This window comes from Giraffa tippelskirchi, chromosome X, assembly GCF_054371585.1.
Source record: "Giraffa tippelskirchi isolate mGirTip1 chromosome X, T2T-mGirTip1v1.2.pri, whole genome shotgun sequence".
Taxonomy (NCBI): domain Eukaryota; kingdom Metazoa; phylum Chordata; class Mammalia; order Artiodactyla; family Giraffidae; genus Giraffa; species Giraffa tippelskirchi.
Window position 1 is genome coordinate 153938446 of NC_137289.1, and position 70077 is coordinate 154008522.

Below are 70077 nucleotides of genomic sequence, written 5' to 3' on the forward strand. Positions count from 1 at the left end.
CTACAAGGGAAATAAGTGTCACAACTTTGGTTGGACTTGGTCTGGTAAGTCTTGGCCTCTATAACAAAGTCTGATGCCTGTCTTGCCTGAGTTCTTGAATGGTATTGTCGTGGTTGTTTTGAAAAGTAACTCGCTTTCCACTAATTTAAAATGTACAGAAAGGTTTTAATAATGGCAAAAAGTACTCATATTTGCAAATTCACACAAAATGTTCAGTGTGTTTTACCCAAAACAGTGACACTCTCCTGAGGCACCAACACCTAGCCCGCCCCCCCCCCCCAGGAGGCAAGCATGAGTTCTGTGTTATGGTTTAATACACAGGCCCACTTACCCTGTCACCTGCTGCTCCAACTGTGTGAAGATACCTTTTTCCACCCTGGTCCCGTTTTCTTTTCCCGGAGCCATTACTGCGTTTCCCCCTCATTTGGACAGCCTTGATGGATTTAAAGCAGGTAAGATGAATATGGGATCTGGGTGGCCTTTTATGGTATGGCTTTTCTCACTAAGGATGTTTTTAATATTCATTTATGTTGTAACAATTATGACCACTACACTTTTTTCTCATTGTCATTAAAAATACAAAATGTGGCATTAACCATTTAATTCATTTTAAGTATGTAGTTTTGTGATGTTAATTACTTTCACATGGTTGCACAAATAAGTTAAATAATGTGTGTACCTCATGTGTGCATGGGAGATACTTATATATATATGTGAAGTTGCTTAGTCGCGTCTGACTCTTTGCGACCCCATGGACTGTATATATACACACACAGACACACACCACAGCCACACACACACATCTTTATCTATTCATCAGTTGTTGGACAGGTAGGTTGCTTTCACATCTTTGCTGTTGTGAATAGCGCTGCTATGAACATAGTGGTGAATGTGTCTTTTCGAATTATAGCTTTGTCTGAATATATGCCCAGGAGTGGGATTGCTAACTCATATGGCAACTTTTTAGTTTTTTGAGGATCCTCCATACTGTTTTGCACAGTGGCTGCATCAATTCCCACCAAAAGTGTAAGAGATTTCATTTTCTCCACCCCCTCACCAGCATTTGTTATTTGTAGACATTTTATTGATGCCATTCGGATGACTATGAGGTGATACCTCATTGTGGTTTTGATTAGTATTGCTTTAATAATCAGCGTGTGAAGTGTCTTTTTATGTGCCCGTTGATCATCTGTATGTCTTCTTTGGAGAAATGTCTATTTAGACCTGCCAATTTTTAAATTTTTTTTTTTTGAGATGCATGTGCTGTTTGTGTATTTTGGAAATTAGACCTTTCTGGTGGCATCATTTGCAAATATTTTTCCCCAACTATTAGTACATGTGCTGGGACAACCAGATCCCACATGCAAAATAAGAAAGTTGGACCCCTACTTCCCTCACTATACAAAATCAACTCAAAATGGATCAAAGGCCTAGATGTAAGAACCAAAATTGTACACCCCATAGAAGAAAACATGAGAAAAAAACTTCATGACTTTGGATTTGGCCATGATTTCTTAGATCTGCTACCAAAACCACAAACAACAAAAGACAAAAGAGATGAATTAGACTTTTTCAAAACAAAAGTTGTTGTGCACAAAAGGAGTAAGGAAAAAATCCACCATCCAAAATGGCACAAGATGTTTTCAGATCATGCACCTGATAAAGGTCTGTAGCCTACAAGCCGAGACCCCGCTGGCTCAGGGGGTGCCCGTGGGGCCCCTCCCATCCCAGGTGAAAAGGGGGTTTCAGGCCCACAACACCCTTGGGCTGGACACTGGTCATCCTCAGCACCCTCAAGGAGTGAGTGCTGGATGGTTTTGAGCACAGTTCCTTCTCATCGCTGCCCTCAAAGACTGGAGGCTTCACCATGTCTCCAGAAGAACACAGAATCTTTGCAAGTCTTTGAGAACCAAGGGATCATCCTTCAATTTCTTGAAAAGTGCATCTTACTTCATAGCAGTGACCTTGTCCAGTGTGGCTCCCATGGTGTTCTCCCACCTTCTTCATTTCTCTGAAAGTGGCCAGGGCAGTTTGTGTGTCTCCAGTCCCCACACCAGGTGACAAGGCCAGGTTCTGGTGGTCCTTACTTTCACTGGATCCTAACTCAGACTCACAGGCCGAGATTGAACATGGATGCCCCTGCTTCTTCATCAAGAATTCTCATCTCCTCACCTTCTCTTTTCCTCTTGCTTTTCAGTTTCAGATCTACCTGACATCACCACTCACAGTTCCTGAAGAGGCCAGAGGTTTCTCCTGAAGGAAAGGTTCTGAAAGATTCAGAGGGATAAATAATGCAGATGATTCCTACCTCGTGCTGATGCCTAGAGGGTGAGGAGAGTGAGTGTTTTCTCATGAGAATTGTAAAATCCTCCAAGTAATAGACCATTGGAGGCGTCCTTTGTCTTCCTGCTCATTCTAATAATGTTGTTCCTGAACTTTAATTCAGTAAAAATTTAACTTATAAATATACCAAGGGGGAGATCCATTTAAAAATGTTACTGAAGTAACTCCAAGGGTTTTACAACAAATAGGGACACAGAACCTGAGGTCAGACACTGGCTGAGAGATTCCCACCCTGAGCCACTGTCCCTTGGAGGGTGGAATGGCCATGACCATCCTCCGGTAGGTAAGCCTCCTCAGGCACATCCTATGTGGGACCACCACACCACAGAATCTTAGATTGGCCAATGGCAGGCAGCTGGCGAGAGATGAGGAAAACAGAGTGCTTCCCAGCAGCCTTGAACAACTCCTGGGCAAAGACTTAGTAAGGGTCAGCATCAGACCATTCGTTAGAGCCAACATCAGGGCCTTAGAGGCAGTGTCAGCACCTCAGAGATAACTTGATGGCCTTAGCAAGAGTCAGTTAAGGCTGTTCATTAGGGACACTTCAGAGACTTTATTAGGGACATATTCAGGGCCTTGGTTATGGGCAGATTCAGAGGGATATTTAGTGACAGCATAGACGATAAGGGACAGCATCAAGGCCTAAGCTAGGGACAGTGTCAAGGGTTCAGGTAAGGTTGTTCCTTAGGGATATCTCAGGACTTTCAATAGGACCAGCGTCAGGGCTGTAGTTAGAACCAGTGTCAGGGCATTAGTTAGTGACAAAATCAGGGTGTTACTTAGGGAAAAAAATCAGGTCATTATTATTGACAGTGTCAGGGCCTTTGTGAGGAGGAGGTTCTTAACCTTATGAAGGAACAGGATCAGAGAAATAGGACCATTGTCAAGTCATGAGTTAGGGCCACAATTAAGGTGTTATATAGGGAAAGAATTAGGTTATTAATGACAATGTCTGGGCCTTAGGTAGAGTCCTCATCAAGACCTTAGTTAGGAAGAGCTTCAGTTCAGTTCAGTCGCTCAGTCGTGTCCAACACTTTGTGACCCCATGGACTGCAGCAGGCCAGGCTTCCCTGTCCATCACCAACTCCCAGAGCTGGCTCAAACTCATGTCCATCGAGTCAGTGACGCCATTCAACCATCTCATCCTATGTCATCCCCTTCTCCTCCTGCCTTCAATCTTTCCCAGCATCAGGGTCTTTTCAAATGAGTCAGTTCTTTGCAACAGGTGGCCAAAGTATTGGAGCTTCAGCTTCAGCATCTGTCCTTCCAATGATTATTCAGGACTGATTTCTTTTAGGATGGACTGATTGGATCTCCTTGCAGTCCAAGGGACTCTCAAGAGTCTTCTCCAACACCGCAGTTCAAAAGCATCAATTTTTCAGCGCTCAGTTTTCTTTATAGTCCAACTCTCACATCCGTACATGACTACTGGAAAAACCATAGCTTTGACTAGATGGACCTTGGTCAGCAAAATAATGTCTCTGCTTTTTAATATGCTATCTAGGTTAGTCATAACTTTTTTTCTAAGGAGCAAGCGTCTTTGAATTTCATGGCTGCAGTCACCATCTGCAGTGATTTTGGAGCCCAAGAAAATAAAGTCTCTCACTGTTTCCATTGTTTCCCCATCTATTTGCCATGAAGTGATGGGACCAGATGCCATGATCTTATTTTTCTGAATGTTGAGTTTTAGGCCAACGTTTTCACTGTCCTCTTTCACATTCATCAAGAGGCTCTTTAGTTCTTCTTCGCTCTCTGCCATATGGCTGGTGTTGTGTATCTGAGGTTATTGTTACTTCTCCTGGCAATCTTGATTCCAGCTTGTGCTTCATCCAGCCTGGCATTTCGCATGATGTACTCTGCATAGAAGTTAAATAAGCCAGGTGATGATATACAGCCTTGATATACTCCTTTCCCAATTTGGAACCATTCTGTTGTTCCATGTCCAGTTCTAACTGTTGATTCTTGACCTGCATACAGCTTTCTCAGGAGGCAGGTCAGGTGGTCTGGTATGCCCATCTCTTGAAGAATTTTCCACAGTTTGTTGTGATCCGCACAGTCAAAGGCTTTGGTGTGGTCAATAAAACAAAAGTAGATATTTTTCTGGAACTCTCTCACTTTTTTGATGATCCAACAGATGTTGGCAATTTGATCTCTGCTTCCTCTACCTTTTCCAAATTCCGCTTGAACATCTGGACATTCATGATTCATGTACTGTTGAAGCCTGGCTTAGAGATTTTTGAGCATTACTTTGCTAGCATGTGAGATGAGTGCAATTGTGCTAGAATTCCAGTTGAGCTATTTCAAATCCTAAAAGATGATGCTGTGAAAGTGCTGCACTCAATATGTCAGCAAATTTGGAAAACTCAGCAGTGGCCACAGGACTGGAAAAGGTCAGTTTTCATTCCAATCCCAAAGAAAGGCAATGCCAAAGAATGCTCAAACTACCGCAAAGAGTCAGACACGACTGAGCAACTGAACTGAACTTGAACATTGTTTGGCATTTCCTAGTCCTGTGGTCACTGCTGACCTGAATGTCTGGTGGTTTTCCCTACTTTCTTAAATTTAAATCTGAATTTGGCAATAAGGAGTTTATGATCTGAGCCACAGTCTTACAACTCAGTTTATGATCTGAGCTCCCATTCTTGTTTTTGCTGACTGTATAGAACTTCTCCATCTTTGGCTGCTAAGGATATAATCAATCTGATTTCAGTATTGACCATAGAGTCTTCTCTTGTGTTGTTGGAAGAGGGTGTTTGCTATGACCAGTGTGTTCTCTTGGCAAAACTCTGTTGGCAGGGCAAAGGATAACAGGAAGAGCATCAGGGGCTCAGATTCAGCAGCAGGACATTAGTTAGGGCCAGCAACAGGGCCTTAATTAGGGACCTTGTTAGGACCTCAGAGATAACTTCATGGCCTGAGTAAGAGATAGTTCAGGCTGTTAGTTGGATGCACTTCAGTGACTTTCTTAGGGACATAGTCAGGGCCTTAGTAATAGGATCAGGGTGTTATTTTGTGACAGCTTAGGCTATAAGGGGCAGTATCATGGCCTCAATTAGGGGCAGTGTCAGAGTTAGGGACAGGCTTAGGGCCTTCATAAAGCATAGTTCAGGCCTTAGCTAGGCGCAGTGTCTGGGGCTTAGTTAAAGACAGTTTCAAGGCTTCAGTTAGAGATAACTTGAGGGCCTTAAGGAAGTTCAGGCTGTTAAATTTAGCAGCATCTCAGGACCTTAATAGGGCTAGCGTCAGGTTCATAGTTGTGACCAGTGTCAGGGTGTTAGTTAGGGACAGCATCAGAGACCTACTTCAGTACATATTCAGGGCCTTAGTTACGGACAGGATCATGGCAAAAGTAGGGATATTGAGGGCTATTAGGGACACCATCAGGGCATTAGGATGAGTCTCAGGGTGTTATTTAGAGGCAAAATGAGGATGTTAGTTAGGGAAAGAGTCAGAAAATTGGTTACAGACAGTACCAGCCCCTCAGATAGAGACTCCTTCAATCCTTAGTGCCTTGAAGTGAGGGAGAGCATCAGGGGTGCAACTTCAGTGCCTGAGAGAGAGAGAGCATCAGGCCGTCACTTAAATACAGAGTTAAGGGCTTAATTAGGGAGCGTGTCAGGGCCTCAGAGAAAACTGAAGACCTTAGTAAAAGACACTTTAGACCATTTGTCCCAGGGATATTGTCAGGGTGTTCGTTACAACCAGCATCAGGGCCTTAGTTAGGGAGAGAGTTCAGAGGACAGTTTGGGAAAGCTCAGGCCACCATGGACAGCTCAGGGCCATAGTTAGTGTAGGGCCAGGGCCTGGGAGTGAAATCGAGCAGGACCCTGTGGGGCTCCTGGGCCCAGAAGCCTTTCCCATGTCCCCTGTTTCTTTGTTGGGAATAGACTCCCGGCTCCATGACCTACCCTGAGCTCCAAAGGGCAGATTGGAAGAGGTGCTAATCAGGGAAGGGAGGGGATGCAGAGAGAACGAAAGAGCACTCAAGAAAGAGTATTCTGTCTTGGGTCAGGGTCCTGTTTCTGTCAAAAGGGATACACGCAAAAATATCTCTAAACTTTTTACCCAACTAAACATCCTCTCAGGACAGAGAGGCCTGGCGTGCTGCAATTCATGGGGTCGCAAAGACTCGGACACGACTAAGCGACTGAACTGAGCTGAAACATCCTCTCCAGCAAAATGGAAAATTGTAGCATTCTTCATTCCAGAGAAGCTCACCAAGAGACCACCTGAGGTCAGGTGAATGGAGTTCAGGCCCTGTACACACCCTAATCCTTACAACAACTCTGCCCTTTAACCATTGCTATAAAGTGAAAGTCACTCAGTCTGACTCTTTGTGATCCCACGGACTATACAATCCATGGAATTCTCCAGACCAGAATAGTGGAGTGGGTAGCCATTCCCTTCTTCAGGGCATCTTCCCAACCCAGAGATCAAATCCAGGTCTCCCGCATTGCAGGTGGATTCTGCACCAGCTGAGCCACCAGGGAAGCCCAAGAATAATAAAGTGGGTAGCCTATCCCTTCTCCAGGGAGTCTTCCCAACCCAAGAATTGCACCAGGGTCTCCTGCGTTACACAGAGATTATTTACCAGCTGAGCTACCAGGGAAGCCCATAGCTATAAAACTCCTAAGCAAGTCCTCCTGCCTTGGGGCAGTGTTTGAGGGCATGAGTTTTCTGTGTCCCTCTTTGCTAGCAAAGCAGTATAGCTATGCTTTTCTACTTCACCTGGAACTATCTCTGAGATTCGGTTTAGCACAGGTGTACAGAGGTGGCGTTTTGGCATCAGATTTGGTGCTCAGTGTCGGGCTGACTTGGGGATGGCCCCTGTGGGTCCTCTGACTTGATCAGATGCTCCAAGATTTTCTCCATGCCAGCCTCTTTCAAGAGTGGAAGGTTGGAGAATTCCATTAGAGGGCAGATCACCTGGCATTCTTGACTGGAGAGGCTGAGACTGAGTCATACCCCATCTCGCAATTGGAACTCCAGGGCAGGAGCAGACAGTGAAGAGGGACTGCCTTAGCCGCTGCCAAGACCAACTCTGCCTTGAGGACAATCCTCTCTCCATCCTGTCTGGACTGTTCCAAATGTCCTACTCCAAGGAATTAATCTGGGAAACTAGCAAAGTAGCACTCGGGGTGTTTCAAGACCTCAGACTGTGTGCTAACTCGCTGGCATGCACTCTGTGGTTATGTAGACTTAGGATAATCTTGGCTCTCATTTTGGTGTTTGTTCATTACAGGAAATCTCATCTGGAAGGTGCTTCTGAGTTCCTTTGCTTTGAAGTGATCTGTATCTGTGTTTGAAATAACTTCACTCTGTTTATGTAGGTATTGTATGGCATATTTTAACAGTTCTTTTAGAGTCAGGCCCAAGTGAGGACCAGAGACAGGGTTGAAAGTGTAGTCAGGTCCAGAGTAAGGGCATAGCGAGGACCAGAGTCAGGTCGTAGTGAGGTCCAGAGACGTGAAATAGTGAGAACCAGAAGTGGGCCAATGAGAGGACCATTGGCAGGCGACGAGAGGGGACCAGCGGCGGGCCGATTCTGGCCGATGAGAGGACCTGGGGGGACCCACGGAGAGAACCTGGGCGCGGGGTCGGGGTGGTACGCTGAGAGGACCCTGAGGGGAGCAGTCAAGCGGACCTGGAGTGGGGAGTCGTAAGTGGACGAGCGGCGGTGCACGGGGTCTGCGGAGAGGACCTTAAGGGGGCTGTCAAAGGGCATAGAAAAAGGAAACAAGTCAGGGCCGGTCACAGGCAGCGTCAGGTCCTAGAGAGGAAAGACGTCAGGGAGCAGTGAGAGGCCGTGTCAGTACTAGAGAGGAAAGACGTCAGGGATCAGTGAGAGGCAGCGTCACGTCCTAGAGAGAAAGACCGCAGGGATCAGTGAGAGGCGGCGTCCGGTCCTAGAGAGGAAAGACATCACGGAGCAGTGAGAGGCGGCGTCCGGTCCTAGAGAGGACGATCTCAGAGATCAGTGAGAGGCGGCGTCTGGTCCTAGAGAGGATGACCTCAGGGATCAGTGAGAGGCGGCGTCTGGTCCTAGAGAGGAAAGACGTCACGGAGCCGTGAAAAGTGGCGTCACGTCCTAGAGAGGAAAGACGTCACGGAGCAGTGAGAGGCGGCGTCAGATGCTAGAGAGGAAAGACCTCAGGGATCAGTGAGAGGCGGCGTCCCGTCCTAGAGAGGAAAGGCGTCACGGACCAGTGAGAGGTGGCGTGGGGTCCTAGAGAGGAAAGACGTCAGGGATAAGTGAGAGGCGGCGTCCGGTCCTAGAGAGGAAAGACGTCAGGGTGCTGTGAGAGGCGGTGTCACGTCCTAGAGAGGAAACACGTCACAGAAAGACGTGATGGATCATTGAGAGACGGCGTCAGGTCCTAGAGAGGAAAGACGTCAGGGATCAGTGAGTGCCGGTGTCACTTCCTAGAGAGGACGACCGCAGGGATCAGTGAGAGGCGGCGTCTGGTCCTAGAGAGGAAAGACATCACGGAGGCGTGAGAGGCGGTGTCACGTCCTAGAGAGGACGACCTCAGAGATCAGTGAGAGGCGACGTCCGGTTCTAGAGAGGAAGGACGTCACGTCCTAGAGAGGAAACACGTCACAGAAAGACGTCATGGATCATTGAGAGACGGCGTCAGGTCCTAGAGAGGAAAGACGTCACGGACCAGTGAGAAGTGGCGTGACGTCCTAGAGAGGAAAGACGTCAGGGATCAGTGAGAGGTGGTGTCATGTCCTAGAGAGGATGACCTCAGGGATCAGTGAGAGAACCCCGCCCCCCAATCAGGTCCTAGAGAGGACGACCTCAGAGACCAGTGAGAGGAGGCATCAGGTCCTAGAGAGGAAAGCCGTCATGGACCAGTGTGAAGTGGCGTGAGCACCTAGAGAGGAAAAACGTCAGGGAGCTGTGCGAGGTGGCGTCAGCTCCTAGAGAGGAAAGACGTCACGGACCAGTGAGAAGTGGCGTGACTTCCTAGAGAGGAATGACGTCAGGGATCAGTGAGCGAACCCCCCCCCCCCCCAATCAAGTCCTAGAGAGGACACCTCAGAGACCAGTGAGAGGCGGCGTCAGGTCCTAGAGAGGAAACACGTCACGGACAAGTGAGAAGTGGCGTGACGTCCTAGAGAGGACGACCTCAGGGATCAGTGAGAGAACCCCCCCCCCCCCCAATCAGGTCCTAGAGAGGACGACCTCAGGGATCAGTGAGAGGTGGCGTACGGTCCTAGAGACGAAAGACGTCACGTCCTAGAGAGGAAACACGTCGCAGAAAGACGTCATGGATCATTGAGAGACGGCGTCAGGTCCTAGAGAGGAAAGGCATAAGGACCAGTGAGAGGTGGCTTGAGGTCCTAGAGAGGACGACGTCAGGGATCAGTGAGAGGCGGCGTCCGGTCCTAGACAGAAAAGACGTCACGGAGCGGTGAGAGGCGGCGTCACGTCCTAGAGAGGAAAGGCGTCACAAAAAAGACGTCATGGATCATTGAGAGACGGCGTCAGGTCCTAGAGAGGAAAGGCGTCACGGATCAGTGAGAGGTGGCTTGAGGTCCTAGAGAGGACGACCTCAGGGATCAGTGAGAGGCGGCGTCAGGTCCTAGAGAGGAAAGACGTCACCGACCAGTGAGAGGCGGCGTGACGTCCTAGAGAGGAAAGACGTCAGGGAGCAGTGAGAGGCGGCGTCACGTCCTAGAGAGGAAAGTGTGGGTCACGACCTGGGGACTGAAGAACAAAGAGGTACTCATAAGCAAAACTCTTAAGGTTGCTATTGCAGGGAATGGCCACAAGGCGGCAGGATTCTTTCATGCCCTGTTGTGATTCCTTGGAAATGAAAGCTTTCGAGTTTTAACTCAGGACTGTAATTTAATACGGAACGTACCTGAAGAAACACCCAAAAGCCTGTGTGTTCTTCCTGAACATTCTTATTTATTTATTTTAATAATGTTATTTATTGGCCATGCCATGCGGCTTGTGGGATCTTTAGTTCCCCGCCGAAGAATCGAACCTTTGCCCTCTGCATTGGTGAACAGAATCTTAACCAGTAAACTGCAAGGAAGTCCCCCTGGGCATTCTTTTTTTAAATGAACCTTTATTTTATATTGTAGTAACACTGATATACTATGTGTTGTTGGTGGCAGGTGAACCGAGTGCATTTTCTATTTTGTTGTTCAGTCGCCAAGTCATGTCTGACTCTTTTTGTAGGAGTGTTCCCTTTTCGCCAGGCCCTGTTACACTGGTAAAACATCTAGTTGTGTGTACATAAGTGTACATAATTATAAATGTCTAGGCACATAGATATATAAATGTCTATATGCATAGATATATAGATATATAAATACCTTGATATACAGAGACATAAATATCTATATACATAGACATAAATCTCTATGTACATACAGATATAAATTATTATAGATACATATAGATATTTATATACATAGACATATAAATATCTGTATACATGGAAGATGGTTACACAGTGGAAAATGCAAGAGACAACCTTATAGACAAAATAAGTGATACAGATAGTGGCATTTATAAGAGCATCCTAGGAGAGAGAAACATAAACAATTTCAAACAAAGAGAACAAAGCTTCCTGTAACTAGTTTTAATCTGGTGGCAATAAACCAAGTCCACAGGGGAGTCAGTAGATGATGGCAAATTCTGGAAGGGTCAGATAGTGAAAACAAGTTCAATGTGTCATCTTTGTTTACAAAGTATACCTCATCAATTTATGGATTCATACCTGTTGATACCTCCTTAAGTATGTATCATGCTATATATATCCTCACATGCCCACATCCAAACTGTTTCATCTCAAATCATTTCAAGCATAATTCCAACTTATTGCAACTCTAGCTAGTCAATTGTTGCAATTTCACGAAAAAGGCACATTGTAATTCTTTCGTATAGACCAGTAAAGGCTAGGATTTCTGTCTAATGTTTTTTTAGAGGCCTTAGGAATCATTGAAAATTTCAACTCTTCTTCCTGCTTCACCTTGTTCTGATTCAGTTGACATGGGAAAAGCTATGGAAAGAGCGTTTAATATAATCTGAACTCACCAGGTATCTATTATTGGGTATACATGAAGATCTGAGAAGTAGACTTGGATGGATAAAAAAAAATTATTGTGAATGTAGAACATAATTAGAAATTGCGGGAGTCATTTGACCAGAGAACAATCACAATGGATCAACTTTATCTCCCACACTCATGAGGACAAGTTTATGTTGGTAATAACATCAGCAACTGAGGAGTTAAAGTGTTATCACTGTGAAAAATGATTATGAAAAGAAATCTATGAAATGTTTAGAACACAACTTTCCAAGAGGCTTTAAATTTCATGTAACTGTTTTATTATTTGACATCTTGAGTGGATTACAGACTCTGTGTAAGTTTTACAGGCTGTTCAAAGTAACATTCTATTCCATCCTGGAATGAATACATCACCTTTTGATTCAGGCCCTTGTGACACACTTAATCAGACTTAGAGACAATCTGTGTTGGAGAGTGCTCTCCAGTTTGCACATACCAGCTGCAGATCTGACAAGAAACAGTTACTCTCACGTGGTTGTTGCTGTTCAGTTGCTAAGCTGTGTCTGACTCTTTGTGACCCCATGGACTGCAGCACGCCAGGAATCCCGGTCCTTCACCATCTCCTGGAGATTGCTCAAACTGCTGTCCATTGAATTGGTGATGCCATCGAACCATCTCTTCCTCTGTCATCCCCTTCTCCATTTGCCTTCAGTCTTTCCCAGCATCATGGTCTTTTCCAGTGGGTTGGCTTTGCACATCAGGTGGCCAAAAGGATGGGAGCTGTGGTTTCAGCATCAGTCCTTCCTATGAATATTCAGGACTGATTTCCTTTAGGATGGACTTGTTTGATCTCCTTGCAGTCCAAGGGACTCTCAAGAGTCTTCTCCAGCACCACAGTTCGAAAGCATCAGTTCTTCGGTGCTCTGCCTTCTTTGTGGTCCAACTCTCACATCTGTACATTACTCCTGCAAAACCCAGCAGCTTTTACTCTCACATATGGGACATCAAATTTGCTTTCACATATTGCCTGCTATGTTTAGACTCTCGGTTCATACTTCATGTAACCATGTAGTGTTGTATTTAAATCCAATTTGAAACAAAGCTTTAAGAATGTTTTGCCTACTAGTAGCGTTCTATTTTCACCAGCACCTCTTACCTTGGTGTGACATCTCCAAACCCAGAAATTCTTACATGTTGATATGAAGATCAATTTCATTTTAGCAGAGTTTGAACAGAGAAGTGACAAAATCAGGATGCCTATTTTATCAGATTTCTCCAGGCAGAAAATTGAAGCTTGTTGCTGTTCAGTCACTCAGTCGTGTCCAACTCTTTGCGACCCCATAGATTTCAGCACGCTGGGCTTCCCTGTCCTTCACCATCTCCCCGAGTTTGCTCAAACTCATGTCCATTAGGTCGGTGATGCCATCCAACCATCTTGTCCTCTGTCGTCCCCTCTTCTTCCACCCTCAGTCTTTCAAAATGAAACTGTTAGAAGGCAGGGTTCATGCAGCTTATGGGCTCCTCGACTCAATCTTTTTGCAGGAATTTTCTGATGTATTTTTTTCAAGTGTGACCTTTCCTTCATATAATAACAAATAAACAGAATTAGAAGAAAGTAATTTGAAAGGATGGATTGTTTCTACCCTGACAATCTGAACACAAAGGAACCAGTGGGAACCGCAAAGATCTGGGGGCCAGGCTTTTAAGAATATTTTAGGTTGGCAAATAATAACTAATATGCTTTCAATTTCAACAATTTTTATTCTGATAAAGAATACCCTTTTCTAGAAGGCTTCCAGTGTGGCTACCTCCTCCTGGAAGCCTTGGGTGATGGAATCAGGGCACTTTCTGTCTGTCTGTACAGGACCCTGAGCTCAACTCTAAGAAATCCCTGGATCTCCCCTGGATCCTGACCACCACTTGCCCAAAGACACTGGTAACGGTTTGGTTTTGCCTGTTGAAGTGTTTAATGACAAAGGTTCTTTCAGTTTCCTAATGTGGGTGACATGTGGAGCCCAGTGATGGTTTTTTCTTTAAGAAACTTACTTGGTAATTCCCACATGAGGGTGAGGCCCCTGTCCAACGATGAGAGACCCTGCATGTGTGTGACCTTTGCCTCCAGGGAGAGCAACCTTATGCTAGTTTAAACCTGACCACGTTCTGTCTACATGGTAACTTAGACCTCCCTAAGTCTTGTCTAGGGGCTTCCCTGGTGGCTGAGATGGTAAAGAATCTGCATGCAGTGCAGGAGACCTGGGTTTGATCTCTGGATCGGGAAGATCCCCTAGAGAAGGGAATGGCAACCGACTCCAGTATTCTTGCCTGGAGAATCCCATGGACAGAGTAGGCTGGAGGGCTGCCGTCCATGTGGTCACAAACAGTCAGACATGTCTGAATGACGAACACCTTGACTTTTCAATCCCGTCTGCACTGATTATGTTTAGACAAGACTGCGTGCTTTCTACAGTGATTCCATGTCTTGCCTATTGAAATAGTGTGAGAATATTGACACTGACCATGTTCTGTGTGCACTAGCACGTGGAGAGCTGGGTGCAGACTGGGCCTGTCCTCTGTCCTGGAAAACTCCGTGCCTGTGTCTGAATGTCAGTGCTCAGAGGCCTGGGATCTGGAGCTGAGGTGGGCTCCTCTGGGTAACGTGCCCTCCTCTGAGTGGGGTTCCGTGGCCCTCGCAGGGGTCAGGGCTGCAGGAGGGCACTCAGTCTTTCCTCCTGCCAGGTTCCCCTGCCCTGGGGCTCACGGAGACACCTCAGGTGGGCTACCTGGTAATTAGTCCCATTTTCCAGCACATTCAGTTTGAGTAGGAAGGCAGGTTCACCTGGTAAATTGATTCCAGGGTACTGGGATGAGGCCGAAAACCAACGGGCAGCAGGTGAGGTTGCTATGGTGATCGCCTTCCGGTTGGCCGTCCCTGCTTAGCAGAGACCAGACCTGCCCCTCGTCTCCTAGCCCCGCGCCTGGTGTGTTTTCTAAACACCTCAGTGGGAAAACGAAGGACCGAGCCTGCTGGAACCAAGGTAGTGTCTTCAACATTATCGTGACAGCTGTAAAAACAGTATCCGACAAAACCGAAGGGCGGGAGAGGAGGACTTCCCTGGGACAAGTGTGGGGAGAGGAGACCCTACGCTTCTTTCTACCATCCCAGGAGGTTCCAGGAACCCACTCGTTTCCACCTTAGGGGCCCAGCCAGCAGAGACCTGGTGTCCCAACCAAGAGTCATGCGACCCCAGATGCAGGGGCTGGGGATTGTGTGGGTCTCACCCCATCCCCGTAGGTCCGAATCCCGTACTTGGAGACCCTGTGTCTGCTCCTGCCCCTCGGAGATTCCCAACATCTGAATTGAGGGTGTTGCCCTGATTAACCTGTGGTCCTTTTTCTTCTCTTCATCTTGGGACATTCACATGAGGTCAGGAACCTTTGAATGGGTTGCTGCTCTGTGTTCTGCTGAGTGAAAACCTTTGGTGGTGTCATATTAATGTCATAGCATATCGCATATCTAATCTATAGGGTCACCACAGTCTGGGGTTCCCCAGATGGATTTCAGGTAATTTAATTTTTATTTTCTATTGGAGTCAAGTTGACTTCCATTGTTTTGTTTGTTTTAGCGGTACAGGAGCTTAATTGGATTTTACATAGAAGCATATCTATTCTTTTTCCATTTTTTTCCTCGTATTATAGATGATTACAGTCTGTTCAGTAGAGTTCCCTGTTCTATTTACTAGGTCCTATTTGATTATTAATTTGTTAGATATTAGTGTGTATAGTTAATCCTAAACTCTTAATTATCCCTTCTTTCTAACTTTCTTTTGATAATCATAGTTTGATTTTCTCAGGCTGTGAAGTCTGTTTTGTATATTAAGTCATTGGTATGAATTTATAGATTGCACCTGTAAGTGATATCTCACATATTTATCTTTCTCTCTGAGTTCCCTCACTTACTGTGATGATTTCTTAGTCCATCCATGCTGCTGACAGCATCCTTATTTCATTCTATTTTATGGTTGAATAGTATTCCAGGGTATAGATGTACCCCCTAGTCTTCATTATTCTGTCAGTGGACCTTTTGGTGGATTCCATGTCTTGCCTATTGAAATAGTGCTGCCCTGAAAATCAAGGGACGTGTGTCATTTTGGATGGTGATTTTCTGTGGATCTGTGCTTCCCTTGTGGCTCAGCTGGTAAAGAATCCGCCTGCAGTGATGGAGACTTGGTTTTGACCCCTGGGTTCGGAAGATCCCCTGGAGAAGAGAAAGGCTACCCACTCCAGTGTTCTGGCCTAGTGAATTCCATGGACAGTATAGTCCATGGGGTTGCAAAGGGTCAGACACGACTGAGCTAATTTCCCTTCACTTTCTCTGGACTTAAGCCCACGAGTGGGATTGCAGGGTCATATGATACCTCTATGTCTTGTGTTTCTTGGAAGCTCCATGCTGTTTTCCATAGTGGCTTCACCATTTACATTCTCAAAAAGCTTGTAGGAGGATTTCATTTTCTGTATATTCTTTGCAGATCTTTTATTTTATTTATTTATCTTATCTTTATTTTTTGCAGATCATTTTGATGATAGCCACTGTGACCAGCGTGAGGTGATACCTTATGGTAGTTTTGATTGGCATTGATTTAATAATGATTGGTGTGGAGTATCTTTCCATGTGCTTTTATTAATTTATACTTTGTGAGTACAATTTACCTCTTGAAAATGGCTTCTTTTGGAATTCTTTTCTGATGAAATACCTGGGACATTTCTTGAGGGCAGATGTCATTTAAAGCCCTGTCAAGTTTGTGACTATTTAGAGCCCTTCAGCACCTGTTTTATGGCTTGTCTGCTCGCTCAGTGGTAAAAGAATCCACCTGCAATGCAGGAGACTTTCAGGAGGCCTGGGCTCAATCCCTGGGTTGGGAAGATCCCCTGGAGAAGGAAATGGCAAACCACTCCAGTATTCTTGCCTAGAGACTCCCGTGGACAAAGGAGCCTGGCCGGCTACAGTCCATGGGGTTGCAAAGAGTCGGACACGACTGAGCAACTGAACAACAACAACTGCACCCGTTTTGACATGTACATCTTGGTCTGTGCCAGCTAATTACTCCCCCACCCCCTGCCACCTTTCCATTTGGCCACCTTTCCATACGTTTCTGAGTCTGTGAAACTGTTTGCCTTTTGTAATGACGTTCATTTGTATCCATTTTTAGATTCCACAGAAGTGATACTCTCTATTATCTGACTTTCCCTTTCTCAGTTATTTCACTTAGTTTGATCTCCTCTAGTTTCTTCCCTGTAACTTGAAATGGCATTATTTCACCCTTCTTTATGTCTGAGCAATATTGCATTGTGTATATGTGCCTCATTCTCTGTGTCCGTCTGTCTGTCCTTGCTCACTGAAGTCGCTCCCCTGTCTTGACTCTTGTACCCGGGGCTGCCGTGGTCTATGGAGTGCAGCTGTCTTTGAAAATGTTGCTTTTTTTCCTTGATCTCCTTCTAGGTGTTGGATTTCTGGGTCACTGGGTACTTCTGTGTTTAGTTTTTAAAAGAACTGCCATAATGTTCTCCCTAATTGGTGTACCGATTTACATTCCCACCAACAGTGTAGAAGGGTTTCTTTCTCTCCACACCCTCTGCAGAAATTATTGTTGTAGGTCTTTGATGTGGCTATTCTGACCAATTTGAGGTGATGCCTCATTCTACATTTGATTTGCCTTTCTCAAAGAACTAGTGATGCTGAGCATCTTTTCATGTGCTTTATGACCGTCTCTATGACTTCTTTAGAGAAACATTCATTTAGACCTTTGGCTGATATTTTTGTTGAGTTTTTTTTTTTTCTTTAGCTGAGGTGTACTAATAATTTGTATGTGTTGGAGAGAAAGATCTTGTGGAATCAACCCTGAATATTCATTGGAAGTGGAAGGACTGAAGCCGAAGCTCCAATCTTTTGGCCACCTGAGGCAAAGAGTCGACTCATTGGAAAAGACCCTGATGCTAGAGAAGATTGAGGATGGGAGGAGAAGGGGCAGCAGAGGATGAGGTGGTTGGATGGCTTTACCCACTCGACAGACATGAGTTTGAGCAAACTCTCAGGGACAGTGAGGGACAGGGAAGCCTAGCGTGCTGCAGCCCATGGGGTCACAAAGAGTCAGACGTGACTTAGCAACTGAACAACTACAAAAACCTGGATCTTCCTGAATATTAACTGCTTAGCAATTCAGCTGGCATTTAATATTCAGCTGCACAGTATGAAAAGACAAAAAGATATGACACTGAAAAATGAACTCCCCTAGTTGGTAGGTGCCCAATATGCTACTGGAGAAGAGTGAAGAAATAAATCCAGAAGGAATGAAAAGGCTAAGTCAAAACAGAAACAGTTGTGGGTGTGTCTGGGGGTGGAAGTTAAGTCTGATGCTGTAAAGAGCAATATTGCATAGGAACCTGGAATGTTAGGTGTATGAATCCAGGTAAATTAGATGTGGTCAAGAAGGAGATGGCAAGAGTGAACATTGACATTTGAGGAATAAGTGAACTAAGATGGATGGGAATGAGTGAATTTAATTAAGATGACCATTATATCCACTACCGTGGGCAAGAATCCCTTAGAAGAAATGGAGTAGCCCTGATAGTCAACAAAAGAATGTGAAATGCAGTACTTGGCTACAGTCTCAAAAACAATAGAATGATCTCTGTTCATTTCCAAGGCAATTCATTCAATATCAAAGTAGTCCAAATCTATGCCCCAACCTCTAATACTGAAGAAGCTGAAATACCGAGTCTATGAAGACCTACAAGACCTCCCAGAACTAACACCAAAAAAAGATGTCCTTTTCATCATAGGCACTGGAATGCAAGTTTTCTATGAAATCTCTACTTTTTTCCCCCCAACTTTATGCCTTAGAAGGTAGAGCAGAGTGGTGAGCATCAGGTCCATGTGAGTTATTTATATCAGATACACTTTTCTGTGAATATAAGCAGGAAGATAGGAGATAAATTTTATGGATTGTCTCTTAGAGACAAAGATTTCTGTGCATACGTCGAAGGAAGGAATGAAGGAAGGAAGGCAGAGGATTTTCCTTGTGGGTTACTTGTTACGTATATTGATTTCTTGTCAATTTAGGTATGGACCTCCTAATGCATCCCATCCCTTCACTTCAATTTTTTTCTGGAACCACTTGTTTGATTTGAATTCTCAGAGTCTCTTTCAGAATTGGAAATTTGTTAACTCGTACATCTTTTTTTTAGCTTACCTCATACACCATGTTCTACCTCTGCCTTAGTGTATGATCCTTCAAACTCCATCCCTGTGACTACCAGTGTCATAATTCCCTAACTTCAGTGGCAGTTTTATGAGTGAGAAATAGTCTACCGTATACCTGTTGCACATCTTGTTGTTCAGTTGCTGAGTCATATCCGACTCTTTGTGACCCCATGGACTGCAGCATGCCAGGCTTCCCTGTCCATCACCAATGCCCAGAGCTTGCTCAAACTCATGTCCATTGAGTTGGTGATGCCATTCAACCATCTCATTCTCTGTCGTCCCCTTCTCCTCCTGCCTTCAATCTCTCCCAGCATCAGGGTCTTTCCCAATGAGTCAGTTCTTTGCATCATGTTACCAAAGGATTGGAGTTTCAGCTTCAGTATCAGTCTTTGTAAATAATATTCAGGACTGATTTCCTTTAGGATTGACTGGTTTGGTCTTCTTGCAGTCCAAGGGACTCTCAAGAGTCTTCTCCAACACCACAGTTCAAAGGCATCAATTCTTTGGCAGTCAGCTTTCTTTATGGTCCAACTCTCACATCCATATATGACTACTGGAAAAACCATAACTTTGACTAGACAGATCTTTGTCAGCAAAATATTGTCTCTGCGTTTTAAAATGCTGTCTAGGTTGGTCATAAATTTTCTTTCAAGGATCAAGCATCTGATAATTTCATGGCTGCAGTCATATCTGCAGTGATTTTGGAGCCGCGAAAAATAAAGTCTGTTATTTTTCCATTGTTTCCCCGTCTATTTGCCGTGAAGTGATGGCACCAGATGCCATGATCTTTGTTTGTTGAATGTAGAGTTTTATGACAGCTTTTTCACTCTCCTCTTTCACTTTCATCAGGAGGCTCTTTAGTTCCTCTTCACTGTCTGCCAAAAGGGTGGTGTCATCTGTATATCTGAGGTTATTGATATTTCTCCTGGAAACCTTGATTCCAGCTTGTGCTTCATCCAGCCCAGCATTTCACATGATGTAATCTGCATGTAGTTAAATAAGCAGGGTGATAATGTACAGCCTTGACGTAGTCCTTTCCCCATTTGGAGCCAGTCCATTGTTCCATGTCTGGTTCTAACTGTTGCTTCTTGACCTGCATACAGATTTCTCAGGAGGCAGTTCAGGTGGTCTGGGATTCCCATCTCTTGAAGAATTTTCCACATTTTGTTGTGATCCACACAGTCAAAGGCTTTGGCGTAATCAATAAAGGAGATGTTTTTCTGGAATTCTCTTGCTTTTTCTATGATCCAATGGATGTTGGCAATTTCATCTCTGATCCCTCTGCCTTTTCTAAATCGAGCTTGAACATCTAGAAGTTCATGGTTCATGTACTGTTGAAGCCTGGCTTGGAGAATTTTGAGCATTACTTTGCCAGCATGTGAGATGTGTGCAATAGTGCGGTAGTTTGAACATTCTTTGGCATTGTCCTTATTTGGGATTGGAATGAAAATTGACCTTTTCCAGTTTTGTGGCCACTGCTGAGTTTTCCAAATTTGCTGGCATATTGAGTGTAGCACATTCAAAGCATCATCTTTTAGGATTTGAAATAGCTCAACTGGAATTCTGTCACCTCCACTAGCTTTTTGTAGCAATGCTTCCTAAGGCCCACTTGACTTCACATTCCAGGATGTCTGGCTCTAGGTGAGTGATCACACCATCATGGTTATCTGGGTCATGAAGATCTATTTTGTATAGTTCTTCTGTGTATTCCTGCCATCTCTTCTTAATATCTTCTGCTTCTGTGAGATCCATACCATTTCTGTCCTTTATTGTGCCCATCTTTGCCTGACATGTTCACCTGGATCTCTAATATTCTTGAAGAGATCTCTAGTCTTTCCCATTCTGTTGTTTTCTTCCATTTCTTTGCATTGATCCCTGAGGAAGGCTTTCTTATCTCTGCTTGCCCTTCTTTGGAACTCTGCATTCAAATGGGTATATCTTTCCTTTTCTCCTTTTTCTTTCGCTTCTCTTCTTTTCACAGCTATTTGTAAGGCCTCCTCAGACAACCATTTTGCCTTTTTTGCATTTCTTTTTCTTGGGGAAGGTCTTGATCCCTGTCTCCTGCACAATGTCACGAATCTCCATCCATAGTTCTTCAGGCACTCTGTCTATCAGATCTAATCCCTTGAAACTATTTCTCACTTCCACTGCAGAATCGTAAGGGATTTGATTTAGGTCATACCTGAATGGTCTAATGGTTTTCCCTACTTTCTTCCATTTAAGTCTGAATTTGGCAATAAGGAGTTCATGATCGGAGCCACAGTCAGCTCTTGGTCTTGTTTTTTGCTGACTGTATAGAGCTTCTCCATCTTTGGCTGCAAAGAATATAATCAGTCTGATTTCAGTATTGACCATCTGATGATGTCCATGTGTAGAGTCTTATCTTGTGTTGTTGGAAGAGGGTGTTTGCTATGACCAGTGCGTTCTCTTGGAAAAACTCTGTTAGTCTTTGCCCTGTTTCATTTTGTACTCCCAGGCCAATTTTGCCTGTTCTTCCAGGTATCTCTTGACTTCCTACTTTTGCATCCCAGTCTCCTATGATGAAAAGGACATCTTTTTTGGGTGTGAGTTCTAGAACATTTTGTAGGTCTTCATAGAATAATTCAATTTCAGCTTCTTCAGCATTGCTGTTTGGGGCCTAGACTTGGAACTGTGATATTGAATGGTTTGTCTTGGAAATGAACAGAAATCATTCTGTCATTTTTGAGACTGCACCCAAGTCCTGCATTTCCAACTCTTCTGTTGACTGTGAGAGCTGCTCCATTCTAAGGGATTCTTGCCCATAGTAGTAGATATAATGGTCATCTGAGTTAAATTTGCCCATTCTAGTCCATTTTAGTTCACTGATTCCTAAAATGTTGATGTTCACTCTTGCCATCCCCTGTTTGACCACTTCTAATTTACCTTGATTCCTGGATCTAACATTTCAGGTTCGTATGCAATATTGCTCTTTATAGCATGGGATTTTACTTCCGTCACCAGTCACGTCCACAACTGGGCATTGTTTTCACTTTGGCTCCATCTCTTCATTCTTCCTGGAGCTATTTCTCTCCTCTTCTCCAGTGACATGTTGGGCACCTACTGACCTGGGGAGTTTATCTTTCAGTGTCATATATTTTTGCCCTTTCATACTGTTCATGGGATTCTCAAGGCAAGAATACTGACGTGGTTTGCCATTCCCTTCTCCAGTGGACCACATTTTGTCAGAACTCTCCACCATGACCCCTCTGTCTCGGGTGGCCCTACATGGCTTGGCTCATAGTTTCTTTGAGATAGACAAGGCTGTGGTTGTTGTGATCAGTTTAATTAGTTTTCTGTGTTTTGCATTCTACCTGAACAAACAGAAAAGGCCTTGAGTCTCACTACTATTTCCCCGTAAAGCATCACACAAACACCCAATCGAGACTCATCATTTTAGGGTCCACAGTGCACTGCTGGGGGTTCTTAGGCGTTAGAATGCTGCATTCTCAGGCAGGAGGCTGGAACTGGGGTTCCCAGCACCAGGAGAGGGAGAGGCTGCCTGAATAACCTCAGTTATGCAGATGACGGGACCCTTATGGCAGAAAGTGAAGGACTAAATAGCATCTTGATGAAAGTGAAAGAGGACAGTGAAAAAACTAGCTTAAAACTCAACATTCAAAAAACGAAGACCTTGGCATTTGGTCCCATCACTTCATGGCAAATAGATGAGGAATCAATGGAAGCAGTGAGAGTGTTTTTTTTTCCCCCTTGAGCTCCAAAATCACTGCAGTTGGTGACTGCAGCCATGAAATTAAAAGACGCTTCCTCCTTGAAAGAAAAGCTATGACCAACCTAGATAGCACATTAAAAAGAAGAGACATACTTTGCTGACAAAGGTCCATCTAGTAAAAGCTATGGTTTTTCCAGTAGTCATGTATGGATGTGAGAGTTGGACCATAAAAAAACTGAGCACTGGGAATTGATGCTTTTGAACTGTGGTGTTGGAGAAGACTCTTCAGAGTCCCTTGGACTGGAAGGAGATCCAACCAGTCCATCCTAAAGGAAATCAGCTCTGAATATTCATTGGAAGGACTGATGCTGAAGTTGAAGCTCCAATACTTTGGCCAACTGATGTGAATACTGACTCACTGAGAAAGACCCTGATGCTGGGAAGGATTGAAGGCAGGAGGAGAAGGGGATGACAGAGGATGAGATGGTTGGATGGCATCACTGACTCAATGGACATGAGTTTGAGTAAGCTCCAGGAGCTGGTGATGGACAGGGAGGCCTGGTGTGCTGCAGTCCATGGGGTCGTAAAGAGTCGGGCAAGAATGAGTGACTGAACTGAGCGGAAATGAGGCAAAAAGGGCCTGACTTCCTCAGCTTTACCCTACTCTGGTGATCCCAGAACCTCTTATTTAAAAATAGGAATTTTGCTTTGGCTCAATTTATAAATTGAAAAAGGTCTGTGCTGAATGCCTTATACAATCTTTGAAGGCATAATAATTTAACTCTGAAATTACAGGACATAGAACTTCCTAAAAGAAATTTCCAGCCAGTGGAGAGGGGAACCCCATAGGGTCATGCTTTGAGAACTGTGCCCCGTCCTATGAGGAGTCCAGGGGCTTATATAAGATGAGGACTTATCGGAGTCAGGACTTAGTGATGAGGAACAGAGGTGTTAGGATCTTGTCAAAAACAGTCCTAGGCTGGTGTCAATAGCCCAGTAATTGAGTCCAGCAGTTAAGTGACTCTGTAGCCTTTGTGATATGTAACTACAAGGGGAAGGGAGTGTTGTGAGGATAAGCAAAGGATAAGATGTGCAACACTGTGTCCTTACATGGCAGGGAGAGAGACAGAGAGACACACAGGCAGAGCAGACAGTATTTTAGAGAGAATTTGCTGAGAACAGAGGACTGAGGTAGGGAGGGCCACTGATGAGACAGCGGGCAGACTTCCTGACCGACCATGAAGAGGTGATCTCTTTCATGGGCTTGAGGCAATTGTTATAGTCTCAGGACAAAGAAAGTTCCTATGTGATGGGATGGTGTTCTCATTGGTTTGGGGGTCTTTTGATTGACCACCTTGCCTAATATGGAGATTGGAACTTGCTATTTAGGGACAGAATGTGAAGTGAAAAGTGAAGTGAAGTCGCTCAGTCATGTCTGACTCTTCATGACCCCATAGACTGTAGCCTATCAGGCTCCTCTGTCCATGGGATTTTCCAATTGAGAATATTGGAGTGGGTTGACATTTCCTTCTCCAGGAGATCTTCCTGACCCAGGGATTGAACCTGGGTCTGCTGCATTGTAAGCAGACAGTTTACCGTCTGAGCCACCAGGGAAGTCCAAGGGACAGAATGACGAATGACAAAGAGAATGGCCCATGAATGGCCCATGGGCTCAGAATGGCCCAGAATCAGTGGTTCCCATGGAGCTTTGCTAATTCTGGAAATATTGCCCTATGACCCCAGCATGCGGTTCCACAGTTCATGCTTCAGAAGGACCACGTTGAGATGGGGTGTAAGATTCACCGTGGGGGCAGGGAGCTTTGTTAGGGCCTGATGGAGGGATCAGGCTTGAGCCAAGGTTGTGGCCCTAGAGGGAAATCAGTGTGGGGACTGGCCATAGGCTCTGGCGGGGGAACTGGCAGTCACTGGGGCACAAGGAAGTGGGAGACTGGGAGGCCCTGGGCGTCTGGGCTCAGCAACCAGGGGAGGTCGGGCCTGCCTCCTGGGTGTGGGAGCAGCAGGGTCACAGACCTCTGTGAGGCCTCTTGGCCCTCAAGGTGAGACGGGGATGCGGTGGCTGGACAGATGCACCTGGTCTGGGAGAGGGTCCAGGCTGGAAATGTCACTGCAATCGTCGCAGGAAGAGGAGAGGCCGGGCGGGGGCGTGTGGGTCATAGCCGACTCCACGCGGGTGACTGTGGTGCAGTCCTGGTGGAATCAACTCAGAGCCAGAAAGGGCTGCCTGTCAGGAGCTCAGCTTCTTTCTCTGTTCCCATAAAACCCCCGTGTCAGAGTCTGAAACCCTATCAGGAGACTTCTGAGCCCAGTGTTGCATGGTTTCATCAAAGGTCGTGTGACCATGCTCGGTCATGTCTGACCCTGGGGACTGTAGCCCGCCAGGCTCCTCTGCCCTTGGAATTTTCCATGCAAGAATACTGGAGCGGGCTGCCATTTCCTCCTCCAGAGAATCTTTGCAACCCAGGGATCAAATCCCCTTCTCCTGTGTCTCCTGCATTGGCAGGTGGGTTCTTTACCACTGAGCCACCTGGGAAGCCTGTTCATCAAAGTGTCCCTGGGAAAACAGAACTACTGCTGGCCCCACCCGTGTCCTCACTGGGAATGAATCCCATCAGGGCCCCGGGGCTCACAGACAACAGGGAGCTCTTGCCCTCAGGACTGGCTCCTCCTTCCAACCAGCTGCTGGTTAGAGGCCCAGGCATCCCCATCCTGGCTCCAGCCTTCAGGGCCTGGCTTCTGGGATAGCTTAAGGGTAAGGAAGACCCTCACACTCCTGTACCTGCCTGGGGTCAAAATGTCTTAAAATCTGCACCTCGCAGATCATGGAGGGCTGAGTGTTTCCAGCGGGTATGGGGGAACCACGGGGCGTGAGGTTCCTACGTGTGCAGGGCCTTCCCAGTGCAGAGGTCTGTGCGTTTTCCCAGCCAGTCAGCTCCCCACGTCATCCTCCCAGGAAGCCCAGACCCAGGGTCACTAGGGCAGGGGCCCTCTCTCCCTTTATGTGTAGCTGTCAGTCCCACAGTGAGAACCCGGTGCCCACCCTCCGCCGTTTTTCTGTGTGTTGCTCCTTTCCAGAAGACATGTTCAGAGGTTTGAGCATTCTCAGCTGCCACACCCTGGAGAGACCTCTGTAAAATCAAGCCCACTGTTTATGAAGCTCCATTTTGCCTTTAGTCTACAGATTCTGCTCATTTCCAAAGCTGTCAGCGCCTTTTGCCTCATCCCGCACAGTGAGGTTTTTCTATGTAGTTCTATTACAGTCAGATGCGGTGTCCCATTGTGTGTTCCACTCCTACACCCAAAATAACTAAAATCAAATAGATTATAATCGACCCCTTGGGCTATACACATCTGCAGGCTCAGACAAATGCATAGTGACAGGTATCCATTCTAAAGTATCACATGGAATCCTTTAAACCCCCACCCCATGATCTGCTTATTATCTGTGTAGCTTTGCCTCATCCAGGATGTCATAAATGGGGTCACAGTGATGTAGGAGATAGCTGGGCTCCAGGTTAGACGCTAGCAACTGGCCTCCTGTTTGCATTTCACGGGTCATGAAGAAGTGGGCTTCAGCTGGATACTCACAACGGTTAGCATTTTCTGAGACAAGGGACAGCTGGACTTCGGTTACGGCATTTACAGTCAGCCTCCTGTTTGCCCTCTGAAATGGCAGTAGCAACAGCAACAGGGTAAATAGCCAGGGTTTGTCTCTTGGAAACACCTTAAAGTAACAGCCATGGCAATAGTCAAGGTAATAGTCAAGGCAAGGACAAAGAGGGGCAAAACCCTGTGTGAGAAGAGGAGTCAGGAATCGCTGCTCCCCCTCCTTTGGGACAAAGGAGACACTCCTCATGCACAGGAAGGCTCTTTGTGGGTTGAAAGTCTGGGGACAGTGCCAGGCCAGAATGAGTCTGGCGCCTCCCTTCACTTTGAGGTCCATCTTGGCTGAGGGGTGTGTGCACACCAAGGGGAGGGTCCCAGCGTAGATCAGGTTGAAAAAGAAACCAGATAACTGGCTGAAGGAAGACAAAGACCCGGAAGATCCGACCTGTGTGAATGACTTAACCGCCTCTTTACTGCGCTCCTCCTCACCAGGGGGGCTGCCCACACACTTTCTCTCCGGATGTGCGTCTCTGCCTTGCTTCTGTCTCAACTAAACAAATTGTTTCTCTCTGTGCTCTCCCACTTGTTGTTACGCTATGTCTATGATAATGAATTTTATACTTGCATTTACAGTCTCTGCCTCCGGGATAAATGCGTTTTTCCCTGGGACAAAGAGTCAAGGGAAAACATCTTCCAGCCTGTAGCCCTTGCTGCTCTGGTGTCTAGGATTCCTGGTTTTCATCCAGGCTGGCCGGGTTCAGTTCCTGGGCAGCGAATTAAGATCCCGCTTCATGCCCTGCTCACTGTCTTACCAAGTCCAAGCTCACTCTGCTCGTCTCACAACAGGCCAATGAATCCAAGAGACGAAGTGTCGAGGCAAGGAAGAGACTTTAATTGGGGAACCAGCTGACCGAGAAGATGGCAGGCTAGTGCCTCAAAATATCCATCTTGTCAGGGCCTGGTGGCCACGCTTTTTTATGGGTCAGAAATGGAGGGAGGTGAGGAAACAAAACAAGAAGACTTTTCAATCCTTGCAGATGTCTCCTAGAATGGCAAGCCTCAGGCAGGGGGATGTGTTAGTCTCACTTCCTTACAGTCCTTCATAGGGGGCTCAGATTATCTCCCAGAGGCAGGCCATTATGTATATTTATTATAACAAAAAAGAGTTACAGTCATAGAAGCAGAGCCAGTGTAAATTTAAAATTAACCCTCCCTGGTTACAACTGCTGCCTCTTTGAGTTCAATAGTGTGTGCAGCTTCTTTACACTGGATTCTTTCACTAACAGTGTATGAGTTGATGGTTTATTCCTTTCTGTTGCTAAGTGGTGTTCCATTGCATATGCTTGTAAAGAAAAACAATTTTCCTTCTACCCGTCCAGATTCTTGGTAGAGACTTCCCCTGTAAAAAAAGAAAAAACAGATTACCAGGAGAAAAACAGAAGTTTAATAACCTGTATATCTCCTGTATGGGTTTTCCTGGCGGCTCCGATGGTAAAGAATCCACCTGCAATGTGGGAGACCTGGGTTCGATCCCTGGGTTGGGAAGATCCCTTGGAGGAGGGCACAGCAACGCACTCCAGTATTCTTGCCTGGAGAACCCCCCTGGACGGAGGAGCCTGGCGGGTTACAGTCCACGGAGTCGCAAAGAGTCGGACATGACTGAGCGACTAAGCACATACCTCCTGTATATACAGGAGCTACCCAGAAAAAGTGAGGTACTCCCTGTAACGTCCAAGGGCATTATTTAAAATACTATCTTCAGATAAAAACAATAGGAGAAAGTCCCTGGGGGACGGGAAGCCAGTTTTGGCAGGTTATCACGCAAAACACAGTAAAGAAGTGTATGATTGTTTGCAGATTTCAGTCAGGGCTCCTGCATTGAAAAGAGCTACTGGAGGTTTAATCATCCTTCTATTTCTGGTGCAAAGAGGGACAGCCCTTAAATATGGAAATTTTTCTGTTGTAAATGTCTTTCATAGCCAAGGAATTTCCATACAGTTTTCTGAGATTCCTGTTTTTTTTTTTTTTTTAATGAGACTGAAATATTCCTTATGCCGGAAAGGCATATCTTGGGGCGGCATATTCTGTTTGCCTTGACATGGGTGTATCCCACTTCGCTTGTGCCTTCATCTGTTGAAGGGTATTCTTATTTGTTCAAGTTTTTAGCTATTATGAGTAGTGCTGCTGTGCATAATTTTATCCTTGTTTGAATTTGGAGATAGGTTTTCAAAGCAGTTGACTAAGTACTGAGCATCCCAAGGTGAGACTTGTTTAGCTGTGGAAAAAACTGCCCAGCTGTCTTACAAAGTGGCTGTACAGGCATCCCGCTGTTAGGGGAAGCACACTGACTGAAACCGCCCACCCTGCCCAGGCACCATGGTAACCATTTGCATGAGTTGTTTTAGGACTGGAGGGCCTGGTAAGGAACAGGGAACTCAGAAGCCACTACCAACCAAAAGAGTTCGGGAAAGGTCAAAAGGAGACACCACATGTCAGACCAGCTCCCAGAATCCTCGCTGGTATCCATCTTGGCTGAACAGGATGTGCACTGTTGTAGCTACGCTCTCCGGAGGCAAACTCACTCAGAAGGACAACGCAAATAGTGGAGAGCAATTTATTACACTGGTGGGTCCAAGGCAGAGTCTCCTCTTAGCCAAGGACCCCGACCAGTTTTTGTGACAACCTTACATACCATAAGAGTACGTGCCCAAACCCACATCCCCAGATTCCTTGAAACTAGTCTGGATAGTGTAAAGGAGAGATACAATCAAGGCTAGCTATGATTTATATGCAGTAAGTCTTAGTTGGATAAACAGGGTAACATATATCAATAGGTATTGTACAGATAATTTGTTTTGCTATGGGGTAAGTTAGTACACTCCCTTGGTGATGGGATTTCTCGGTAGGAGTCCTGAAGGTCTTTTATCTGGGGGTCGGTTTTCCAATTGTTATGTCGTCTCCATGGATACTGGGCACATAATTTAGTGTCCATCAGGTGAGCACCCAGGCATATAGTCCAAAGTTCACAGTAGTTTCAAGATGGAGACTGATTTTCAAGATGGAGTCTGTTTGGCCTACTTTCCTCCTTCAGCACCACCAGGCAGGGCTCTGAGTCAGAATGATTGGCTAAAGACAACCTGGAAACTAATCCCATCACCATAAAACCTGGGTTCCCTTCCCCTACTGCTCTCTACCCGGGCGCCCTTCCCAATAAAATCTCTTTCTTTGTCAGCACGTGTGTCTCCTTGGACAATTCATTTCCGAGTGTTAGACAAGAGCCCAGTTTTGGGGCCTGGAAGGGGTCCCCCTTCCTGCAACACCACCAGCAATGAAGGAGAGCTTCTGTTGTTCCTCAGCCTCCAGCAATTGCTACTGTCATATATTCGGAGCACAGTAGTGCTAAAAGGTGCGGTGTGTTATCTCATGATTTTAATTGTTATTCCCTAGTAGTATGATACTTTTGTATAATTTTTGTATGATATTTAGCATCTGCATATCTCCTTTGGCCAGGTGTTTCTGGTTAGATCCTTACCCATTTTTTTTTTTTTTTAACTGGCGCTATTTTAGAGGTCTTTGTCTATTTTAGGTCCAAATCCTTTATTAGGTATGTGTTTGCAAATATTTTTCTCCCAGTTTGTGGCTTGTCTTTAGACTTTCTGAATAAGGTCTTTCAGGGGAGAAATCTTTAATTTTATAAAGTCTACACTATTTTTATCTTTTGTATATTGGCGTTTTCTGTGTTAAAACTCAAAGCTCATGATCTGCAGACCAAAGCCAAGATCATGTATATTTTCTTATATATGCATGTAATTTTGATTGCTTTGCATTTTAAATGTCTGTTAATGAATCTGAGTGAATTTGGTGTAAGTTTTCCAGTTTGTGTTTACAGTCATTTCATTGCGTATGGTTTCCACTCGATTGTTCTGTAACTGTTTTGGAGAAATCATAAGATATTCATCTCTATTTCAGTTTGAATTTCTTATCTGCAGCAGAACCCCACATATCTGCTCCACGGCCCCCTGGGGCCTGCTCCCTCTGAGATCCAGGAAACAGGAGGACCCACCAAACCGAGCCCATCCCTCATCAATGAGGTCAGGCTGCGCGCTGTGTCTTCAGACTGCATTCTTTCACTGAGTAATATGCACGTGAGATTTAACCATGCCTTTTGAGGGTTGGTGGTTCATTCCTTTCTACTGATGAGTAATACTCCATTGCATGTGTATGGGAGGAAAAACAATTTTCATTCTGCCCTTCCATAATAAAAGACAAATCACCAGGAGAAAAAACAGAAGCATACCTCCTCTATGTTTCCCTGATGGCTTGCAGAACAGGGGAGATGGGTTTGATTTCTGGGTTGTGAAGATCCCCTGGAGAAGGAATTGGCAACCCACTCCAGTATTCTTGCCTGGGGAATCCAATAGACAGAGGAGCCTGGGGGGCTACAGTCCATGGGATCCCAGAGTTGAACATGACTTAGTGACTAAAACAACAAATGCCTACTGTATACAGGGGAGCTACCAAAGAAAACTGAGTCAGTCCCTGAAATGTCCTAAGCCATCACCTTAAATACCATCTTCAGCTGAAGACAGAAGTAAGACCTTGGGGAATGAGAGAAGCCAGTTATGGAAGGTTATCATCAAGACACAGTAAAGAAGGATGATTGTTGGTAGATTTAAGATAGGACCTTTCCATTGATAAGTTACTTGAGTTAATTATCCTTCTATTTCTGGTGCAAACAGGGGCAACCCTTAAATGCAGAGATTTCTCTGTTGTAAATGTCCTTCACAAAAGGCAATTGCTACTTAGTTTACTGGGAGTCCTCTTTTTTTCCCCTTGAAGCCGATGTAAATAATCCTCACACCAGAGAGGCTTATTTTGGGGTGGCCTACTCTACTTGCCTTCAAGTTTTTGACTATTATGAATAGCGCTGCTGTGCCTAAGTTCATCTTTGTTTGCATTTGGGCATGGATTTTTCAAAGCAGTTTCTTAAATACTGGAAATAATGATTGTTGGATCCCAAGGTGAGGTTTGTTTAGCTTGGGAGAAAACTGCCCAACTGTGTTACAAAGTGGCTATGCATGCAGCCTACCAGCAGTGAGGGGGCATTCCTGCTGTTCCTCAGCCTCCAGTAATTGGTATTGTCATATATTTAGAATTTACAGTCCTAATAATATGTGTGATGTGATATCTCATGATTTTAATTTATAATTCCCTAATGGTGTATGATGTTGAGCATGTTTTTGTTTTTGACTATCTGTATATCTTTTTTTGGCTGGGTGTCTGTTCAGATCTTTATTCGTTTTTTATGGGGTTGTTAAAGAGGTCTTTGTCTATTTTGAGTCCAAATCCTTCATCAGATATGAGTTTTGCAAATACTTCTGTCCCAGATTGTGGCTTGTCTTTTGATTTTCTGAATAAGATCTTTAAGAATCAGTTCAGTTCAGTTCAGTCGCTCAATCTTGTCTGACTCTTTGTGGCCCCATGGACTGCAGCACACCAGGCCTCCCTGTCCATCACCAACTCCCAGAGTTTACTCAAACTCATGTCCATTGAGTCAGTGATGCCATCCAACCATCTCATCCTCTGTCGTCCCCTTCTCCTCCCACCTCCCATCTTTCCCAGCATCAAGGTCTTTTCAAATGAGTCAGCTCTTGGCATCAGGTGGCCAAAGGATTGGAGTTTCAGCTTCAGCATCAGTCCTTCCAATAAATATTTCAGGACTGATTTCCTTTTGGATGGACTGGTTCGTGCTCCTTGAAGACTACTGGACTCTCAAGAGCCTTCTCCAACAGCGCAGTTGAAAAGCATCAATTCTTTGGTGCTCAGCTTTCCTTATAGTCCAACTCTCACATCCGTACATGACTAGTGGAAAAACCATAGCCTTGACTAGATGGACCTTTGTTGGCAAAGTAATGTCTCTGCTTTTTAATATGCTAGGTTGGTCATAACTTTTCTTCTAAGGAGAAAGCATCTTAATTTCATGGCTGCAGTAGTTGTGCATGGGCTTAGTTGCTCCATGGCAGGCGGGATCTTCCCAGATCAGGGATTGAACCCATGTCTCCTGCATTGGCAGGTGGATTCTTAACCACCAAGGAAGTCATTCCCTTCCCTCCTTCCTGCCAACCTCCTCCTTTAAAAAAAGACTAAAAGCAACCTGTTTAGTAAGTTTTCAGGGGTCTTAGCTCTGAGGTCAGCGTCTGTGATGTCATTCTCCCAAAGGCTTCAGGTACCGGTTGGGCTCATGAGTCTGGCAACCATGGTGGGTCTGGTGGCTGAAGACAGGCTTGGCCTCTGGACCTCTGCCCTCACCGACTCACGTAGGGTCCCCGAGCCCTGGCAGCCAAGCAGAGCGGCGCACAGGTGGGGCTGGTACAGCTGTGGGACCGCTGCAGTCAGAGTGGAGCCTGCGGTGGAGGCAGCTGGCTGTCCGTCCCCGTGACTGCTGCTGTCCTGTGTGCCCGTGCAGGGCAGTCACGGTGTCAGGTGAGGCCTGGCCGCTGTCGTGGGGACAGGATGGGACCTCAGACAGCTCACATCCCCACCCCACCCCCCGCTTCAGATCGTGGCTTGTGGCTGCTGTCAGCTCCCTGGGCTGGGAGGCTGTGTAAAGCACCAGTCCCATTGCTCAAGGTCAGCTGAGACCCCAAGCTCTGGGGTCACACACCGTCCCCGCCACCATGCAGGTCGTCCCACTTCTGTGAGGGAGGGCCTGTGCGGGGCTGTGGGTGATGGGGGATTTGGGGGTGTTGTGGGCTGGCCAAGGAGCCAGCTTTTTGAGGGGAAGAGAGGGGAGCAGAGGGGAGGGAGAAGCTATGAATTGCTCAGGCTCCCAGGGGATTCCAGGCCCAGCTCCGGTGGGAGGTGCAGGTGAGAAGCCCCTGCAAGTTGCTCGGTCCCCACCGTATTTCAGTTGAAGCCCCTCTGCCTGCACCACCCTTAACTCTCCCTCCCGCGGCCCCTGCCTAAAGCCGCAGAAGATGGGGACTCTATATGGCTTCCCTTCCTGTAGGGAAATCAAGCCACAGACAAACGTGTTCCTTTGAGAAAGCATGAAAGAAACGAGAAAATAATAGTGGGTGGTTATTACTGACATGGTTCATGTAGAGACGCTTCAGAAGCCTGGCACAGGGAGGGAACTGAGGGCCATCGCCCCCAGTCCTGGAGTTTGCACCCTCCACCCCCTGCCCCGTGGCCCACTCTCCCCTTGGTGTCTTCTGGTGACTGGGCGGACTTCAGCCTCCTAAACACATCCTGGAAGGATGAGGCCAGGGCAGAGGTCATTCACAGAGGGGAGGGTGTGGTCGACTCTTTAGAACGCCATTGTCTCCACTCTCTGTTGGAACTCAGTTCTTGGTCTAAGCAAGAGTAGCTTCCTGATGCCGTCCCCACCTTCACTCACCGGGGGGCCTTTGTGTCCACCTTGTCCCTTCGTGCAGCCTGGTCACCCCTGGGACCCGTGCTGTGCGTATCTGCTCTGCTCACCCCGGGTCCATCAGACTTCACTCATAAAAGGGACGTGTAAGGATGAACTATTCCATAGTTAAGAATTTCAAGGTCATGACACCGTTGGCCAGAGCATGTGGACACAGGTATGAGGCCCGTGCATAGAGAAGCCACTGTGTGGGCTTTGAGGACCCTCCGTGTGGGGGTGGGATGGGGGCCGGACAGGGACTTCCTTCACACGCGGCTCCAGGCTCTGTTCTTGGCAGGCGGACGACTGTCGGCACTGCCTGTCTGTGGAGGGGCTATGGGGCTGCCCCGCTCAGCAGGAACGGCAGTGGTGGGAAGGGAGGTCACCCTGCCTTAGCACCCCTGACTTCACACCCACTCATCAGGGCAGCCAAGTGCCTAAATGGCCCCTTCCTCGTCTAGTTCTGAAAACCTGGAAGGTGTGGGGGCTGAAGGACATGCAGAAAACAAAATTCTGTAAAGCAATTATCCTTCAATTAAAAAATAAGAAAAAGTTAAAGAAAAAAACACAAAGAACAGCAAAGGTGGGGCTTGCATCCTCAGCCAGCCTCTGCCAGACTCTTCCTGTGCTCATGCATCAGACTAAAATGCTGCTGCCTCCACCGTGTGTCACAGATGAGAATAGAGACACAGAGAGGCTGAGCATCTTGCCCCAGGTCACAGAGCTGCTGAGGGCAGGGCTGAGAACTGGATCCCTGTGGTTGAATCTGGAGTCCAGATGCTGTGATGACCCTGAGGGAGTGGCAAAGACCAGATGGTGCAGGCTGAGCAAGGCACACATACACACACACACACATGCATGAGGCCTTCACCTTTGAGGCCACAGAAGTCAGAGGAAACCAGAGGGCAACCAGGAGAGGCCAAAGGAAAGTCGAGGTCTATAAGGAGGAGAGACCACACTTCCCAGGAGGCCGAGGAATTCTCTTCCCTGGTGAGTCTGTCTCAAACCCTAGATTCCTGTTCCTGGACCCAGGAACTGACTGTCCCATGACCTAACTGAGTTGGCTCCAGAATTATGCCTTCCCAGGGGTTCAGCTACCACTGGACCCCACTGCTCTCAGTAATAAGCGGGGAATAAGTACGTAGTCTGGGCTTCAGATTTGTTTGGAGACAAAATGTATTAGGAGTACAAAAAACCACGAAGGCAATTGGCATGAACATCTCCAGAACACTTAAGAAACCCTCTGCTGTTTATCTACTTCCTCTCCTGTCATGAAAGTGGAAGGTCTATTTAATCAATTAATTCTGTGTTTATCACACTCTTCCTTTAAAATGTTTATTTATGTATTTATTTATTCGGCTGCACTACGTCTTAGTTGCAGCATGTGGGAGTTAGTTCCCCAATCAGGTATTGAACATGGGTCTCTGCATTGGAATCTTGGCTACTAGACCACCTGGGAAGTCTCTCCTCATACTCTTGGGGACAGTAACAGGTCATAGACCTCCTCTGAGGCCCCCTTAGAGCTGAGGCATGGGGTGGCTGCAGTAATCCTCCTGTGGCTAAGATGTGGTTTGTTGGTCATGACTCACTCACACTCCCTGCACACATAGGCTTCTCCCCTGTGTGTGTCCTCTGGTTTGTGATGAGATTGACCTATCCTTGGAGACTTGCCCACACTCTCTGTATTTGGCTTTTATAATCCTTGAGACCCCTGCCCCCATGAATAATTTGCCTGTGTCCTCTGGATTCAGTTTCTGGCTTGTGCTGGGCTCCTCTGTCATTCTCTCATGCACCCCAGAACCCCCTATTTGTCCTCTGGGTGAGTAGGAAGAGGCCCTTGAAATCCTCTTCAGCCTATGCTTTTCAGCAAAGGTTGGGGCCTTTTCTTTGCCTCGTGACCCTCAGGTTTGTCACTTGGGCTGTGTGGATCGGAATATCGCTGCTGCTGATTTTGATTCCTTGGGCAGAGATCCTCTGCTTGGAGGTGGTCTCTTTCAGATGGTCTCAGGAGCGTCTGAGAGGGGTGACTGTGTTGGACGTGTTCGCTGAAGAATTTCTGACTGGAGAAGGCCAGAGAGCAGGAGGCACGTGGGTGGATCTTGGGCTTCGGTTCTCCTGAAAGAGGAAGCTTTTGGTCAGGTAGCTGGTTTGCCATGGCAAGGCCTGCCCACTAATCATCTTAGGGTTGACAGCTCACGATTTGTCTCCCATCAAGTGTGTCTTTACAGTCCACTTTTCCATTCCATTCTTATTCTCTACATCTAGAGAAATCCAGGAAGCTTGTGTCAAGGGCCTTTTCTACACATCACCCAGACTAGGGACCTTCCAGCAGCATCGGAGGCAGCGTCTCTCCTGAGAGAGGTGGATCTGCAGGGACCTTTCCCTGCATGTAAGTATCTGGAAAGCCATGTCACCGTGGCCACAGGTGTTTTACCCTACTGAGAGATAAGACTCTTGATGACTTAGGTAGAATCTTCCTGAGTGGCTCCCTGTGAGGGGAGAGGGTCTATTAAGTTAGGGGCACCTGGCCTGGAGCTCTCTGCATATGGGAGGCAGCACAGGGGGTGGTTAGAGCAGGTGTGAGTAAAGGTGACTTTGCAGCTCCTGGTTCAAAGAGCAGCTTTTGTGCCGATCTCTGCACGAAGTGGGTTTCAGACTGGACGAGACCGAGTGGCCCAGTTCCCACTGACAACAGATCTCTGGCTCCTGCTGCCCCAACTGGTTCACAAATTGCTCCTCTCTCAGTTTTCCATAAATCAGAAAATAAAGACATGTCCTTTCTCAAGCCTCACCAGTATTCATACCTCATTTATTTCATTCAGTCTTAGTCCATTTAACATGCACTAGGAATCCCTGTTTAAAAATACACCTCCAGCCAGACTCCTCACACACTCACTCCCGTGCATCTTCAGCCAGCCCACTCTCCCTTCATGTCTGGGAGTGAACTGACTTCTGAGGGGACTCCCCGCTACTGTCTCTTCCCAAAAATGAGCCAAAGCATCGTCACAGAACAGAGAACGTGCCGCTTGCAGCTGAAAGCCGCACGGTTGTTCTGTGTCACCCAGGAAGAGCCCTGGGGCCTGCACGTGGACACGGGCCCTGAGGTTTCTGTGTCCCGTCCAGCTCCTTCCTCGCCCTCTGTGCTTCCTCCTGCGACCATTGGCATGGGCTCTCTTCCCGGCCCTGGGGCTGCGGCACTGGCTGCTCCCCTGCCTGAATCCTTTCCCAGGGGTGTTATCTCTGCAGAGACCCTGCCCCACCATCCTGCGCCACACCCCACCCTCTGCTCACGCTGATCCGAGGCACTTTTCCTGCGCTGTTTTCCTCAGAGCACCAGCCCCTGTCTGGTATGAAGCCCGTGCTGCCCCAGGGCGGTGGTTCTGTCTGTTTCGGTGGGTGGAGCCCTGTCTGGCACAGAGTATGAGCTCACGTGACAACAAACTGAAACAGTGACTGAATGCAAATCACTGTACACATGTCGCTTAGAAATGGGAGGAAATGAGGGAGAAACAGGGAGAGGTGAGAGGGCGGGTCGGTGCTGGGAAACTTGCTGTTTGCCTCTGAGCCTTTCAGCAGAAGGTGATGTGGCATAGTTTTTGCGTGAAATATTGAAAAGTAGAACTAACATTTTTAATATAGAAATCTTTTCTAACAGTCATATGAAATGAATCAAATTCTGAGGCATTTTAATTGCGACTTGACTGACTGTAGACTGAACTGTACTCTGCTTCGGAATCAGACCAGGGAGGCTCCCCAGGATGGGCTGGGGCCCTGGAAGAGGGGTGGCGCTCACCTCTCCCGGCCGCGAGCTCGCTCTTCCCCCTGCTGTCCCACTTGATGCCGAGGTCCTGGCCATACTCCTCCCCATACCAGACCAGCAGCTCACAGCCCGGCCTGACCACCCGGCAGGTTCGGTAGAAGATCTGCCCGTGATACTGGAAGGCCACCAGGTTCTGCTCCTCGTCGTCCTGGGCACAGTTCACCTACCTGGGGTCGAGGCCGGGAGAGGGAAAGAAACCTCAGGTGACGAGTGCCCTCCACGGTCGGACCATGCCCAGCTCCTTGCCTTCAGGCTCTGAGGCCGCTGTGGCTCCCACCGCCCCTCATGGGGACCTTCTGTTCACACCTTCGACCAGGCCGTATGAATTCCTATTTCCAGATCCTGTTTCTGGTCCTCTTCCTGGCTGGAATGCTTTTCTCTCCTTACCTAATTAGCCGTTTTCCAGAGCCCAGTTCCAGACTCGTCTCCACCTGGACTGTCCATGAGGCTAGTGACCTCCAGCTCCCCTAAACTCTAAATTAAGTTCTCTTTCATTCCACAGGACTTGGTGCTTCTAGGCTAACACACAGCCCTCAGCGCTCACCCCAGCCTGCCTTCTCTCTCGAGGCTTTTCTTCAATCTCCCCACGTGTATCCAGGGTCCTATTTACTTGCCTACCCTCTCCCATCGAAACTTGGAGAGTGCTCTGACATAGCTTGAGACCCAGAACAGTAATAGTTCATTCACTTTCTGCCTGCCCTGATGAAAGGAGAGGCCCTCAGAGAATGGCCATGCTCACGGCCATCCTGCCCCTCATTCCTTCCCAGGCCCCAGGGCTCACTTCTCACTGAAACCAAGCCTGGGGAGCTTGTTGCCCACATGGGCTCAAGGTCTCCCATGTTAGGTTATCCTGGCACTGTGCAGATACTCAAAGATAGAAAAATTAAAGTTCAGTTCAGTTCAGTCGCTCATTCGTGTCCGACTCCTTGCGACCCCATGAATCGCAGCACGCCAGGCCTCCCTGTCCACCACCAACTCCTAGAGTTTACCCAAACCCATGTCCATCGAGTCGGTGATGCCATCCAAGCATCTCATCCTCTGTTGTCCCCTTCTCCTCCTGTCCCCAATCCTTCCCAGCATCAGGGTCTTTTCCAATGAGTCAACTCTTCGCATGAGGTGGCCAAAGTATTGGAGTTTCAGCTTCAACATCAGTGTTTCCAATGAACAACCAGGACTGATCTCCTTTAGGATGGACTGATTGGATCTTCTTGCAGTTCCTAAAATCAATTGGCTAATGTCTGTCTGCAGTATGTTCTCCAAAAGGACATGGGTTGTGTGATCTGCTTCAGTAATGAAGTTCACTGTCTAAACTGAAACATAAAGTGCTTGGTAAGTGTCAATTAAGTGAGTTAAACTGTCCCTGGTGAATCTAGACTCCTCAAGTTGTTTTCAAGTCCCCCAGTTTTGTTCAGCATATAGACTTGTGTTTTGAGGGCACATGCTATATTTTTAGTTCTTTCTTTCTAATGTCCTTTGAAATGAGAGAGTGTGATATGGAGGGAAAAGAGGAAAGAAGATGTGAAAGCTATTGAGGGAGACAGGTTGAGAAATAAAGGGGTGTGGGCTTGAGGGAAGAGCGACATCTACAAACTGCAGACTCACTGCACTCACCTCGTCCAGTTGGCCAAAGACGTGTCCTTTCCATCCACATACTCATAGCAGTTTCTCCCTTTGGTGATCTGAGTGTCAGAAAAAGAGTTACAAGTTTTCTTCTCTCTTTTTTATTTGGTAGGAAGCAATAGAAGAACTATTTCTCTCTGCTGTCATTGGTGATCTTCAGCCTGCATGGATTCAACTGCTTTCATCAAGAGGCTCTTTAGTTCTTCCTCCCTTTCTGCCATAAGGCTGGTGTCATCTGCATATCTGAGGTTATTGATATTTCTCCCGGCAATTTTGATTCCAGCTTGTGCTTCTTCCAGCCCAGCATTTCTCAGGATGTACTCTGCATATAAGTTAAATAAGCAGGGTGACAATATACAGCCTTGACATATTCTTTTTCCTATTTGGAACCAGTCTGTTGTTCCATGTCCAGTTCTAACTGTTGCTTCCTGACGTGCATACAGATTTCTGAAGAGGCAGGTCAGGTGGTGTGGTATTCCTATCTCTTTCAGAATTTTCCCCAGTTTATTGTGATCCACACAGTCAAAGGCTTTGGCATAGTCAATAAAGCAGAAATAGATATTTTTCTGGAACTCTCTTGCTTTTTCCTTGATCTAGTGGATGTTGGCAATTTGGTCTCTGGTTCCTCTGCCTTTTCTAAATCCAGCTTGAATATCTGGAAGTTCACAGTTCATGTATTGTTGAAGTCTGGCTTGGAGAATTTTGAGCATTACTTTACTAGCGTATGAGATGAGTGCAATCGTGCGGCAGTTTGAACATTCTTTGTCATTGCCTTTCTTTGGGACTGGAATGAAAACTGACCAAACCACCTAGATGTTTTCAATTGCATATGCTAAAAGAACCAGCTTTGCAGTTTCCAAGAGAAAAAGTGTCAATTTAACCAATTTTCTCTGAAGTCCAAGGAATATCATGGCCATCCTGCATCAAAAAGTCATCTTTCCTTTATGTAGTCATAGTTTCATGCCTAAATTATAGACCAAATAGTGCTCAAATTGACTCTGATGTCAGGGGCAGGTCAGCTGATAAAAAGCTTAGATTGTCCCTCTGGAGGGAAGTGAGACCTTGGTCCCATCAGAAGAATCTGAGGGCTTAAGGGAATTTGCAGGAGTGGGGAAAGCTTGGTCGATCCTACATGTACCATAATCTTAAAATAATGCTTATTTACTTTACCAAAGTAAAAAAAAGATGATAAAAACAAATATAAATCACTGAAAGGTAAAGAAAGTCATAATCTGTGATCGAAAGCTGCATTCTGAGAAAACTGTGTTCTCTTAACCTAGAGACTAGGCTAAATTCCAGTCTGGTACCAGTTTACCAGATAACAAACAAAAAAGTTGTTTACGGGTAAGCTTAGAAAAGTCTTTTCCATATATCTTGAAGTAGCAGTATTTTTGCAAAGGCATCCGTGCGAAATGATAGAAGGCATGTTTAAAACCTGATTAAATTGAAATTGACAAAGTAATCTGGTCATTGCTGTGACTTGAAACACTTTAATATGATAACTAGAATTATAACTGACAGCATTTTACCAGAACATATCAGATTTTCATGAATGTCACATAATTTCTAGGATATCTATATTAGTATCATCAACCATACAATGTAACTTGAGAAGATTCATCACTCCTTCTGACAACACTTCCCATGTAGTTTAACAGGCCAAATGAACTCAGGTTGTTTAATATCTCTCTTTGGGAGGTCTCAGGGGCCCTTTGAAGCATCCCAAAGTTAGCTAGAAGTCAATTATTTAGGAAGGTTTGTTCATAAATATCCAAAGGGTTTATAACAGTCAGGTAGGAATCACATAAGTCACTGTGAAACAATACTTAGCCACTTAGCCAAAGTTAACAAAAGATTTCAAAGGTAAACCTAGAACAGATCACTTAAGAGGTAAAGAAACTTAAAAGCCATCAGCAAAGGCAGTTCAACATCTCAGGAAAACTTGTACTACGCACAAAGCTCTTTTCTGGGGGCCCACTTTCCATAAAACCTCCTTATCCCTTTGTGTACACATTCCTTTGCTTCTCCCATCCTGAAACTGCCACCTGTAAGTCAGAACTACTTCTTCTTCCTTCATAAAATGTGATTTCATTCCTCATACCTTCTTTAATAACAAGACATACATTTTCCTTAAGCAACCAAGAACTGACTTTTATATTGGCATTCTATAGATTGGTGAACATACGTATCAGTGATACTATCTAAAAAAAATTTTGCTTTCTTATAGTGAACATCTCAGGATGGCACCAGACACTATTCATGGATAGTCAAACATCTCTTCAGTTTCTGTGTAAGAGGAAGGTCCTGTCAAGTAGTGAATGTTTCAGAACCTTAATTTATTTGGAAATGACCTAGCTATTCAATACACTGTCATCACTTAGTTTAGCACAACAATAGAAATTCAGGTAACCAAAATCTGGAGAAACTATTGTAAATTCAGTTCAGTTCAGTTGCTCAGTCGTGTCTGACTCTTTGCGACCCCATGGACTGCAGGATAACAGGCTTCCCTGTCCATCATCAACTCCCTGGGCTTGCTCAAACTCATGTCCATCGAGTCAGTGACGCCATCCAACCATCTTATCCTCTGTCCTCCCCTTCTCCTTTGCCTTCAATCAAGACTATTATAGACAGATATTTTAAAGCATAATTATTTTTAATAGTTTATCTAAAAGCTCATATCGCATTTACATTTTTTAGGAGTTTTTTGTTTGTTTGTTTTTAGAGGTATTTTCTTTGTTGACAAGCTTGTGACAGATATAACAATATAGCAATATTTAACTTATAATTTAACTTATAATAATCCTAGACACTATAAAAATTTTATGCTTAATGTTAATGACTCTTAGACATGTCTATATTAGAGTAGCAAAAAAAAAATACTAGATATTTAATATTGACTATTTCCCAGTTCACATGAATCTAAAATTCATTTAGGTCAATTTTTTCCTGTATTTAGAACTGTTTGATTTGTAAGGGCTTCCTTTTGTTTAGTTTATTTAAATAAGAACTCACAACTTCAGCAATATTATCAAAAAACAGAAGACTCACACTGAGACATACATAAATCCACACAGACAGACAGACAGATCTTGTAGTTTTCCGCCTATGATTTAAAATATCTCTTTGACCTCCTTTTTTGGGGGGGGAGGGGGGCTTGAAGTTCTCATTTGCCCAAGGCTGAGATCTCAGGCAAAGTGGGCAGTGTTTTTCAAGGAAAGGGTTAACTTCAAGCTTTGCCCTAGGCAGGCCTTTTAACAAGCTAATTGTTCTTAATTGCATATGCAAAACAACCAGCTTTACAATTTCCAAGAAATTTTTTTTTTTTTAACCAATTTTCTCTGGTTCTATAGAAAATCATGGCCATCCTAGGTCAGGTCATCTTTCCTTTCTGTAGTCACAGTTTTATCCCTGAATTATAGACAGATCAGCGGATAGAAAGCTCGGGTCTTCTCGGTGGGGTGGATTTGCTCGCGGATGGATGTCACCTGGCGGCAGTAGCGAGGCCCGCGGGCCTCTCCTGGGAGCGGGCGTTTGGGCGGAGCATACCTGGCCGCGTCGGGGGCGGAGCGCGCCTCCTCCGAGCTCCTAGGTAGTGGGTCCCGGGTCTCAGGGGTCTCCATTGCGGCTGGGAACGCTCATTTCGTGGGCTCCTGGGTCCGCATCGATTGGCATCCAGTGAGCGGAGCGGAGGGGTGCGGACCACAGGTAAGGGAACTGCGGCTCTGGCGCAGGGTGGAGCAGGGAACCACGTATTCCGCCCTCTCTGTTGGCACAGTCTCGGAGCCCCCTAACCTGGCGGTCGCAGAAAGGCCTCGCCATTGGTGTTAAGGTTAGGATTAGGGCCTTTACCACTTTACCCCGTCGCCTAAAGCTCAGACCCGCGCGGTTTTCCCAAGCAGCCTAGTGCCTGCAGCGAGGTCCCCAGGAAGTCCAAGGGATTTATCCTGCCTGGTGATTTCACCTGCTGGGACTCCACAACCCTTCCGCTGGCCGGCTGGCCCAGCCCTGCTTCCGGCAGTTTGCAGCCCAGCGGGCCCTTGACCACCTTCTGGGATGGGAAAGGGAGGAGTCCACGTATTGCACTCTAGAAACTTAGTAGGGTGCGTGGATTTAAAAACCTGGCGGCCACCTAGGCGGAAAAGAAGGGAGGAGGGCACCTGGCTGCCCTTTCATCGTGGCATCTGTGGCTGTCCTGCTGCTGAGACGGGGCCTTTCCATGGGGACCCCGTACAATAAGTGTGGTGTTTTGGAACTGAATAATTAGAACGTGTAAAATTTTTAAATTATGTGGTGCTTTAATTAAAAAAAAACAAAAAAGCTCCAAGTTTTTTGCAAATTGAGGTCTAAAAATTGAAGGCCTATTTTCCTTCCACTGTGGCATTCTATGAAGAAATGTGCGTGTTTTTAAGAAAAGAGTCAGAAAAGTGAGGGAAACAGTAAACCCAGAGGTGCCCCTGTAGTTTGGTGACGGCCTTAGGAGGTCACTCGTAAATGCTGCTGGCTGTCGGGAGGCAGTCTCTTCCTGTGGCTGATGGGCACAGAGCTCTACAGGCTTGTCCTTCGCATGGATATTCTTGTTTGTGGAAATCCAGCTCGGAGCCATCTCCTGATGTGTAAGAATTTCCCAGACTAGACCCCTAGGCAAATCCCGCAGGGCCAGGGACTCCTTCCTTGATTGTATTTGTCTGTTTGACTGAAAAGCAGCAATGCCATGTTTTTCTTTAAATCTGGTCTATCATCCAGGCCTTGGAGTAATGTTTCCCATCCCTCTCAATGGGCTTGGGTTCCAGGAATGAATTATAGTCAGTTGTCCGTGATTTTACAGATGAGGAAACGGAGACCCAGAGAGGGTGGATGGTCCAGGGGAGAATGGGATATCCTTCCGGGAGCCCTGGCTCCGGGGTTTGTAATGAGCCTCCTCCCCAGCATGTGTCAAGTGCCGTCCGTTTCCCGTGCGCTCTGTTTCTATTTCTGTTCCCTGGTGGCTCAGTTAGTAAAGAGTCTGCCTGCAATGCGGAGACCCGAGTTCAATCCCTGGGTCGGGAAGATGTCCTGGGGAAGGAAATGACAGCCCACTCCAGAACTGGCTGAAGAATTCAATGGACTGAGGAGTCTTGTGGGCTACAGTCCATAGGGTCACAAAGGGTTGGCTGAGTGAGCGAACACTTGTTTCTATTATTATTTCATCAGCGCCACCTCAGATCATCAGGCATCAGATCCTAGAGGTTGCGGGCCCCTGCTTTAGTTCCCTCTTTCGTCTTCTACGTAGCTCCAGCCTGCTTCCCCCTCCTCTACCTCCTGGAGAACTACCTGCTGGGCTTCTCTGAATGTGACTAGGAGTCTCCTTCCCTCACTTCCTTTTCTCTGAGCCTCCTCTCATCTCCTAGCTGGGTTTCCCTGATCTCCATTTAGGCACTTTTGCCCCAGGTGGTGCTAGTGGCAAAGAACCTACCTGCCAATGCAGGAATTCGATCCCTGGGTTGGGAAGATCCCCTGGAGGAGGGTATGACAACCCACTCCAGTACCCTTGCCTGGAAAATTCCCATGGACAGAGGAGCCTGGCGGGCTCGGACAGTCAGACATGACTGAAGCGACTTAGCACAGCACACCGGAGGCCCTTTGAACTGTAGACTCATGTGATTGTTTTGGCTCCTTGGAGTCCCTTGTCACTCCACGTGTATGTTAGGATCAGCTTGTGTATTGCTTCCTAAAGGCCTCAGAGGGTAACAGGCAGGAAGGCCAAGGGTGTCCAGACAGAGGGAACAGGCTGCAAGTGTCGGTCGTTTTTATCTCTCTCTTAAGAGGCAGGAGGAAACAAACTAGTGTTCCATTTTTTCCCCTTCGTGATACAAATTTAAAAGGAGATTTCTCTTAAAAACCTGTGTTGCCATGACGACTCCTGGCTCCACTTGAACTTAACTTTTCTCAAACCTTGAGCTAAGCAATGCATTTTTCTTATGGAAATGTTTGTCTTAAGCTATGTTAATGTGCTATGTATTTACCCTAGACTCTGTCTCAAGTCGGTTCCTCCTAAAGGCTCAGAACTGACTTGACAAACCACTATGTTTTACTCATACCTTGTTCTCCTAATCTACGTTAATGAAACTATATATTTGCTTGGAAATCTGCCTTTCTTCAAGATTCATGTCAATCATTTTATGGCCTGGGATGGCTCACCTGCTGCCAATGTTATCTCATGCATGTTGTGGGTGAGGGGCCTGGTGCTATTTTCTGATACGTTGTCTTTATTTAATTAGCAGACTGCTAGTGGCTGTATAACATCTGGCTAAAGACTAGCAGGGGGTACTCTTTCTGCCCCCTTCTGATGTCTATGTCAGCAGCTTTCTCTATCTCTTTTATACTTTAATAAAACTTTATGACACAAAAGCCCTGAGCAATCAACCTTTGTCACTGGCCCTGGATTGTATAATTTCCAGTGTGCCAGTCTTGTCATCCTCATTACATCCGTGGCAAAGTATTTTATTAATGCTGGCATTATTGAAAGGGAGTTGTTTTTTTAAATTCCTTTTCAGATTGTTATTTGCTAGTGTATACAGATAGAACTGTGTAATCATTCATTTTTATCAGTTTGGACAGCTTGATAGTTGTCTTTACATTCTTTACTTTCTCATAATTTAAGATTAGCCTGGCTTATATATTTACTGTCTCACCCCTAGTCTCAGTCATTTCTTCAAAGAACTTCTGTCCTTTTTTTTTTTTTTTTAACATTAAATTATTTTTGACTATGCTGGGTCTTTGTTGCTAGATGTCTAGTTGTAGTGAGCAGAGGCTACCCTCTAGTTGCTGTCCCATGGCTTCTCATTGCAGTGCTTTCTCTGGTTGCAGAACTTGGGCTCTGGAGCATGCAAGCTTCAATAGTTGTACGGGGGCTTAGTTGTCCCTGGGCCTGTGGAATCTTCTAGGACCAGGGATTGAACCCGTGTTCCCTGCATTGGTAGGCAGATTCTTTACCACCCGGCCACCAGGGATGTTTCCTGTTCCTTTTTATTACAGAATGATATTTAAAACATACATGTAGGAGCTACATATACTCAGCTGACAATACATGGAAATATATACATGTATTCCAGCTTACCTTTGAACATATTCAGTTAAAGGTAATTTGTGATGATGTCTCCAACCTGATCCACCATGACATGGATGTTGTAACCTTTCCTTTTGTGTATCTGTAACATCACATTCCAATGGTAAGATACCTGACTTCCACCACTTGTTATGTATAGAATTCAGTGCTTGTCCGATGGGGTTGCTGAAAAAACTGTCAGACTGTCTTCCAAAGGGGGCTGTGCATGCATCCCACCAGTGTCTTGAGTGTGTTTTTGTCTGATCGTTTACTATCAGTATACCCTCCGTGGCCAGGTGTCTACAGTCTTTATCAACTATGAATGGGCTTGTTTGCTCTAGCGTTCTTGGACAATTTGGGTACAGATTCTTTGTCAGATATGCATTTTTTAGGAAAATGATTTTATTTATTTTTGGCTGAGTTGGGTCTTTGTGTGTGGGCTTTTCTCTAGTTTTGGTGAGCATGGGCCATAGTTAGTGGTGTGCGGGCTTCTCACTGCAGTGGCTCCTCTTGTGGGGCACAGGCTCACGGGCTTCAGTAGTTGCAGTATGTGAGCTCTGCGCTGTGGCTTCTAGGATCTGGAGCACAGGCTCAGCAGTTGTGGCACACGGGGTTAGTTGCTGTATAGCATGTGGGATCTTCCCACACCAGGGATCACACCTGCATCTCCAGCACCGGCAGGCGGATTCTTGACCACGGAGCCACCAGGGCATATTTTAGATTCTAGCTTTCCACACATGTATCTGGTGAAAGAGGCCAGGATCAAGAGGCCTGGCAGCTGGGAGTCCTCAGGCACAGTTCTGGCTGTGCTATCAAAAGCTCTGGGCCCTTTGGCGAGCGCCTCAACTTTCCTGGGACTGTTTCCTCCCCTCAGAAATGCCCTGCTGTTGGACTGTAGCCCACCAAGCTCCTCTGTCCCTGGGATTTGTGAGGCCGGAATACTGGAGGGGGTGCCATTTCCTTCTCCACAAGCTAGCATTTTGAAGATATTTTCTCCTGGGTATTGGTTTTGATGAAGGAAAGGGGATCCCTTCCGGGGCTTGAGAGTGGGTTCTTGTCTGACACTTGGAAGTGAGTTGTCCGAGGACGGAGCGCTGTCCAAGCGAGAGGCTTGATTGGGAAGGGCTGCCGGGCGGAGGGCGGGAGGGCGAGGGAAACGGAGAGAACTGCTCTGCCACGCGGCTCACAGTCTCAGGTTTTATGGTCATTGGGTTAGTGTCTGGTTTGTCTCTTACCCGTCATTCTGAATTGGGATCCTTCCTGGGGGCACACACATCCCTCAGCTGAGAAGGATTCCAGCGAGGAGGATCCTGGGAGGTTGGTAGGACCTCTGGACTGGAGTCCCCCATCTCCTTTTGACCTCTCCAGAGTCCTGGTTGGTGGTAGCTGGTTAGTTCCTGGCTGCTTACCAGGACCTCCTGTTGTAAGACGACTCCTGCAAGTGTTTTCTCTTCTCTGGGGCCTGGCAAGGGCTGGTGGTCAGTGGTTCGTTAAACAGTTTGTCTTTCGGTTCTTTCGAGTAAGGTCCTTCACAGAGTAAATGTATAAAATTGTAAAAGTCAATGTTGTAAGTAATTTATGTTAATAATTTGGTAAGTTGGCTTTTTTGTTGTGTTAGAACTCATCACCAGAACAAAGGTCATGTAGGTCTTTTGTTGTTTTCTAAAATTTTTATAGTTTTTAAAATTGAATTACAGTGTTGCAAAGTTTGTGTATATGTTCATTTCATTCCATATGTTTTTTTTTTTTTAACGGTTATTTATTTTTATTGATTGATCGTTGTTTTACTATATTGGTTTGATTTGTCATACATCGACATGAATTAACCATAGGTGTACGTGTGTCCCCTCGCTCTTGAATCTCCCTCTCATGTCCCATGCATTCCCACCTCTCTAGGTTATTACAGAGCCCCAGTTTGAGTTCCTCGAGTCATACAGCAAATTCCCATTGGTTGTCTATTTACAAATGTTGGTGCACGGGCATCCATGCTGCTCTCTCCATTCATCTCACCCTCTCCCTCTTGTTCCCCACCCTTGTCCGTCAGTCTGTTCTCTATGTCTGTATCTCCATTGCTGCCATGTGAACAGACTCATCAGTACCATCCTTCTAGATTCCATGTTTTTCTCTTTCTGACTGCCTTGCCTGTTTAATACGCTCTAGGTTCATCCACTTCATTAGAATGGACTCAAATGTGTTCCTTTTTACGGCTGCATTCCATATAGTCTCTAACTGTTCCTTAGCCACGTTTTGAGGAGGGTCATGGAGCTATTCTGCTCCATTTCAGTTTGGGCTTCCAGTCTGAGTGCTCAGAGCAGAGCTGCTTCTGAGTGAGCCCTCTGGGCTCTGTGAGCGCGGGGCTGCCCGCTCTTCTCTGGCGGCCCGCAGGGGGGCGCCAAACGCCCCTCTGACCCGCGGGCACAGGACGCCTTGCCTTCAGACTCGGACTGGTGACCAACTGGCGGGAGCTTTGTCTCCTCAGGGGCGTCAGGGCTAAGGCTTCTGGATAACGGGGCTGAGCCCAGGCTGAGAGGAGTGGGGTTGCCTCAGTGCCCGCCAGCACGGAGGCACTGCAAGAGGGAAAAATGAGGATGAAGTAGACGTTTCCTGTGTCCAGCTGAGCGCTGACCGGAGGTCCATCTCAGAGGACTCAGGGGGGAAAGAGCTCCATGTGCAAAATAGTGGGTTTTTAGTTAGATTTCTGTTAGATGATCTAGAGGATGACCAGTGATGTTCTTTAGTGTAGGTGGCCAGTTTTCCTGTCACTGTCTCTCGAGAAGACTGTCCTTTCCTCTTCGCTCGTTCCTGGTTTGATTTTCATGAACTGACCAGTACATGGGGGTTCGCTCCTGGGCTCTGTGTTCTTTCCTCGAGTCCGTGTGTCTGTGTTCGTGCCAGTTCCTCACTGTGGTGGTTACTACAGCTCCGGGAGGTAGTTTGAAGTTGGAGAGGAAGATGCCTCTAGCTGTGTTCTTTTTTCTCAGTCTTGTTGGCTGTTTAAAGTCCTGTTCAATATTAGCAGCCTAATATTAGGCATATTTCTATTTCTGTGAAAAATGCCATTGAATATTATTTTGTGATTGCAGTCAGTGTATTTGTTGATGGCTTTGGCTGGAATGGACACTTTAATTCCTCATTGTTGCAGTGCATTGAGCATGGAAGAGTTTTCTGTTTATTTGTGTTTTCTTTGGTTTCTTTATCAGTGCTTTCTAGTTTTCTGACTACTGGTCTTTTATGTCCTTGATTAAGTTTGTTGCTAGATGTTTTATTCTGTTTGATGCAATGATAAGTGGGATTTTCCTAATTTTGTTTCTGACTGTTATTAGTGTAGAGAAACGCAACTGATGTTTGCATATTGATTGGGATTGTAAATTATAATATTTTATATGATTGTAAATTGATCCGAAATTATTCAGCTTTACTGAATATAGTCTAACAACTTTTTGTGAAGTTATGTGGAAAATTTTATTTGTAAAATCTGTTTCTCCTGCAGTAGGTCATGCAGAGGACCCAAGACATGGTGGTTACTAATAGACGTTCCACAGTACTTCTTCATTCCATGTGGACTCCTACAATGGCAGTGAGCATCACAGCTTCCCTTGAACCTCGTCTGGGTAAGTCTTGGTCTGTATAAGAAAGTTTCATGCCTGTCTAATCTAATTTTCTTTTGTGGTATTGACATGGTTGTTTTGAAACATAGTTTACTTTCCAGTAATTTAAAATGTACAGAAAACTCCTAGCAATGGGAAAAAGTACTCACATTTGCCACATCATCTAAAATACTCCATGTGTTTTATCCAAAATGGGTGCATTCTCTTGCAGAACCAGCACATAACCTCCAAAATCAGGAAATCATGTGGTTTCTCCATTATAATGTAATCCACAACCCCACTTCCACTTTTAGCAGTTGTTCAATTGTATGAATATATCTTTTTTTCCATCCTCATCCTTTTTTCTTTCTTTAGAGTGTTACTGAGATTTTCAGTTATTTGGACAAACTTGATGGATTTAAAGCAGACATGGTGAATATGGGATCTGGGTGGTCTTTTCTATATGGATTTTTTTCCACTAAAGATGGTTTTAACGTTTATTCATGTTGTAACATGTATGAATACTGCATTCTTTTTTCCCCATAGTAATTAAAAATAAATAACATGCCATTTACCATTTAGATATTTGTAAGCATACAGTGTTGTAGTATGAACTACCTTTACTTGTTTTGCCAACCAGTTTAATAATGTGTACCTTGTGTGTGCTTTGGAGAAACTGAGGAAACTGAGCCAGTGACTGAAGTGGCCCAAGATATCACGTTAGGTACCATCTTCATCTAAAAACAAAACAGGGGCTTCCTGGTGGTCCAGTGGTTAAGACTGGACACTCCCAAAGAAGGAGGCCCAGGTTCAGTCCCTGATCAGAGAATTAGATCTCCCATGCCACAGCAAAGAGTTTGCATGCTGTAGGTAAATATCTGGCTTGCCTCAATGAAGGTCGACCTGGCACAGCCAAATAAAAAAACAAATAAATATTAAAAAAAATAAAACCAAAGGAAAGGAAGGGTATGGTTGTTGTACAGATTCACGTCTTAGCTTTCCCTATTGATAAAAAAGAGTTTCACAGACTGTCATCCTTCTATCTGGTATATACAGAGGATTCCTTTGAAATGAGATTTCTCTGGTAAATGTGACTCACAGAAGAGCTGTCTTGAACTTCAGTTTCAGAGATGATCATGTGTCCTCTTAAAAAAAAAAGTTAATTAGGTCCAACTAATTCTCATGCTCAAGTGGTATATTTTGGGGTAGCATTTGCTCCCCTTCACTTTGGATGTATCCCCACTTGTTGACACAGTCATCTACCAAAGACATCCTGATATTTGAAAGTTTTTAGCTATTACAAGTAGAGCTATTGTGTATAATTGTGTGATAGTTTTTGTCTGGACACTTTTTCAAAGCTCTTTACTAAGTACTAGATGTGTACTGTTCAGGTCACAGGTGAGCCTTGTTTAGCTGTGGAAAAATCCAGCTATGTTTCTCTGTGGATCGAAGTTGAGTCTCTTGCATTGTCAGGCAGATTCCTTACCACTGAGCCACCAGAGAAGTGCCTCCCAGCCCTTTTTTGAGTTTACTGCATCTAATAGATGTGCAGTGCTACTTCACTGTTGTTTTAGTTTGTAATTTCCTAATGATATATGATTTTGAGTATTTTTGACATGCTTATTTACTATCTGTATATTTTCTTCGGCCAGGTGTTCAGATTTATACATTTTTAATGAAGTTGTTTGTTCCAGATTTTTTGTTATAGTTGGAGTACAATCCTTGATCAGATATGTATTTTGTAAATGTATTTTTATGTGGCTTGTGTTTAAGTTATGTGAATAAGGTTTTTCACAGTTTAAACTTCTAATTTTTTAAAGTTTATGTTATATATGTTTTATATCCTTTTTTGGATAGACTTGAGTGTTTTTTTTGTTGTTGTTAAATTTCATAAGCAAAACTGAGGTACTGTAGATACAGTTTTAAGCAAAGCTGAGGTACCATAGATACAGTTTTGGCTTTTGTCTATCGAGAAGTTTGAGTGAGGTTGGTGTACACTGTAAAATTATGTCTACATTCATTTGATTGGATATGGCTTCCAATTATTTGTATAATTGGTTTTGGCGATGTCATGGGAAGTCAGTTTCCCCAAGGGAAACTGGGTGGGGTCCATGAAACATGAACTGTCTTCCATCCCTGGGAATCACTTTCTGCTTTTTCTGGCTTTGGATTTGACTTGTTTGGCTATCTCATGCTAGTGGAATCACAGAACGTTTGTCCCGTTTTGGTCTGGTTTATTTCAGTTAATATAATGACCATAAGGTTCGTCCACATTGTAGCATTGTCAGAATGACCGAATTTGAAGGGCTGAATCATATTCCATTGTGTGTATACCACAGTTTGTTTATGGAATTGGCTGCCATGGACACTTAGATTGCTTCTGTTTGTTGGCCAGTGTAAATCATGCTGTTCATTCAAGCAATAGTATCAAACAGCAATGGCATCAATTATAGATGTGAATCCGTTTCACTGTGACAAGTTATTATTTAAGGTATTCTATTAATGCCAGTAACAAAGCTGTCCAGAAATAATACAATGATTATTAAGAAAACAAGATTTACTACTTTGTTTTATTATTCTATTTCTTTTGAACCGATTTAATGACAACAGGCTTAACTTTTCATTAACTTGTATGACTATCAGCAGTTTGACCAAGTTGAAGAACATGACTCGTTTGTAGTCTTCCTCATCAGTACATTCCATCTACTAGCTTTAAAATCATTTAGTACAGAGCTCAAACACTGTCTAGGTGTTAATCCAGTGTTTTGTTTGATTATCATGCAGGATCATTTTACAAGTCAAAGTATGCCTGTATGAGTTAGAGCTCTGATCCCAACAGTCCATGTAGAAGCTTCCACTGAGAAATGTATAGATTTTGCACCAATGCCACTGACATTTGTGAATGTGGTATACCGCGAATCACAATAAGTGTAAACAGCTTCCCACGCTACCTATTTGAAACGACCACTATTAATGACATTTTCATTCACTTGAGGACTAAATATAGCCAACTTATGCTGCATTTGCCAAATAGACTTTGAAGTATTCTTCACATAGTCCTTCATCGGTCCATGGCACCTGTCAGATTGAAGAAACCCTTGCTACGTCAAGGTTGTGAACACGTCTACTTGTGTTTTGTTTGAGATTTTAAAGTCATTCTTCAGTTTTCTTTGAGGAATTGTTCTGTATATGCCCCGTGGATCCCAAAATCCACTGATGTTCATGTGTCTAGGTGTTTCCCAGGTGGTGCTAGTGGTAAAGAACCCACCTGCCAATGCAGGAGAGTGCCCCCCTGCTCATCTTTAGCCGGATGTTATATAGCTACTAGCAGTCTACTAATTAGAGAAAGGAATGGCAGCAGGCCCCTCACCCACAAGCTACATGGAGATAACCATGGCACCAGGTGAGTCATCCTGGGCCATAAAACAATTGATATGAGCAAATATATAGCTTTCTTCACATAGATTAGGAGAACAATGTATGAGTAAACCATAGTGGTTTGTCAAGTCAGTTCTGAGCCTTTAGGCAGAACCTACTTGAAGATAGAGTCTAGGGTAAGTACATAGTACATTCACATAGCTTAAAGCAAACATTTCCAAAAGAAAAATGCATTTGTTAGCGCATGGTTTGAGAAAAGTTAAGTTCAGGTGGAAGCAGTTGTCATTATAGGAACACAGATTTTTAAGAGAAAACCTCTTTTTAAATTTGTATAGAGAAGGGGAAAAAAGATAACACTAGTTTGTTTCCTCCTGCCTCTTAAGAGAGAGAGAGAAAAAATGTCTGATATTTGCAGCCTATTTCCTCCCTTTGGAGACCCCTGGCCTTCCTGTCTGTTACCCTCTCAGTTTCATTAACTGAATGTTATCTGCCTTGTGAAACACTGAGTCTAGAAGTATGTGTTTATTTTGGGGTATTTCAGCCAATTTCATTTAAATGCATATGTTCTTGGTAGTATTACAAAGTTTGATATGCTGTTGCTTTCTATACTGACATATGACCTAGGGAAATGTGAGGCTCCAAGTTCGATTTTGCTCTTCAAGGTTGTTTTTCTTTTTAGGGGTACAAAGAAAAATAATATGACTGTTAAAATCCGCTTTTGTATCTTTGCCAGATATGAATTCTGATCACATCGAATCTGGAGATATGTCGGTGCATTAAAGTCCTAATAACTATGTGAATTGATTTCACTGCCATGGAATGTTTTCATATCTATTGAGGATTTACTTCATTATTTGGGTCATACTTGTTTAATTTTCTGTCTTACAGTTTTGTTCATAGATCAAAGCTATTAAAAATTGAAAAGGACATTTGAAATGGTCATCAGTCTTTAAATTCCTTGTGAGGTTATTCATTGGCAGTTTATAAAACTGAACGGACTGTGTGTAGCCATACTTTCTTGTTGTCATTCTGTGAATTTGAAGACTGTTTGAAGTTGTTTATGCCTTAAACATTAATACGGATGATGTCCAATATTTATCTGAATAGACTTGCTTTCAATGTGTAGTTTCCTATGCATATGTCTTTCTTTATGGATTTGGGTAGAACTTGTATTGGAACACTGAAAAATCTGTTAGAGGAACCATGCTGACCTTTTCTCTGACGGTCATAATTAAGATTTTCATTGTCAGTGATGAGCATGACCTTTGTACTGTCATTTTGCGCCATGCCTGGGATCCTATGGAAAAACGTGCTGTTAATCCTACCTTTGTGAAGATTGAAACGATCGTAGAAGCTGGAATTTCTAGAAGTATTTATGGTTTAAATATATCTTGTGTATATAATTCCTCAGATTACTGTTGGGTATTAGACTACTATGTTACAATATGTATCACAAACATGTGTTCCACTCTTATCCATTGGAAATGAGGTGGAGAGGTATTTTGGTGATGCAAGTCATTTAAATAATGTGTTCAGAGGGTTTATATTCCTGTTATATGGGTAACGGGTCTTGCTTTCGTGTTTAAATATTACTCTCCTGACTTTTGTTATGCACGTGAATTGCTGAAATTGAAGATGATGCAGGTACGTTCTTCAAAAGGTAAGTCTAGGCTTGAGGGTGTGAGGAGAGTGTGGGTAGGGTGTAGGTTAGGTTTAGGGGGTGGGATAGGGTGTCGGTTTAAGGTGTCGGGTTAGGGTTAGGGTGTCGGGTTAGGGTATCGGGTTAGGGTAACGGGTTAGGGTGTCGGGTTAGGGTTAGGGTGTCGGGTTTGGGTTAGGGTGTCGGGTTAGGGTGTCGGATTAGGGTTAGGGTGTCGGGTTAGGGTTAGGGTGTCGGGTTAGGGTTAGGGATAGGGTGTCGGGTTAGGGTTAGGGTGTCGGGTTAGGGTGTCGGGTTAGGGTTAGGGTGTTGGGTTAGGGTTAGGGTGTCGGGTTAGGGTGTCGGGTTAGGGTGTCGGGTTAGGGTTAGGGTGTCGGGTTAGGGTTAGGGTGTCGGGTTAGGGTTAGGGTGTCGGGTTAGGGTTAGGGTGTCGGGTTAGGGTTAGGGTTAGGGTTTAGGGTTAGGGTTAGGGTTAGGGTTAGGGTTAGGGTTAGGGTTAGGATTAGGGTTAGGGTGTCGGGTTAGGGTTAGGGTTAGGGTGTCGGGTTAGGGTTAGGGTGTCGGGTTAGGGTTAGGGTTAGGGTGTCGGGTTAGGGTTAGGGTTAGGGTTAGGGTGTCGGGTTAGGGTTAGGGTGTCGGGTTAGGGTTAGGGTGTCGGGTTAGGGTTAGGGTTAGGGTTAGGGTGTCGGGTTAGGGTTAGGGTTAGGGTTAGGGTGTCGGGTTAGGGTGTCGGGTTAGGGTGTCGGGTTAGGGTGTCGGGTTAGGGTGTCGGGTTAGGGTTAGGGTTAGGGTTAGGGTGTCGGGTTAGGGTTAGGGTGTCGGGTTAGGGTTAGGGTGTCGGGTTAGGGTTAGGGTTAGGGTTAGGGTGTCGGGTTAGGGTGTCGGGTTAGGGTTAGGGTGTCGGGTTAGGGTGTCGGGTTAGGGTGTCGGGTTAGGGTTAGGGTGTCGGGTTAGGGTGTCGGGTTAGGGTTAGGGTTAGGGTTAGGGTGTCGGGTTAGGGTTAGGGTGTCGGGTTAGGGTGTCGGGTTAGGGTTAGGGTGTCGGGTTAGGGTGTCGGGTTAGGGTGTCGGGTTAGGGTGTCGGGTTAGGGTTAGGGTGTCGGGTTAGGGTGTCGGGTTAGGGTGTCGGGTTAGGGTGTCGGGTTAGGGTTAGGGTGTCGGGTTAGGGTTAGGGTGTCGGGTTAGGGTTAGGGTGTCGGGTTAGGGTGTCGGGTTAGGGTGTCGGGTTAGGGTGTCGGGTTAGGGTGTCGGGTTAGGGTGTCGGGTTAGGGTGTCGGGTTAGGGTTAGGGTGTCGGGTTAGGGTGTCGGGTTAGGGTGTCGGGTTAGGGTTAGGGTGTCGGGTTAGGGTTAGGGTGTCGGGTTAGGGTTAGGGTGTCGGGTTAGGGTTAGGGTGTCGGGTTAGGGTTAGGGTGTCGGGTTAGGGTTAGGGTTAGGGTTAGGGTTAGGGTTAGGGTGTCGGGTTAGGGTTAGGGTGTCGGGTTAGGGTTAGGGTGTCGGGTTAGGGTTAGGGTTAGGGTTAGGGTTAGGGTTAGGGTTAGGGTTAGGGTTAGGGTGTCGGGTTAGGGTTAGGGTTAGGGTGTCGGGTTAGGGTGTCGGGTTAGGGTTAGGGTTAGGGTTAGGGTGTCGGGTTAGGGTTAGGGTTAGGGTGTCGGGTTAGGGTTAGGGTTAGGGTGTCGGGTTAGGGTTAGGGTTAGGGTTAGGGTGTCGGGTTAGGGTTAGGGTTAGGGTTAGGGTGTCGGGTTAGGGTGTCGGGTTAGGGTTAGGGTGTCGGGTTAGGGTTAGGGTTAGGGTTAGGGTGTCGGGTTAGGGTTAGGGTTAGGGTTAGGGTGTCGGGTTAGGGTTAGGGTTAGGGTTAGGGTTAGGGTGTCGGGTTAGGGTTAGGGTGTCGGGTTAGGGTGTAGGGTTAGGGTTAGGGTTAGGGTTAGGGTTAGGGTTAGGGTTAGGGTTAGGGTTAGGGTTAGGGTGTCGGGTTAGGGTTAGGGTTAGGGTTAGGGTTAGGGTTTAGGGTTAGGGTTAGGGTTAGGGTTAGGGTTAGGGTTAGGGTTAGGGTTAGGGTTAGGGTTAGGGTTAGGGTTAGGGTTAGGGTTAGGGTTAGGGTTAGGGTTAGGGTGTCGGGATAGGGTGTCGGGTTAGGGTGTCGGGTTAGGGTGTCGGGTTAGGGTGTCGGGTTAGGGTGTCGGGTTAGGGTGTCGGGTTAGGGTGTCGGGTTAGGGTGTCGGGTTAGGGTGTCGGGTTAGGGTGTCGGGTTAGGGTGTCGGGTTAGGGTGTCGGGTTAGGGTGTCGGGTTAGGGTGTCGGGTTAGGGTGTCGGGTTAGGGTTAGGGTTAGGGTGTCGGGTTAGGGTGTCGGGTTAGGGTTAGGGTGTCGGGTTAGGGTGTCGGGTTAGGGTTAGGGTTAGGGTTAGGGTTAGGGTGTCGGGTTAGGGTGTCGGGTTAGGGTTAGGGTGTCGGGTTAGGGTTAGGGTTAGGGTTAGGGTTAGGGTTAGGGTTAGGGTTAGGGTTAGGGTTAGGGTTAGGGTTAGGGTTAGGGTTAGGGTGTCGGGTTAGGGTGTCGGGTTAGGGTGTCGGGTTAGGGTGTCGGGTTAGGGTGTCGGGTTAGGGTTAGGGTTAGGGTTAGGGTGTCGGGTTAGGGTTAGGGTGTCGGGTTAGGGTTAGGGTGTCGGGTTAGGGTTAGGGTTAGGGTTAGGGTGTCGGGTTAGGGTTAGGGTGTCGGGTTAGGGTTAGGGTGTCGGGTTAGGGTTAGGGTTAGGGTGTCGGGTTAGGGTTAGGGTGTCGGGTTAGGGTTAGGGTGTCGGGTTAGGGTTAGGGTGTCGGGTTAGGGTTAGGGTTAGGGTGTCGGGTTAGGGTTAGGGTGTCGGGTTAGGGTGTCGGGTTAGGGTGTCGGGTTAGGGTGTCGGGTTAGGGTGTCGGGTTAGGGTGTCGGGTTAGGGTTAGGGTGTCGGGTTAGGGTGTCGGGTTAGGGTGTCGGGTTAGGGTGTCGGGTTAGGGTGTCGGGTTAGGGTGTCGGGTTAGGGTGTCGGGTTAGGGTGTCGGGTTAGGGTGTCGGGTTAGGGTGTCGGGTTAGGGTTAGGGTTAGGGTTAGGGTGTCGGGTTAGGGTGTCGGGTTAGGGTGTCGGGTTAGGGTTAGGGTGTCGGGTTAGGGTGTCGGGTTAGGGTTAGGGTGTCGGGTTAGGGTGTCGGGTTAGGGTTAGGGTGTCGGGTTAGGGTTAGGGTTAGGGTGTCGGGTTAGGGTTAGGGTTAGGGTGTCGGGTTAGGGTTAGGGTGTCGGGTTAGGGTTAGGGTGTCGGGTTAGGGTTAGGGTGTCGGGTTAGGGTTAGGGTGTCGGGTTAGGGTGTCGGGTTAGGGTGTCGGGTTAGGGTGTCGGGTTAGGGTGTCGGGTTAGGGTGTCGGGTTAGGGTGTCGGGTTAGGGTGTCGGGTTAGGGTGTCGGGTGTCGGGTTAGGGTGTCGGGTTAGGGTGTCGGGTGTCGGGTTAGGGTGTCGGGTTAGGGTGTCGGGTTAGGGTTAGGGTGTCGGGTTAGGGTGTCGGGTTAGGGTTAGGGTGTCGGGTTAGGGTGTCGGGTTAGGGTTAGGGTGTCGGGTTAGGGTTAGGGTGTCGGGTTAGGGTTAGGGTGTCGGGTTAGGGTGTCGGGTTAGGGTTAGGGTTAGGGTTAGGGTTAGGGTTAGGGTTAGGGTTAGGGTGTCGGGTTAGGGTTAGGGTTAGGGTTAGGGTGTCGGGTTAGGGTTAGGGTTAGGGTTAGGGTTAGGGTGTCGGGTTAGGGTTAGGGTGTCGGGTTAGGGTGTCGGGTTAGGGTGTCGGGTTAGGGTTAGGGTGTCGGGTTAGGGTTAGGGTTAGGGTGTCGGGTTAGGGTGTCGGGTTAGGGTTAGGGTTAGGGTTAGGGTGTCGGGTTAGGGTGTCGGGTTAGGGTGTCGGGTTAGGGTGTCGGGTTAGGGTTAGGGTGTCGGGTTAGGGTGTCGGGTTAGGGTGTCGGGTTAGGGTGTCGGGTTAGGGTGTCGGGTTAGGGTTAGGGTGTCGGGTTAGGGTGTCGGGTTAGGGTGTCGGGTTAGGGTGTCGGGTTAGGGTGTCGGGTTAGGGTTAGGGTTAGGGTTAGGGTGTCGGGTTAGGGTGTCGGGTTAGGGTGTCGGGTTAGGGTGTCGGGTTAGGGTTAGGGTTAGGGTTAGGGTTAGGGTTAGGGTTAGGGTTAGGGTTAGGGTGTCGGGTTAGGGTGTCGGGTTAGGGTGTCGGGTTAGGGTTAGGGTTAGGGTTAGGGTTAGGGTGTCGGGTTAGGGTGTCGGGTTAGGGTTAGGGTTAGGGTTAGGGTTAGGGTTAGGGTGTCGGGTTAGGGTTAGGGTTAGGGTGTCGGGTTAGGGTGTCGGGTTAGGGTTAGGGTTAGGGTGTCGGGTTAGGGTTAGGGTGTCGGGTTAGGGTTAGGGTTAGGGTGTCGGGTTAGGGTTAGGGTGTCGGGTTAGGGTTAGGGTGTCGGGTTAGGGTTAGGGTTAGGGTGTCGGGTTAGGGTTAGGGTGTCGGGTTAGGGTGTCGGGTGTCGGGTTAGGGTGTCGGGTGTCGGGTTAGGGTGTCGGGTTAGGGTTAGGGTGTCGGGTTAGGGTTAGGGTGTCGGGTTAGGGTTAGGGTGTCGGGTTAGGGTGTCGGGTTAGGGTGTCGGGTTAGGGTTAGGGTTAGGGTTAGGGTTAGGGTGTCGGGTTAGGGTTAGGGTTAGGGTTAGGGTTAGGGTTAGGGTTAGGGTTAGGGTTAGGGTTAGGGTTAGGGTTAGGGTTAGGGTTAGGGTTAGGGTTAGGGTTAGGGTTAGGGTTAGGGTTAGGGTTAGGGTTAGGGTTAGGGTTAGGGTTAGGGTTAGGGTTAGGGTTAGGGTTAGGGTTAGGGTTAGGGTTAGGGTTAGGGTTAGGGTTAGGGTTAGGGTTAGGGTTAGGGTTAGGGTTAGGGTTAGGGTTAGGGTTAGGGTTAGGGTTAGGGTTAGGGTTAGGGTTAGGGTTAGGGTTAGGGTTAGGGTTAGGGTTAGGGTTAGGGTTAGGGTTAGGGTTAGGGTTAGGGTTAGGGTTAGGGTTAGGGTTAGGGTTAGGGTTAGGGTTAGGGTTAGGGTTAGGGTTAGGGTTAGGGTTAGGGTTAGGGTTAGGGTTAGGGTTAGGGTTAGGGTTAGGGTTAGGGTTAGGGTTAGGGTTAGGGTTAGGGTTAGGGTTAGGGTTAGGGTTAGGGTTAGGGTTAGGGTTAGGGTTAGGGTTAGGGTTAGGGTTAGGGTTAGGGTTAGGGTTAGGGTTAGGGTTAGGGTTAGGGTTAGGGTTAGGGTTAGGGTTAGGGTTAGGGTTAGGGTTAGGGTTAGGGTTAGGGTTAGGGTTAGGGTTAGGGTTAGGGTTAGGGTTAGGGTTAGGGTTAGGGTTAGGGTTAGGGTTAGGGTTAGGGTTAGGGTTAGGGTTAGGGTTAGGGTTAGGGTTAGGGTTAGGGTTAGGGTTAGGGTTAGGGTTAGGGTTAGGGTTAGGGTTAGGGTTAGGGTTAGGGTTAGGGTTAGGGTTAGGGTTAGGGTTAGGGTTAGGGTTAGGGTTAGGGTTAGGGTTAGGGTTAGGGTTAGGGTTAGGGTTAGGGTTAGGGTTAGGGTTAGGGTTAGGGTTAGGGTTAGGGTTAGGGTTAGGGTTAGGGTTAGGGTTAGGGTTAGGGTTAGGGTTAGGGTTAGGGTTAGGGTTAGGGTTAGGGTTAGGGTTAGGGTTAGGGTTAGGGTTAGGGTTAGGGTTAGGGTTAGGGTTAGGGTTAGGGTTAGGGTTAGGGTTAGGGTTAGGGTTAGGGTTAGGGTTAGGGTTAGGGTTAGGGTTAGGGTTAGGGTTAGGGTTAGGGTTAGGGTTAGGGTTAGGGTTAGGGTTAGGGTTAGGGTTAGGGTTAGGGTTAGGGTTAGGGTTAGGGTTAGGGTTAGGGTTAGGGTTAGGGTTAGGGTTAGGGTTAGGGTTAGGGTTAGGGTTAGGGTTAGGGTTAGGGTTAGGGTTAGGGTTAGGGTTAGGGTTAGGGTTAGGGTTAGGGTTAGGGTTAGGGTTAGGGTTAGGGTTAGGGTTAGGGTTAGGGTTAGGGTTAGGGTTAGGGTTAGGGTTAGGGTTAGGGTTAGGGTTAGGGTTAGGGTTAGGGTTAGGGTTAGGGTTAGGGTTAGGGTTAGGGTTAGGGTTAGGGTTAGGGTTAGGGTTAGGGTTAGGGTTAGGGTTAGGGTTAGGGTTAGGGTTAGGGTTAGGGTTAGGGTTAGGGTTAGGGTTAGGGTTAGGGTTAGGGTTAGGGTTAGGGTTAGGGTTAGGGTTAGGGTTAGGGTTAGGGTTAGGGTTAGGGTTAGGGTTAGGGTTAGGGTTAGGGTTAGGGTTAGGGTTAGGGTTAGGGTTAGGGTTAGGGTTAGGGTTAGGGTTAGGGTTAGGGTTAGGGTTAGGGTTAGGGTTAGGGTTAGGGTTAGGGTTAGGGTTAGGGTTAGGGTTAGGGTTAGGGTTAGGGTTAGGGTTAGGGTTAGGGTTAGGGTTAGGGTTAGGGTTAGGGTTAGGGTTAGGGTTAGGGTTAGGGTTAGGGTTAGGGTTAGGGTTAGGGTTAGGGTTAGGGTTAGGGTTAGGGTTAGGGTTAGGGTTAGGGTTAGGGTTAGGGTTAGGGTTAGGGTTAGGGTTAGGGTTAGGGTTAGGGTTAGGGTTAGGGTTAGGGTTAGGGTTAGGGTTAGGGTTAGGGTTAGGGTTAGGGTTAGGGTTAGGGTTAGGGTTAGGGTTAGGGTTAGGGTTAGGGTTAGGGTTAGGGTTAGGGTTAGGGTTAGGGTTAGGGTTAGGGTTAGGGTTAGGGTTAGGGTTAGGGTTAGGGTTAGGGTTAGGGTTAGGGTTAGGGTTAGGGTTAGGGTTAGGGTTAGGGTTAGGGTTAGGGTTAGGGTTAGGGTTAGGGTTAGGGTTAGGGTTAGGGTTAGGGTTAGGGTTAGGGTTAGGGTTAGGGTTAGGGTTAGGGTTAGGGTTAGGGTTAGGGTTAGGGTTAGGGTTAGGGTTAGGGTTAGGGTTAGGGTTAGGGTTAGGGTTAGGGTTAGGGTTAGGGTTAGGGTTAGGGTTAGGGTTAGGGTTAGGGTTAGGGTTAGGGTTAGGGTTAGGGTTAGGGTTAGGGTTAGGGTTAGGGTTAGGGTTAGGGTTAGGGTTAGGGTTAGGGTTAGGGTTAGGGTTAGGGTTAGGGTTAGGGTTAGGGTTAGGGTTAGGGTTAGGGTTAGGGTTAGGGTTAGGGTTAGGGTTAGGGTTAGGGTTAGGGTTAGGGTTAGGGTTAGGGTTAGGGTTAGGGTTAGGGTTAGGGTTAGGGTTAGGGTTAGGGTTAGGGTTAGGGTTAGGGTTAGGGTTAGGGTTAGGGTTAGGGTTAGGGTTAGGGTTAGGGTTAGGGTTAGGGTTAGGGTTAGGGTTAGGGTTAGGGTTAGGGTTAGGGTTAGGGTTAGGGTTAGGGTTAGGGTTAGGGTTAGGGTTAGGGTTAGGGTTAGGGTTAGGGTTAGGGTTAGGGTTAGGGTTAGGGTTAGGGTTAGGGTTAGGGTTAGGGTTAGGGTTAGGGTTAGGGTTAGGGTTAGGGTTAGGGTTAGGGTTAGGGTTAGGGTTAGGGTTAGGGTTAGGGTTAGGGTTAGGGTTAGGGTTAGGGTTAGGGTTAGGGTTAGGGTTAGGGTTAGGGTTAGGGTTAGGGTTAGGGTTAGGGTTAGGGTTAGGGTTAGGGTTAGGGTTAGGGTTAGGGTTAGGGTTAGGGTTAGGGTTAGGGTTAGGGTTAGGGTTAGGGTTAGGGTTAGGGTTAGGGTTAGGGTTAGGGTTAGGGTTAGGGTTAGGGTTAGGGTTAGGGTTAGGGTTAGGGTTAGGGTTAGGGTTAGGGTTAGGGTTAGGGTTAGGGTTAGGGTTAGGGTTAGGGTTAGGGTTAGGGTTAGGGTTAGGGTTAGGGTTAGGGTTAGGGTTAGGGTTAGGGTTAGGGTTAGGGTTAGGGTTAGGGTTAGGGTTAGGGTTAGGGTTAGGGTTAGGGTTAGGGTTAGGGTTAGGGTTAGGGTTAGGGTTAGGGTTAGGGTTAGGGTTAGGGTTAGGGTTAGGGTTAGGGTTAGGGTTAGGGTTAGGGTTAGGGTTAGGGTTAGGGTTAGGGTTAGGGTTAGGGTTAGGGTTAGGGTTAGGGTTAGGGTTAGGGTTAGGGTTAGGGTTAGGGTTAGGGTTAGGGTTAGGGTTAGGGTTAGGGTTAGGGTTAGGGTTAGGGTTAGGGTTAGGGTTAGGGTTAGGGTTAGGGTTAGGGTTAGGGTTAGGGTTAGGGTTAGGGTTAGGGTTAGGGTTAGGGTTAGGGTTAGGGTTAGGGTTAGGGTTAGGGTTAGGGTTAGGGTTAGGGTTAGGGTTAGGGTTAGGGTTAGGGTTAGGGTTAGGGTTAGGGTTAGGGTTAGGGTTAGGGTTAGGGTTAGGGTTAGGGTTAGGGTTAGGGTTAGGGTTAGGGTTAGGGTTAGGGTTAGGGTTAGGGTTAGGGTTAGGGTTAGGGTTAGGGTTAGGGTTAGGGTTAGGGTTAGGGTTAGGGTTAGGGTTAGGGTTAGGGTTAGGGTTAGGGTTAGGGTTAGGGTTAGGGTTAGGGTTAGGGTTAGGGTTAGGGTTAGGGTTAGGGTTAGGGTTAGGGTTAGGGTTAGGGTTAGGGTTAGGGTTAGGGTTAGGGTTAGGGTTAGGGTTAGGGTTAGGGTTAGGGTTAGGGTTAGGGTTAGGGTTAGGGTTAGGGTTAGGGTTAGGGTTAGGGTTAGGGTTAGGGTTAGGGTTAGGGTTAGGGTTAGGGTTAGGGTTAGGGTTAGGGTTAGGGTTAGGGTTAGGGTTAGGGTTAGGGTTAGGGTTAGGGTTAGGGTTAGGGTTAGGGTTAGGGTTAGGGTTAGGGTTAGGGTTAGGGTTAGGGTTAGGGTTAGGGTTAGGGTTAGGGTTAGGGTTAGGGTTAGGGTTAGGGTTAGGGTTAGGGTTAGGGTTAGGGTTAGGGTTAGGGTTAGGGTTAGGGTTAGGGTTAGGGTTAGGGTTAGGGTTAGGGTTAGGGTTAGGGTTAGGGTTAGGGTTAGGGTTAGGGTTAGGGTTAGGGTTAGGGTTAGGGTTAGGGTTAGGGTTAGGGTTAGGGTTAGGGTTAGGGTTAGGGTTAGGGTTAGGGTTAGGGTTAGGGTTAGGGTTAGGGTTAGGGTTAGGGTTAGGGTTAGGGTTAGGGTTAGGGTTAGGGTTAGGGTTAGGGTTAGGGTTAGGGTTAGGGTTAGGGTTAGGGTTAGGGTTAGGGTTAGGGTTAGGGTTAGGGTTAGGGTTAGGGTTAGGGTTAGGGTTAGGGTTAGGGTTAGGGTTAGGGTTAGGGTTAGGGTTAGGGTTAGGGTTAGGGTTAGGGTTAGGGTTAGGGTTAGGGTTAGGGTTAGGGTTAGGGTTAGGGTTAGGGTTAGGGTTAGGGTTAGGGTTAGGGTTAGGGTTAGGGTTAGGGTTAGGGTTAGGGTTAGGGTTAGGGTTAGGGTTAGGGTTAGGGTTAGGGTTAGGGTTAGGGTTAGGGTTAGGGTTAGGGTTAGGGTTAGGGTTAGGGTTAGGGTTAGGGTTAGGGTTAGGGTTAGGGTTAGGGTTAGGGTTAGGGTTAGGGTTAGGGTTAGGGTTAGGGTTAGGGTTAGGGTTAGGGTTAGGGTTAGGGTTAGGGTTAGGGTTAGGGTTAGGGTTAGGGTTAGGGTTAGGGTTAGGGTTAGGGTTAGGGTTAGGGTTAGGGTTAGGGTTAGGGTTAGGGTTAGGGTTAGGGTTAGGGTTAGGGTTAGGGTTAGGGTTAGGGTTAGGGTTAGGGTTAGGGTTAGGGTTAGGGTTAGGGTTAGGGTTAGGGTTAGGGTTAGGGTTAGGGTTAGGGTTAGGGTTAGGGTTAGGGTTAGGGTTAGGGTTAGGGTTAGGGTTAGGGTTAGGGTTAGGGTTAGGGTTAGGGTTAGGGTTAGGGTTAGGGTTAGGGTTAGGGTTAGGGTTAGGGTTAGGGTTAGGGTTAGGGTTAGGGTTAGGGTTAGGGTTAGGGTTAGGGTTAGGGTTAGGGTTAGGGTTAGGGTTAGGGTTAGGGTTAGGGTTAGGGTTAGGGTTAGGGTTAGGGTTAGGGTTAGGGTTAGGGTTAGGGTTAGGGTTAGGGTTAGGGTTAGGGTTAGGGTTAGGGTTAGGGTTAGGGTTAGGGTTAGGGTTAGGGTTAGGGTTAGGGTTAGGGTTAGGGTTAGGGTTAGGGTTAGGGTTAGGGTTAGGGTTAGGGTTAGGGTTAGGGTTAGGGTTAGGGTTAGGGTTAGGGTTAGGGTTAGGGTTAGGGTTAGGGTTAGGGTTAGGGTTAGGGTTAGGGTTAGGGTTAGGGTTAGGGTTAGGGTTAGGGTTAGGGTTAGGGTTAGGGTTAGGGTTAGGGTTAGGGTTAGGGTTAGGGTTAGGGTTAGGGTTAGGGTTAGGGTTAGGGTTAGGGTTAGGGTTAGGGTTAGGGTTAGGGTTAGGGTTAGGGTTAGGGTTAGGGTTAGGGTTAGGGTTAGGGTTAGGGTTAGGGTTAGGGTTAGGGTTAGGGTTAGGGTTAGGGTTAGGGTTAGGGTTAGGGTTAGGGTTAGGGTTAGGGTTAGGGTTAGGGTTAGGGTTAGGGTTAGGGTTAGGGTTAGGGTTAGGGTTAGGGTTAGGGTTAGGGTTAGGGTTAGGGTTAGGGTTAGGGTTAGGGTTAGGGTTAGGGTTAGGGTTAGGGTTAGGGTTAGGGTTAGGGTTAGGGTTAGGGTTAGGGTTAGGGTTAGGGTTAGGGTTAGGGTTAGGGTTAGGGTTAGGGTTAGGGTTAGGGTTAGGGTTAGGGTTAGGGTTAGGGTTAGGGTTAGGGTTAGGGTTAGGGTTAGGGTTAGGGTTAGGGTTAGGGTTAGGGTTAGGGTTAGGGTTAGGGTTAGGGTTAGGGTTAGGGTTAGGGTTAGGGTTAGGGTTAGGGTTAGGGTTAGGGTTAGGGTTAGGGTTAGGGTTAGGGTTAGGGTTAGGGTTAGGGTTAGGGTTAGGGTTAGGGTTAGGGTTAGGGTTAGGGTTAGGGTTAGGGTTAGGGTTAGGGTTAGGGTTAGGGTTAGGGTTAGGGTTAGGGTTAGGGTTAGGGTTAGGGTTAGGGTTAGGGTTAGGGTTAGGGTTAGGGTTAGGGTTAGGGTTAGGGTTAGGGTTAGGGTTAGGGTTAGGGTTAGGGTTAGGGTTAGGGTTAGGGTTAGGGTTAGGGTTAGGGTTAGGGTTAGGGTTAGGGTTAGGGTTAGGGTTAGGGTTAGGGTTAGGGTTAGGGTTAGGGTTAGGGTTAGGGTTAGGGTTAGGGTTAGGGTTAGGGTTAGGGTTAGGGTTAGGGTTAGGGTTAGGGTTAGGGTTAGGGTTAGGGTTAGGGTTAGGGTTAGGGTTAGGGTTAGGGTTAGGGTTAGGGTTAGGGTTAGGGTTAGGGTTAGGGTTAGGGTTAGGGTTAGGGTTAGGGTTAGGGTTAGGGTTAGGGTTAGGGTTAGGGTTAGGGTTAGGGTTAGGGTTAGGGTTAGGGTTAGGGTTAGGGTTAGGGTTAGGGTTAGGGTTAGGGTTAGGGTTAGGGTTAGGGTTAGGGTTAGGGTTAGGGTTAGGGTTAGGGTTAGGGTTAGGGTTAGGGTTAGGGTTAGGGTTAGGGTTAGGGTTAGGGTTAGGGTTAGGGTTAGGGTTAGGGTTAGGGTTAGGGTTAGGGTTAGGGTTAGGGTTAGGGTTAGGGTTAGGGTTAGGGTTAGGGTTAGGGTTAGGGTTAGGGTTAGGGTTAGGGTTAGGGTTAGGGTTAGGGTTAGGGTTAGGGTTAGGGTTAGGGTTAGGGTTAGGGTTAGGGTTAGGGTTAGGGTTAGGGTTAGGGTTAGGGTTAGGGTTAGGGTTAGGGTTAGGGTTAGGGTTAGGGTTAGGGTTAGGGTTAGGGTTAGGGTTAGGGTTAGGGTTAGGGTTAGGGTTAGGGTTAGGGTTAGGGTTAGGGTTAGGGTTAGGGTTAGGGTTAGGGTTAGGGTTAGGGTTAGGGTTAGGGTTAGGGTTAGGGTTAGGGTTAGGGTTAGGGTTAGGGTTAGGGTTAGGGTTAGGGTTAGGGTTAGGGTTAGGGTTAGGGTTAGGGTTAGGGTTAGGGTTAGGGTTAGGGTTAGGGTTAGGGTTAGGGTTAGGGTTAGGGTTAGGGTTAGGGTTAGGGTTAGGGTTAGGGTTAGGGTTAGGGTTAGGGTTAGGGTTAGGGTTAGGGTTAGGGTTAGGGTTAGGGTTAGGGTTAGGGTTAGGGTTAGGGTTAGGGTTAGGGTTAGGGTTAGGGTTAGGGTTAGGGTTAGGGTTAGGGTTAGGGTTAGGGTTAGGGTTAGGGTTAGGGTTAGGGTTAGGGTTAGGGTTAGGGTTAGGGTTAGGGTTAGGGTTAGGGTTAGGGTTAGGGTTAGGGTTAGGGTTAGGGTTAGGGTTAGGGTTAGGGTTAGGGTTAGGGTTAGGGTTAGGGTTAGGGTTAGGGTTAGGGTTAGGGTTAGGGTTAGGGTTAGGGTTAGGGTTAGGGTTAGGGTTAGGGTTAGGGTTAGGGTTAGGGTTAGGGTTAGGGTTAGGGTTAGGGTTAGGGTTAGGGTTAGGGTTAGGGTTAGGGTTAGGGTTAGGGTTAGGGTTAGGGTTAGGGTTAGGGTTAGGGTTAGGGTTAGGGTTAGGGTTAGGGTTAGGGTTAGGGTTAGGGTTAGGGTTAGGGTTAGGGTTAGGGTTAGGGTTAGGGTTAGGGTTAGGGTTAGGGTTAGGGTTAGGGTTAGGGTTAGGGTTAGGGTTAGGGTTAGGGTTAGGGTTAGGGTTAGGGTTAGGGTTAGGGTTAGGGTTAGGGTTAGGGTTAGGGTTAGGGTTAGGGTTAGGGTTAGGGTTAGGGTTAGGGTTAGGGTTAGGGTTAGGGTTAGGGTTAGGGTTAGGGTTAGGGTTAGGGTTAGGGTTAGGGTTAGGGTTAGGGTTAGGGTTAGGGTTAGGGTTAGGGTTAGGGTTAGGGTTAGGGTTAGGGTTAGGGTTAGGGTTAGGGTTAGGGTTAGGGTTAGGGTTAGGGTTAGGGTTAGGGTTAGGGTTAGGGTTAGGGTTAGGGTTAGGGTTAGGGTTAGGGTTAGGGTTAGGGTTAGGGTTAGGGTTAGGGTTAGGGTTAGGGTTAGGGTTAGGGTTAGGGTTAGGGTTAGGGTTAGGGTTAGGGTTAGGGTTAGGGTTAGGGTTAGGGTTAGGGTTAGGGTTAGGGTTAGGGTTAGGGTTAGGGTTAGGGTTAGGGTTAGGGTTAGGGTTAGGGTTAGGGTTAGGGTTAGGGTTAGGGTTAGGGTTAGGGTTAGGGTTAGGGTTAGGGTTAGGGTTAGGGTTAGGGTTAGGGTTAGGGTTAGGGTTAGGGTTAGGGTTAGGGTTAGGGTTAGGGTTAGGGTTAGGGTTAGGGTTAGGGTTAGGGTTAGGGTTAGGGTTAGGGTTAGGGTTAGGGTTAGGGTTAGGGTTAGGGTTAGGGTTAGGGTTAGGGTTAGGGTTAGGGTTAGGGTTAGGGTTAGGGTTAGGGTTAGGGTTAGGGTTAGGGTTAGGGTTAGGGTTAGGGTTAGGGTTAGGGTTAGGGTTAGGGTTAGGGTTAGGGTTAGGGTTAGGGTTAGGGTTAGGGTTAGGGTTAGGGTTAGGGTTAGGGTTAGGGTTAGGGTTAGGGTTAGGGTTAGGGTTAGGGTTAGGGTTAGGGTTAGGGTTAGGGTTAGGGTTAGGGTTAGGGTTAGGGTTAGGGTTAGGGTTAGGGTTAGGGTTAGGGTTAGGGTTAGGGTTAGGGTTAGGGTTAGGGTTAGGGTTAGGGTTAGGGTTAGGGTTAGGGTTAGGGTTAGGGTTAGGGTTAGGGTTAGGGTTAGGGTTAGGGTTAGGGTTAGGGTTAGGGTTAGGGTTAGGGTTAGGGTTAGGGTTAGGGTTAGGGTTAGGGTTAGGGTTAGGGTTAGGGTTAGGGTTAGGGTTAGGGTTAGGGTTAGGGTTAGGGTTAGGGTTAGGGTTAGGGTTAGGGTTAGGGTTAGGGTTAGGGTTAGGGTTAGGGTTAGGGTTAGGGTTAGGGTTAGGGTTAGGGTTAGGGTTAGGGTTAGGGTTAGGGTTAGGGTTAGGGTTAGGGTTAGGGTTAGGGTTAGGGTTAGGGTTAGGGTTAGGGTTAGGGTTAGGGTTAGGGTTAGGGTTAGGGTTAGGGTTAGGGTTAGGGTTAGGGTTAGGGTTAGGGTTAGGGTTAGGGTTAGGGTTAGGGTTAGGGTTAGGGTTAGGGTTAGGGTTAGGGTTAGGGTTAGGGTTAGGGTTAGGGTTAGGGTTAGGGTTAGGGTTAGGGTTAGGGTTAGGGTTAGGGTTAGGGTTAGGGTTAGGGTTAGGGTTAGGGTTAGGGTTAGGGTTAGGGTTAGGGTTAGGGTTAGGGTTAGGGTTAGGGTTAGGGTTAGGGTTAGGGTTAGGGTTAGGGTTAGGGTTAGGGTTAGGGTTAGGGTTAGGGTTAGGGTTAGGGTTAGGGTTAGGGTTAGGGTTAGGGTTAGGGTTAGGGTTAGGGTTAGGGTTAGGGTTAGGGTTAGGGTTAGGGTTAGGGTTAGGGTTAGGGTTAGGGTTAGGGTTAGGGTTAGGGTTAGGGTTAGGGTTAGGGTTAGGGTTAGGGTTAGGGTTAGGGTTAGGGTTAGGGTTAGGGTTAGGGTTAGGGTTAGGGTTAGGGTTAGGGTTAGGGTTAGGGTTAGGGTTAGGGTTAGGGTTAGGGTTAGGGTTAGGGTTAGGGTTAGGGTTAGGGTTAGGGTTAGGGTTAGGGTTAGGGTTAGGGTTAGGGTTAGGGTTAGGGTTAGGGTTAGGGTTAGGGTTAGGGTTAGGGTTAGGGTTAGGGTTAGGGTTAGGGTTAGGGTTAGGGTTAGGGTTAGGGTTAGGGTTAGGGTTAGGGTTAGGGTTAGGGTTAGGGTTAGGGTTAGGGTTAGGGTTAGGGTTAGGGTTAGGGTTAGGGTTAGGGTTAGGGTTAGGGTTAGGGTTAGGGTTAGGGTTAGGGTTAGGGTTAGGGTTAGGGTTAGGGTTAGGGTTAGGGTTAGGGTTAGGGTTAGGGTTAGGGTTAGGGTTAGGGTTAGGGTTAGGGTTAGGGTTAGGGTTAGGGTTAGGGTTAGGGTTAGGGTTAGGGTTAGGGTTAGGGTTAGGGTTAGGGTTAGGGTTAGGGTTAGGGTTAGGGTTAGGGTTAGGGTTAGGGTTAGGGTTAGGGTTAGGGTTAGGGTTAGGGTTAGGGTTAGGGTTAGGGTTAGGGTTAGGGTTAGGGTTAGGGTTAGGGTTAGGGTTAGGGTTAGGGTTAGGGTTAGGGTTAGGGTTAGGGTTAGGGTTAGGGTTAGGGTTAGGGTTAGGGTTAGGGTTAGGGTTAGGGTTAGGGTTAGGGTTAGGGTTAGGGTTAGGGTTAGGGTTAGGGTTAGGGTTAGGGTTAGGGTTAGGGTTAGGGTTAGGGTTAGGGTTAGGGTTAGGGTTAGGGTTAGGGTTAGGGTTAGGGTTAGGGTTAGGGTTAGGGTTAGGGTTAGGGTTAGGGTTAGGGTTAGGGTTAGGGTTAGGGTTAGGGTTAGGGTTAGGGTTAGGGTTAGGGTTAGGGTTAGGGTTAGGGTTAGGGTTAGGGTTAGGGTTAGGGTTAGGGTTAGGGTTAGGGTTAGGGTTAGGGTTAGGGTTAGGGTTAGGGTTAGGGTTAGGGTTAGGGTTAGG

General features: G+C 46.8%; 1 pseudogene; it reads right to left on the reverse strand.

Annotated features, from left to right (window-relative positions):
- Positions 1–24373: 24373 nt before the first annotated feature.
- LOC145535797 (histone-lysine N-methyltransferase PRDM9-like) lies at positions 24374–42416 on the reverse strand (annotated as a pseudogene).
- Positions 42417–70077: the final 27661 nt, after the last annotated feature.